This window comes from Nicotiana attenuata, unplaced genomic scaffold, assembly GCF_001879085.1.
Source record: "Nicotiana attenuata strain UT unplaced genomic scaffold, NIATTr2, whole genome shotgun sequence".
NCBI classification, from domain to species: Eukaryota; Viridiplantae; Streptophyta; class Magnoliopsida; order Solanales; family Solanaceae; genus Nicotiana; species Nicotiana attenuata.
Genome location: NW_017672262.1, coordinates 104317 through 157784, shown reverse-complemented (window position 1 = coordinate 157784; position 53468 = coordinate 104317). Strand labels below are relative to the sequence as shown.

Genomic DNA, 53468 nt, shown 5'->3' with positions numbered 1-53468 from the left:
AATACAAAATATAATATCATTTATACTTATAAAAATTTATAGGCATATATTTATTAAATTAACTTTCAAGTTTTGATAATTACTTAATTTAAAATTTAGTCTAACTGTGTAATAACACTTGTGCAACCAAACAGTAAACTTGTAATTACACAGTAATTACACTATGACAAACAAACAGGTCGTCGTAATTACATAACTGTGTAATTACTAGGTTGTATAATTACTATCCTAGTAATTAAACAAATTCCAATTACCTGGTGGCTTTTCAAACAGACCCTTATTGTATTGTGGTAAGAATTTAAAAAATGTAACTCTTCCTAGAGGCAAAAAAACTAATTTTTCAGGACAAAATTACTCTTATCGGAAGTCTATATTAAAAAATTTAATTTAATTATTGCCATTTAGCTCCTAGTTTCAATACATAAATGAGATAATTTTATCCATGGTCATTAAACTTTTGTCTTTTGTTAATCAAAAGTCACTTTTTTTTTTTGTTACGTAAAAATCATTCAACTTTGTGTTCATTAGACAAAAGTCACTTTTCTTTCTTTTGTTACACAAAAATCATTTTACTTTGCTATAGTTATCACAAAAGTCACATTTTTACTTGAAAAGTCTATTATACCCTTGATACTATATAAACCTTCATATTTATGTAATACCTTTTATATTATATACTATATAATATATTTTTATCTATGTATTTTATTTATTATTTTTAAATATATTCGTATATTTAATTTTTTCTTAACATTAATTTTCAAGATATATTAGTAGCGTTATAAAACAACTTTTTAGCAATTCTTTTTTTTTTTTTTGAATTTAATTGACCGACCAAAGTTGATCTGTAATTACCTATCAACTTTGGTCGGTATGCCATTCTGACCTTCAAAATACCGATCACACGTTAATGGTCGCGTTTTGGACGGTTATTGGCCATTATCGACCAACTTTGATAATTTTTTTGGACAGTTTATTTCGAATTTCTAGTAAGATAATTTCCCAAATAACGAATTGCCCGGGTAAATCCCCAAGAAAATATCCCAGCTAAATTCGCATGTAGTACCTAGGGATTTTCCTTCAGATTAACATATGATTTCTTTCTCATTTTCTTATTTGTTTACCTGCAAATTTTCTCACAGAAATGTACTTGCCGATTTATTTCTCTACTAATATATATTAAAGTTACTGAAAAATTTAATAACGCTACTAATATATTTTAAAAATTAACGTTAAGAAAAAATTTAATATACGAATATATTATAAACATAATAAATAAAATAATATTAAGTTATTTTATTTATAAATAAAATACATAGTTAAAAATATATTATATGGTATATAATATAGAAGGTATTACATAAATATGAAGGTTTATATAATATCAAAGGCATAATAGACTTTTCAAGTAAAAATGTGACTTTTGTGATAACTAGAGCAAAGTAAAATAATTTTTGTGTAACAAAAGAAAGAAAAGTGACTTTTGTGTAATGAACACAAAGTTGAATGATTTTTACGAAATAAAAAAAAATAACTTTTGGGTAACAAACACAAAAGTTCAATGACCATAGACAAAATTAACTCCAATATATCGTATAGAATGATTAGAGTTGCATGTAATAGGACTAGAATTGCACAACATTTGTTTGGCATTACTGGAATGTGAATGTGACCGCTACAGAGACATGACACAACATACATGGAAAAAATGCCAAAATTTGAATGAAATAATGCCCCTGAACTTACGCACATTGCTCCCTAAACCCCATGAAAGAGACATACAAATTCTGCTGATAAAATGAACAAGTTCCAAGTAATAAGACAACCACCGTGACAGAAAATGACTTCAGACATTATGAGTAAGTAATATAATTTTCCCGCTAGAGGGATTATACTGGGTATGCTGTTGTTGAGTAAATAATATAATATTATAACTGATATGAAAATTAGAGTTATCAACAAAGTCAGATCCGGAATTTAAGCTTTATGGATTTAATATTTAAGATACTTAGCATTGAACCAGTTGTATTTTTTTAAAGTAATCGAGTTTATATCTACTATTTAATAATTTATATATATAAATTTGTAGTCTGCATCAAAAATACTGAATTCAAATGAACCTAATTCCAATATATTGCATCTGCCTTTGGTTAGCAAGTGATAAAGTGAGGAACCTAAATTCATGCCATGTTCTAGAATACGTAAACTTGTATTTTTTTTTTCTTTTTACATTTGATACGCAGAAATATGTCAATCCGACTAATTCAGATTCATTTGAAGATGACCTACTACGAGATATAAAAAAAAATTCCCTTTAATTTGTGTTAAGTGCAACGCCTTTTTTCCACCAAAACTATGGCCAAATATTTAGTGTTACAAGCCTAATAAACATAATATACCTAAATTTATTATTCCATTATAGTTTAATAGCCAAGTAAATTTTCAGTTAGTTGGTCGGATCTCGGATCATAAAGTAAGAAATTACATAGTTTTTGTACTTCAAAAAGTTTAGCAATGGTCTAGAAATCACTGAATTCAGTTGGAGGACGTACCCAAATTACTTGCTCAAATTACCAATTGGAGTTATTTTTACTGCTCATATAACTGGTTTATTAAATTTGTGTTTAAAAGTTCAATACATAGGGAAATTGAAAAAGAAAAACAAAAGTTAATTTTGTAACTGACTAATAAGTAAAACCCCAACCAAGGAATAGCCTCACGTATTGACCAGCAGAAAATTCAGTTTGCCAAATTTTCCTTTACTGCTACTCCCTCTCTCCCCATAAAATGTCTAAATTCAAAAAACTACTGTAAAATTAATTTTAATGTTAATTCAGACACTGAAATTTTAATTTATTTTAGAAAAAAAACCTTTAGGTAATTAGGAACTTAATTAACAATAATATTGTCTCTGTTAACTCTCATAACAGAAGAGATCAAGTTGTGACGAATTGAAAGTCAACAAGCGTAAAACTAGTCTAAATAAAGGATATCGACAACGAGGATTAATATGGTTGATCTCAATTAGTAAGACTTAATAATTATTGTAGTTATTCTTGTGGAAACTAGATAAACTTTATACTCCTTCCGATCTACAATAAGTGACGAATTTGTCTTTTTATTTTGGTGCAAAATAAATGTTCATTTATATAATCAAGAAAAATTCAATTTGTTTTTCCAAAATTACCCTTATATACGTATTCCTAAAAAGTCCTTACTCCTCACATTTGAGAAGAGAAGTAAGTGCTACTATAACTATGCTGCAACATTTAATTAAGGGTAGTTTAGTCACACTAACTATTTTTGTCTAGAATTTAATATTTCCTTAATGGGTATGCGCAAGGCAAATTGGTCACTTATTGTGGATCAGAGGAAGTTTATATCAATAAAAAACTTAATTTTTTCACGAGGCGTCCTGCATACACACAGGGGTGGATTATAGCCTCAATCACGGGGTACGTGAACTCATGATCTCACTGTCAAACTAGGTATTTTATATACATATTTTCTAGAATTTGTCTAATAATATTTGTTGGCACCCATGCTCCAAAAAGATTGAATGGTGCACTTGGTTGAATATTGAATTATTTACTCAGACGAACAAACGATTGATTCTTACGTAATACCTTTTTTCCTACATTTTTAATGGTGCACCCATGTTTAAGAAATTTCAGATCCGCCTCTGCATTTTCACAGAGTCCGGGGAAAGTTCGCATCCCACGAATTGTAATGTACCATAATGCAAGCATTAATGACTGCTTCCACAGTTCCAACTCGTAACCTATAGGTCACGAGAAGATAACTTTACCGTTACTCGCTCCACTTTAAAATTTCAACTTTTATATAGTTAAAATAGTAGAGGTAGTAAAAAAAAGAAAATTATTTGACTGTTCAAAACTATTTATAGGAGTAAATACGATAATATGGTAATAAATAATTCATTTAATACCTACAAAATTATTAACCCCACGAAAATCTAGTAACGCTTGAAAGAGCTCATAGATATAGTCACGTAAACTTTGTTTCAATCCCCTTTCTTCCCATATTTCCTCCTGCTTTTATGGCCTCAGTTACCAGAATTAAGCCAACTCTTTAAACCCAAAAAAGGAAAGAGAAAAATATAGAGGTAAATTGTATATCAAGTCTAAGCCAAATTCTTATTCTTTTCTTCTGTTGCTAAGTAAACTGAATCTTTTCACTCTTTTGTTTCTGTTGCTCTGCCTTTTTTTGTTTGTTTTCTAATTGGAATTCAGTCAAAGTGAAACCATGCAACTATTGGGCTATTGATTTTTCAATTCAATTTTCTTTTCAGTTATTTTGTTTGTTAGAGTTTTGAGGGGTTTGAGGGAAGAGAAAGGAGATGAAGAATGATGATCAAGCGAGGTTTTTGTTTGGAATTTCACTAACTGATAGACCCAAATGGCAACAATTCCTCATTTGCTCTTCTGGGTTTTTCTTTGGTTATCTCGTCAATGGCTTGTGCGAGGTCCGTTTCATGCTTTTTTCTCCCCTGTTTCTATCATTATTCTGTGATTTTGCATACATATATCTTTTTTTCACTATATATTTCTATATATGTGTTTTCATTATTGGATTACTGTTCCATTGAGCTTGAATTTTGTCCCAAATTTGCTGCTTTCCTGTTCTCGGGACCACCTTAGCAAAGGCCCTATACTGTGCACCCGATGTTTACACCTAACCAAAGAATTTTAACAATATAACAGGTAAAAGTTAAAGTGAGAATACATTTCACCCAAACGTGGTTAATTAAGTGATAAAAGTAGGACACAATAATAGAAAAAAATCCATATGGGCAATGCCAGTAAGTTGGAGTTAATGCTTAGTTTAAGTTCAGTGTTGCTTGGAGTCTTTAAGTGTATCTAGTGATTTGTATGTCACTATGTCAGTATGAAATGTTAGAGATTCAAGTGTTAGAGAAATCCAAATTATTGGATACTAGCATGAAACGGGTCTAAATTGAATGAATTTAATAAACCGGAACTAGTTTGGAATTGAGGCGTAGTTGTTTTTGTATAGTGTGTGTAATGGTGGTTTTTTGCACACATAGACTTAAACTTCACGATCTGACTCTAGGTGTAAGACTTGTTTAATTTGACTGATGTGACACTTTTTGTTTAATTCATTTCCACCTTTGCTTGCAAAACATAGAAAAAAACATGGTTTACAATAATAGGTCTCATTTATTCATGCTATTGTCTTGGTATGTTGGAATGGTGCTTTTAGTTCTTTTTCATTTTTTCAAGTTTGATATTTAGCGCTGCCTACTTCACGCCCCCTTAGGTACGGCCCTTTCCCGGACCCTTGCGTGAACGCAGGATGCTTTTTGCACCGTGCTGCCCTTTCAGTTTTTGGTCATAATCAGTGTTGCAATGCAAAATAACTGCTTCAATTTTCTTAATTGCAATTTGCAGGAGTATGTATATAATCGACTGGGATTCAGGTAGACTAATGTCTTCCTTCAATTCTGATTGTTTTCTCTACCTTGATCATCACTATGATATTGAAATAAAATTCCTCACTGACAATTTTTTTTCTCAATCTTGGTTTCAGCTATGGATGGTATTTTACCTTTGTACAAGGTTTTGTATATCTATTTCTCATACGTTTGCAGGGTTTCACCACCAAGCAAATGGTGAACCCTTGGAAAACTTATGTGAAACTTTCTGCTGTACTCATGGGTTCTCATGGATTAACAAAGGGCTCCTTGGCTTATTTAAACTATCCGGCACAAATCATGTTCAAATCCACTAAGGTATAGTTATACGTTTTCATTACAAATATATTGCTAATATCAATGAATGGTACTATCTTTTTGTGTAGGAATCTTATAATGTCTTAGTACTTTACATTGGTGTAATTCCGGCTATATTCATTTTTGGAGCATAGGTACTACCGGTAATGGTAATGGGTGCCTTTATGCCTGGTTGGAGGAGAAAATACTCGGTTCAAGAATATGTATCGGCCGTGCTTTTAGTTGGGGGACTAATACTCTTCACATTAGCTGATGCAAATACTTCACCAAACTTCAGTATCATTGGTGTTGTTATGATAACTGGTGCTTTGGTGATGGACTCTTTTCTGGGTAATTATCAAGAAGCAATTTTCACCGTGAATCCTGACACTTCTCAGGTGCTTACTATTTGTTTCATGTTTATGGTTTCTGCATCACTGATTAAATCACCTATTGCATGTATTTAACAATTTGATTGTCGTATTGACTCTTTTATCAGATGGAGATGCTATACTGTTCAACAGTTGTCGGCGCACCTTTTCTACTTGTGCCCATGATACTAACTGGAGAACTCTTTGCTGCATGGAAATCCTGTTATGAGGTTAAAAAAGAAAATCCCTTGCTGATTCTTTGGATTATACCTTGTTCACTTGTTTCATTTTGTCCTGAGATATGGTCATATGGAGAATAAGGAATTGACGAAACTACATTCATTTCGAATGGTTTGATCTGGAGAAACATCTCGCTCTTTTGGCATTCCTCAACAGATTTGCTTAAAAAGAATGAATGTTTCGCCCATTCTTCATAGTCTAGTCATTACGATTTCTTAAATCAATACACGATTTATTTATTTTTGTGATCTCTGTTCATGCTTGATAGATTTGTGCAGTCAGAGCAACATAATGTGAAACAGAATGAGCAGCCGTTATCCAAGCATGCCTGCTTTCCACTGAGCTTTTGTTATTACATTCATTCTATTGTATTTAACAAATTGTAAATGAATGATGAAATATGTAGAACTATGTGAATCGGTTTCAGAAATAACACAGCACTCAAACCTTTATATGGATAATAGTCTTACTCTGAGTGAACTCGTTGAAATTTTTCTCGTCTGGCTGCTACAAAGTTTATATTAGACTAACATTTGTTGTGTAACTTGTAGCATCCATATGTTTACGGTGTGCTTATATTCGAAGCAATGGCCACGTTCATTGGTCAAATTTCAGTTCTATCACTCATTGCTATTTTTGGGGCTGCCACTACTGCTATGGTAAATCTTCTGATTTTCTAATCCTCTAAATCTGCAGCCTTATTGTTATTCTTTTCTCTGATGCTAGAGTTAACGTTCTATGATCATTTCGCGTACAGGTAACCACAGCAAGAAAGGCAGTGACATTGTTGTTGTCATACTTGATCTTTACTAAGCCACTGACCGAACAACATTGCTCCGGATTGCTGTTAATGTCAATGGGAATTGTTTCGCGGCTATTGCCTGACAGTAAACCTCCCTCACACACAGTGAAATCCGACAACACAACTAGACGAAATCATCACAAAGAAGCAAACTTATCATCACAAAATAGTCCAGAAGAAGAGAAGAGGCCATTAGTCTGAGCTTCAAATGTAAAAAAATCCTCAAATGTAATAATTCTTAGCTGAAGTAAGTTTATTGGTAGTTGCTGCTATCCATTTCTTTTGTCCTCTATCCTTTTTGTCTTCATGAACCTCTCTGCTTTCTTTAGAAATATTTGGACTTTATTTTTGTCATAAAAACATAGGAATATAACAAAAGCTCTATGTTTGTCTATATATAGAATGGAATATAGTATATTCCTTCTCTTGATCCCCATTTCTTTGGTTGATGTAGACTGGTGTTATTTTGTTCCTTACATTGAAAGAGTAGATTTGATTTTTAGTGCAAAAAAATTGACATAAATATCAGCAGGAAACCAATGTCTGCTTATTATTTGTTTTTAAGTTTCTAATTTCTTCCCAAAGATATCTCCAGTAACTTTATTTTCTTATTATCTGTTTTATGGTTTCATTAATAATCTGTCACCATATAATACAGTCCACAAGCTGTGTAAGCTACTCCATATATACTTTTAATATATTTTTTAGTTACTTGTAGTCAAATAATATTTTATCAGCTGGAACCTTCTTCTATTATGAATCGACTTAATAAAGGTCCCACAAAACATGCGATAAATAAAACAAGCCTAATTTCATCATTTAGTACGAACTTGTGCTTTTATTTTATCTACAGCACATAGTACTAAGAAAAAAGTGGTACCTTTCAACAATTTGACCAAAAGCCTAGCTCATTTCTAATTAAGCATGTGACCGCACTTTAATAGTTTGTTTGGCCAAGCTTGTTTTAGATTAAAAAAAAAAAATTTAGCCAAATTTTTTTTTCCAAAGTTTAGGTGTTTGTCTAAATTTTTAAAAGAAAAAAAACATACTTTTGAATAGAAGCAGAAGTAGATTTTAAAAAGCAGAAAAGATAGTTTCTTTCTAAAAGTATTTTTTTTAAAAGCACTTTATAGACAACGAAAACACTTTTTAAAAGTTTAGCCAACACTAATTGTTGCTCAAAAGTACTTTTTAAATTAATTAACTAAACACAAACTATTTCTTACCAAATTTACTTAGCATTTTTTAAAATAAGATAATATTAGAAGCTTCGCAGGCTATAACTCATTTGTCCTTGGTGTTGCTTATTGGGCTTCTTATTAGAGGTGTTCATAAGAGCCCGAAAAACAGAACTAAACCGAAAATCAAACCGAACCAATAAAAAAACTAATACTTTTTAGGTTTGGTTTGGTTTTTATTTTGAATTTTAAAAATCGATCAAATTTAATTTGGTTTTGATTTTAATCAAAAAATAACCGACTTACTTGGTTTGATTGTTTTTTAGGAAAAAATCGATCCAAACCGAACCATGGACCCATACTTCTTATAAAAGGCCTTTTGTGTAAACTCTCATCTTTTTGAATTATTATTTTTAATTTCAAGTACTGGGTCCCACCAATATCTTTGGTGTTTGGCTGGGGAATGAAGGGTATGTGAAATTAGACTGCTAAAAAGACAATGCCACATGTCCCACGTGAAAATTACAGCAGTTTTTAGTGCCCGTTAAATGATTACCAAACAGCTACACTTAAAAACGTTATAGGGCCGGGCCCCAACGGCGGTATCACGTCCGTTAGCCCTAATAAATCCAATCTAACGATCCAAATTGAATAACATTAGTGCCCCAAAACCCAATTTCACGGCCCAAATATCCATTTCCCTCTTACACCCCTGTTCATTCGAAAAAGAAAAACCCTAATTTTTAAAAATATTGAAAACATTGCCAAAAGCTAAATTCTCTGTGAATTCAGAAATCGAATTTGTGTTTGATTTTGTCAATCATGAGAGGAACTAAACGATTTGCGGCGTCCGATTCCAACTCGTTCACTACCGACTCAGTGAGTTTGTTCTCTGTTATACTAATGCTAAATTCTTAGTTTTCAAGTATTTAAAGGAGCTTTTTTTTGGGTTGATATTCTTAGTGCTTGAATTTTTTAGATATTAGAGTTGTTGATTTAGTTAAATGATGAATTATTTAGTAATGGAATGAACTGGCCGTGAACAAAGTGGAAGGTGTATAGGAATAATCATATAGCCGAAAGTAACTAATTTGGAACGGATACCGTAGTTTATTCATTGATTAGAGCTTCCATGTTGTTCTCAATTCTCAGCTTTCAACTGTTTAAAGGAGGAAAGTGTGTTAAATTTGTGTAAAGCTAGCATTTTTTGTATTTTCTAAAGGTTTGAGTTTTATGTAGATTTTGTTTTTTATATGACAGTGGTGTCATGGTCAGCTTGCGCACCTCGACTCTTCCACTAGGTACTAGGTAATTTTGCCGACCAATGCCTGGGCATATGGGAATAAATCACTTTTAATCTTTTTTGGCTCCGCTCGGATGTGAACCCTAGCCGTCATGGTTTCCAGACACTTCATTTACTTGAAATACAAATTATTTACTACTGTAACTGATTGAGTGAACCCAGCGGTAATACAGATCATTTGGGATTGAGCGGTAGTTGATTTGATTTTTTTAGAGTTGTTACCATTTGTTTGGATTGGAGAATAAATAAAGTTTTGATTTTGCTTCCAAAAGAAATTGTTTAAATTATTGCAATGCATCAAGGGATATGATGTTGAACTTTGCATCTTTAGAAATTAGCAAATTGGGGGCGTCTTGGTTGTGTAATCTTAAGAGAAGCTTTTTTGGATAGTTGGGCTGACCCTTTTTTATATCTCTTGTTTTCTGGTTTCAAAGCAGTTTCAGGGCAAAAGAATAATGGCGGGATCAATTTTTGATTCACAAAAGGCTGAACAATCCCTGCCACAAACAATGAAGACTCCGCAGTTAGATATGCAAAGGGCTGAGTCATCTAGACAGCATGCGAGAGCTCTCAATACTCAGTTTGCAAGGTCTCTCATCTTTCTGTTTCAACTACTTTGCTTCTCAAGAAGTAATTTTGTCATGCCCTCTATGGTTATTCTATCTCTGTACATTCTTCCTGCAACTTACCCCTCCTTCCCCCCACCCAAAAAAAAAACAAAGAAAGAAGAAAGCAATACCAAAAGTTTAAATAAATAAATAAAACAAAAAGGAAAAGAATGCTTTCACATAATGGATTGGGGAAAACGGATCTAATTGAAGTAATGCTTTCTCCCTAGCAAAGAAGACGAAGGGAGAAACTGAAGCCAAGAGATTGATCTGCTCGGTGAATTATGATGGGGTGAGAAGAAGAACAAGGGTAGGAAATACCAATCATTTTCTGGATGAAAGTTAAGATTTTGACATGGAACATAAGGGGGTTGAATAACAACGGGAAGAGGGACACTCTTAAATCATTAATCAGTGAGTGGAAACCAGATGTTCTCTGTCTTCAAGAAACTAAATTAGAAGAGTGGAACAGATTCTTAGATAGGCAGATTTGGGGCAACAGATGGGTCGATTGGGCTGAACTCAAAGCCAGTGTACTAGGGGTGGGATCATCATCATGTGGGATAGAAGACAATGGAATTGCTCTCAAATACAGCAGGGGACTTACTCTATCCCTTGTATGTTGGAAAGTCTAAATGAGGTCTTCAGTTGGTGCTTTACAGGGGTCTATGGCCGCACACTAACATTGAAAGGGAAGAGTTGTGGAATGAACTTGGAGCTATAAGAGGGATTTGGCCTGATCAATGGGTGATAGGGGGTGATTTTAATGTATGCAGATTCAAAAATGAGAGACTAAATTGTGTGAGAAGATCCAGGGCCATGCGAAAATTTTCAAATGTAATACAGGATCTTTGCTTGGTGGATCTCCCTTTACAGGGGGCTTTTTACACATGGACTAGAGGGGAGGATACCATTCAAGCATCTAGAATAGATAGATTTTTTATCTCAAATGAATGGAATGATTCCTTAGCAAAATCAATCAGAATGCTCTCCCTAATGTCATCTCTGATCACATTCCACTCATGCTAGAATGTGGTGACCGGAACACTAACCCTTCTTACTTTAAATTTGAGAACATGTGGTTGGGGATGGAGAGCTTCATGGATAAAGTCAAGGCATGGTGGCAGAGCTATGCAGTCAATGGCAATCCCGACTTTATTCTTACTCAAAAACTCAAGCTACTCAAAAAAAATCTTACCATCTGGAATAAGGAGGAATTGGGATTGATAGGGCTTAAGAAAAGGAAAGCACTAGAAGACCTTCTCACATTGCAACAGAACACTGAAGGTAGAGCACAAACTCAGGAAGAGAAAGAGAAGTTCATAAGCCTAAAAATGGAAGTGGAGCAAATGGCCAAAGCAGAAGAAGTATCATGGAGGCAAAAATCAAGATGCCTGTGGCTCAAAGAAGGCGACAGGAACACAAAGTTTTTTCAGAAAATGGCTAATTCCAACAGAAGATCAAATGGAATTGACAGACTGAAAGTAGGGGATGAAATTACATAAGACAAAGATCTCATCAAGGGTGAAATTCTTAGTTTCTATCAGCAACTCTACACGGAAAATGAGAATTGGAGACCTACAACAAGGTTTGATGATGTTGCAACAATCACAGGGGAAGAAAAAGTGTGGCTAGAGAGCATTTACAGAAGAGGAGGTTATAGCAGTCATTAAAGAGTGTGCTCCAGACAAAACTCCAGGTCCAGATAGTTACACCATGGTATTTTATCAGAAATCATGGGAGATAATTAAAGAAGATATAATGGGAGCACTGGTAGGTCATGCAACGCCTCTTTTATTGCACTGATTCCCAAAAAGAAAGGTGCAATAGAACTCAAGGGCTATAGACCTATCAGCTTAATTGGAAGTGTATACAAGATTGCCTCCAAAATCCTAGCAGAAAGACTGAAAAGAGTGATTGGGAAGCTTGTCTCAGGACATCAAAATGCATTCATCAAAACAAGACAAATCAATGATGCTGCACTAATTGCTAATGAGGTACTAGACTGGAGACAGAAATCAGGGCAGCCAGGTCTCCTTTTCAAACTTGATATTGAAAAGGCCTTTGACCAGCTAAACTGGTATTACCTATTCAATATACTTAGGAAGATGGGGTTTGGTGCAGGTTGGATCAGGTGGATCAAGTTTTGTGTAACAACTGTGAAGTATTCAGTTCTTGTCAATGGAGGTCCAGTTGGGTTCTTCTCCTCACAGAAAGGATTGAGACAAGGGGATCCCCTCTCACCCTTTTTGTTCATTTTGGCAATGGAAGGCCTTAGCAAAATGCTTGACAAAGCAAACCAAATACACTGGTTGGAGGGTTTCAAGGTGGAAAGTTTAGTTGGGAGCTCAATTAGTGTCTCTCATCTCTTGTGTGCAGATGACACGCTTATTTTCTGTGGAGCTGATAGGTCGCAAGTGCTCTATCTTAACATCACACTCATGATTTTTGAAGCTATATCCGGCCTCCACATGAACAGATTGAAGAGCACTATTTACCCTGTAAACACAGTCCCAAATATGGAGGAGCTAGCAGAGCTAATGGGTTGCAATGTGGGATCTTTTCCACAACATATTTGGGTCTACCACTTGGAGCCAAAGTCAAGTAACCAGATATCTGGAATGGGATAGTAGAGAAATTTGAAAAAAGGTTTGAAACTTGGCAAATGCAGTATCTTTCACTAGGGGGCAGAATAACACTCATTAACAGTGTCCTGGACAGCATACCAACATACTTCATGTCCCTATTTCCTATACCAGCCAGGGTGCAGAAAGGGCTAGACAAAATTAGAAGAAACTTAATAGTCAAAACAACAAATTTCATCTGGTGAAATGGCCAAGAGTATTTCTGCCAAAGGAGCATGGAGGATTGGGCATAAAAGACCTAGCATTGCACAACAAGAGCATGCTAATGAAGTGGCATTGGAGGTATAACATTGAGAATACTGGGATGTGAAAAGATGTGATCATGGCAAAGTATGGGGTGCAGAGTCAATAGTGCACCAAACAGAGCAGGTTACCACATGGCACTGGTCCCTGGAAGCATATCTCAAGCCTATGGGATGAATTCCAGCCAACTGTTCAATAAAGCTAGGGAATGGAGCACGTGTATCATTCTGGAAGGATAAGTGGTTAGGGAACCAGACTCAGAAAGAAGACTACCCAAATTTATATCTCATAGTTAGCAATCAAAACTCCACTGTGGGTCAAATATGGCACAACAACTCATGGGACCTACAAACAAGGAGAAACTTACAGGACTGGGAGCTAAATGACTATCTGGAGCTTCAATCTAAGCTAGCGGGTGTCACTATCAAACCTCAGGAGAGAGACAAACTATTATGGGATGTTCAACATGATGGGATATTCACTGTCAAGAAAGGTTATGCACATTTGTGCTCGAACAAGGAGTTGATTGACAACTGGCCATGGAAACTCATCTGGAGAACTAAACTTCCACCTAAAGTAATTGGCTTCACTTGGATAACCTTATATGAAGCATGTCTCACTCAAGATAATCTAAGTCGAAGGAACATCTACATAGTGAATAGGTGCTACATGTGTCAGATTAAGGCAGAGAGTGTGAGGCATCTTTTTCTCCATTGTGCAGTTGCAGCAGATTTGTGGAGTATGTTTTTCTCAATTTTTGGACTAGCCTGGGTCATGCCTAATAGTATTAAAGAGGCCTACGAAAGCTGGTGCTCTTGGAGAGTTGGCAAATCCATCAAAAAAACTTGGCTCTTGATCCCCGCTTCTATTTTTCGGTGTATATGGACTGAAAGGAATAGCAGATGTTTTGATGGGATATCAACTCCAAACCATGCTCTTAAAGCTAAATGTTTATTGAACATTTTTACTTGGCTTAATCAGGCATATGTATCTAGTTGTGATCATTTTTTGGACTGTGTCTGCTCCTTAGTTTAACATAGGTTTATTTTTGTTGTTGTTTATGAGCGGACACACTTTATTTACTTGTACTCTCTTTTGCTATGCATCTTCTTGATGCTTTTAATGAAATTCTCTTACTTCATAAAAAAAAAATGCTTTCTCTCCCTAGAGTCTTACTCATTCCGTTAAAATATGGTAGCACCGTAGCAGCATGTCAAGCTATGTTTTCCTTGATGTTTGTTAACTCACTGGTTCTTCTCCTTTATGAGAAAGTTTTGTTTTCTTTCTTGTTTATCTCCATTCAAGTCGCTTGTCTCATTGGAGGATAAAAAGCTGTCGCAGACATAGATCTGTATTTAACTAGTGGATACTACTGTTTTTTGTGAGCAGTTGGGTCCAAACACAGTTACAGAACCACCCTGATGAACTTTGGGAAGATGGAGTTCAAGACTACTTAAACCATTCTTCAACTATCAAGGTATCTTCGGCATCTCTCAGATTTCCACTCTCCAATTTTTTTTCCCAGATAGTTTGTATGAATGTTTCTCCACACACACACACACTCTCCAAAGATACTTTTATAAATTGCTTTGGTTGGGGATGTGTTGCTTATTCTATTTCCCCATATTGATACAATTATATCTGCTAATTCATTGATGATAGGGTAAGCCAACATATTTCAGCAAGATTTTGTTGGAAAAGCATATCATCTACTTGAATACCAAACATTTTTTTTTAAATTTTAAAATAACACCTAGAATGTTGCTAGTTGAGTAAAAGATTTCATGTCGAATTGAGCGTGCATAGGGCTTGATAGATGTTTCCTCGTATGCTGGTGGTTTTTCAATTGTGGCCATTCAATTGCAGGATAAGTTTAGTGACATTGTGAATTGGCTAAAAGCTAATTCTTCCAATGGAGAAAATAAATCTGCACTGGGATCCCAAGCTGCTTCGAAGACCCTAGAGTCAGAAACTAAGGAGAATGATGGTAGATTATCTTTTCTCAAACCTGTTGTTCCTGTGGCTAATTCATCTCCAGGTTTTGGGGCTGTGGCTAATTCATCTCCAAGTTTCGGTGGTCTGGCTAATTCATCTTCAAGTTTTGGTACATCATGGAGCTCAGGAGGTCTCTTTAACAACAAATCTCCCTTTTCATTTGGTAAGTCTTCTTTATCCTGGATGCTTTATGTTGCTTCTTTTTTCTCTTTTTTTTTCTTCTGATGAATAGTTCTGGTATCTTTATTTTGTTACCTTTCTAAAAGAAATGGTTTTGGTATCTTTATTTTATAACAATGTACAACAACAACAACAAGCTCAGTAATTTCCCACAAGTGGGGTCTGGGAAGGGTAAGATGTACGCAGCCTTACCCTTGGAAGGAGGTTGTTTCCGATAGACCCTCTGCTGGAGAATGGATGAAAAAAGTTATGGCAACAAGTAGGAATAACAACAAGATAAAATAAGACTGAAGCCAAGAAAGCCGCTAAACTCTAGGTAGTAATATCAATCTATGAATAAAAGGATATCATACTAACGCTAATGCTAGCGAACTGAGTGAGACAAAGAGAAACGCTCGACTACCTACTAGCCTTCTACCCTAATCTTCGACCTCCACACCCTCCTATCTAGGGCTATGTCCTCAGTCAGCTCCAGCTGCGCAATCACCTCTCCCCAAGACTTCTTAGGCTAGTAGGTAGTCCTCCTGATAGGCTGATACCCACTGAGGCTAACCTCTCGCACCTTCTAGTATTTAGCTTGTTCTTCGAGCAAATTAGCTCATTGCTGTTTTGTAGCTCAAGTTAATTCAAGAAAAATCTGAACTGGTGTCATTTCTTATGGAATTTTTAATTTAATACTCAGTTGTGACACTTCTCTGTTGTCTGTTTCCCGCAGTAGCTCTATGATAAATGGACCAGTCATTTAGAATCTGTTAATCATCATTACATCTCGGAATGGGCTATTTTTAATATCATATTTTTTTCTGAAGAGTGAAGTAAGAGATCGAGCTTGCACCTGATGCATTATAACCTAATGCGGCTGTTAAGAAGGATTGGGATGGACCAATTTATTTTCGATTTACCAAATGGTGTAACCTTTCGAGTTATGAGAACACAAAAACTATATTATTATGCTTGACCAAAGGTAATCATATTGTGTGGTGGAACATATAATTGGGGAAAGCAGAAGTGACTGCCGCATCAACTACTTTTATGATTAAATAATTATTTGCGATATATTATGATATTGTTTTTCCACTCAGTCTTTTCATGCTCATATAACCTTTCTCTGTTGTCAAAATAGCTTTTAATCACATGAAATGGATTTATCATAATGTATATATGACTGTAGTACTTCAATTTCACTGCTGAACTTGCTAATCCTTTTTAGGACTTCAATCTTCGGTACAAACCCAAAATTCGGTACCTGTGAAAAATGATGCTGCAAACGATGTCCAAGATGCTGGTAAGGTTTGGAGATTTCATGTTTCAGTTGATTTTTCTAGGTCAAATTATATGTTATCACTTTATCTATTGTGTTGCTTGATACTCATTATGTGTTCATTATTTTATTTTGATTATTAAGTCCTCTAGATAATTGTCTGTTTTCCCGTTTGACATATTGTGATGGTGGGTTGGGGGGGGGGGGGGGGAATCAAGTAGATTAGTCCTGGTTTTTCTTATCTTTCATCATATGAGAGTTTCAGATTCACCTTATTTTCATATCACATGCAAGACTGTTGATGATTTATTAGTCATTTCCTTTGGGTTATGACACAGAGTCATGTGGCCATATGGTTGGTGGAGGTTAAGTGCCTAATGCTTTGAGAATATAACATAATGTTGACTAGTAGCACTGCTTGAAGAGTTTCTTTGTATTACTTGATTCTCCCCGTCTCTAATTAAGGATGGCCCATTATGTTCTTGTTGCTCCTATTGGAGCAGCCTTAGACAGTAGAAGGGAAATAACATTGTCTTATTGTCTTTTGGAATTTTAGAACACGAGCTTTGGAGTTGAGACTACTATCTGTTCTTTTTTGCTCCCATTCAATTAAGTTTGAGAATTTTGTCACTGAAAGGTCATCTTGATGTAACAGATTTCTAGCAACTACTGGTTAATGACTGATTTACAGAATGAATGGGAGAATAATATTGGGCCAGCGCTGATATTTCAGTATTTCTAAAGCTGAAAACAGGTCAATCAGAGACTAACTAAGCCAAGTCATACCTAGTGTTAACCTTTTAAAATGGACAGGGTATTGTTTTCCCTTTTGCAAAAGAAGTGCAACAGGAAGAAAAATGAATACCTTCGTATACACAGTCTGGACGCGACTGACCCTGTATAGTTTTTGTATAGACTAATGAAGTTGAAGAAACATAATCAATCGATTTTATCTTGAAGAGTTTTCTGGGGACTATTTTTTCTTCTTCTTCTTTCATTATCGGCCTCAGAAGATTGTGAAATTTTTTGTTTTTTGTTTGCTCCCTAACTGGTGGAGTTTATGCAGAAGATGAAGTGGAGCAGCCAAGCAGCCCATCTGTGAAGAAGAGTGAAGAACAGGGAGTCACTTTAGTCCACGAAGTCAAATGTAAACTTTATGTGAAGGTAACATATCAAGTGCTTACTCCTGTTCAGAGAGAAATATATCATGTGTAGTTCTTTTTGGTGTTGTAATAATATTACTGGATGGTTACTACCCATTTTTCAGGTCTTTAAACTTTCAGCTATATTTTGTCTTGTGATGTACTATCTTTTTTTCATCCCATTCCAGTTTATGTGAACCTATTTCATTTTTAGTCCGTTCCAAAAAAATGACCCCTTTCAAAATTTGAAAAAAATTTAACTTCAATTTCCTATCTATCCTTAATAAAAACCTTTTACAGCCACACAAATGTTATGGTCGATTTAAAACCACAAATTCCACAAGTCTTCCTTTCTTTCTTGAACTCCGTGCCCAGTCAAATAGGTTCACATAAATTGAATTGGAGGGAGTAACACTTTTGGTTTTTATTTAAACTGCGGTTTGTCTCGTCAATTTTTGTTTGAGGAGTAACTTATGCATGTCTCATGTTGACAACAAGTGACCAATGAACTGAACTGTAGGACTGTAGTGGTCAAATCGTGTGTGAGACATGTAATAGCTGATATTCTTTAGCCTTCCCAACATTCTCTATAATAATAGTTACATTGCTCTATGGTATGTGCAAGGGTAGCTTCAGCAGGTGAAGCACACTGAGCGAGTCACAAGAGTCATGTCCAATTAGTTGTATTCTTTTGTGTTTCGCATGTATGACTGCATTTTTTCTTGCATTAGATTGCTTTAAGTTTTGTATAAAAGGACATTCTTATGCTACAGAAAATTCTTATACAGATTGCTACATTCTCTTGCTGTGATCTGATATAACATTTTTTGGATCAGATTCTCATCTTATTATCACCATTTTTTCGTTGTCGTTTAACTTTTTTACTTTATTCATTGAAATCAGCCTCTTGTCATTAAGGCACTATAGTTTCATGCTTCTAGTGGATCATTCTATAAGTTTGGCCATGAAGATTCTTTTCGAGATTCAAATTCAAGCTATTGACTTATTTTTATTTGTATTAAAATTATGTTGAGTTTGAGTTTTTTTAACTAATATGTTGAATTTGAGTTGTCTTGTGTGATCTGTTATCTGCTCTATTTATGACATCTCTTCCTCTCTCTTTTTTCCTAATTCCATTTGCTCAGTCAACTGATCCAGCTGATAAAGATGCATGGAAAGACAGGGGCACTGGTCAGCTTTCTATTAAGTGTAAAGAAGGTGTTAGCAAAGGTACCCGGGAATCCAAACCAACTATTGTGATACGAAATGATGTAAGTTCCTACCATTTGTCGCTTCCAGTGCACCCCCGTACCCACCCAAAGTAAAGTAAAATGAAATAAACCCTAGTCCCAACAAGGAAATAATATCCTTCTATTCTCTATTAGTTTATTCTGCTTTTTTTCTTTGTATCTTTGAGTAGGAAGGGACGCATATATTTGTCAGTTGAACTATAAAGGCAGAACTGTGAAATGGGAATCGCAGTAGCAGTATGTTCAGTTTAACTTTTAGCTTTCCCCTCTCTTCAGGGTTTATTTAATTTAGTACTAATAACTAAGATAACATTTGCCACAGCCTTAGTGGGCGACTACCGGGACGGGAGATAGCAGGTATCTAGTGGAATAGTCGAGGCTCACATGTCACCACGGGCACCTCTGTTATAAAAAAGAACGAAAAAGAATAATACTAGAGGTAACATAAACAGTGGAAAATTGGGATGTCATTTACTCTTAAGGGCCGTATTGAATTGGTCAAGAAGACAATTTTCACTTCTCTCTGACTTGCCACAAAGCAAATAGCCAAATAAAAGAAACAAGATTCTTATTTCTCCTACATTTGCCTCCCTTTCTTTACCCTAGTGTCTGAACAGGCCCTGAGTTAAAAAAGTATTTTTCCCGTGTCTGGGGGGGATAATGCTGGATAATTAACTGCTTGCTATTGCACTTTTTGGGAAAGGAGTATTTTAATCTTGCTCTTCAGACAGGAGAACTAGATCACACCTTAACCTTTCTGCTTATCGAAAAAGAAGATTACACCTAACTTTTCTTTTGGCGTATTTTATACTTGTTGCAGGTTGGAAAGATTTTGCTTAATGCATTGTTATATCCAGGCATTAAAACAAACATGCAGAAGAACTCCATTGTTGCAATATTTCATACCTCGGTAAAATTTCTAAACCACGAATCCATCTCATTCTTAGAAAATGCTCGCCAATTTGAACAACTCCCTGTAAGTGGAAGTTTAACTACTGTGGTTCTTGAAAGCTTAGACAGTTGGCAGTTCAGCACTCATTGTAAATACCATTCTTCAAGTTTTTTTCCCAATTTACTTAAAACAATAATGCTAAAACTTGAAGAACTTAGTTCTATTTCCAACTGCATTAACTGGTTGCTTGTCCTTAGGGTGATGGTGATAATGATGATGCTGTGGTCGCACGGACATTCTTGATAAGAACGAAAACCGGGGAGGATCGAGATAAATTGGCAGCAGTCATCCAGGAATATGCTCCTGCTGCCTGAGGACTACCTTGGCAGCAATTCTTTTTCTGTACCATACCCACCTCCGGGCTGGATGGATGCTTGGAATGGATCGCTTTACCTCTTCGACAGTTTCTTGGAAGCCTCTTGACAGTGTAGCAGTTAAATTATAGCTTAGCTTATTTTGCAGTACAAATGAACTGATCCTGCTTTTGTGGAAATCCTGTCCCATCGAGAGGCTTTTACACACTGTATTGTATAGAGGAAAGAATTTGAGATGCTAGTGCCCAACAGAAAGGAAAGAAATGTACACATTTCTGATTATTGTTGGAGAAGAGAACCTATTTCATTCAATTTTTCCATCTTTGCCCACTCTTGCAGTTTTCAATAGCGAAATGCCATACTCAATCGCAAAATAGGCTGCTATTGCAAAAATATATTTGTATATTGATTTTATGAACTCTGAAGTTCAAATAATGTAGAAAGATTAAGACCTGATTTGATGAATTCAGAAATTTTACACTGTAACAAGCTAACCTCAAGGCATAAATACAGATCACTAGTTACAGCTATCTCATAAATGTACTTACTAACAGTTGAACCTCAAGTTGACTGTCAATGTGATTTGCAGCTATGCTTGGTAACTTGCACCACTGTACTCTAATTTCTTAGTATAACCAATTTCCTTCTGCAAAACTTGTTAACTAGAAAAGAAAAGCATTGCCCTACCAAATTTGAACCATTTTGAATCATATCATGTGGACATTGATATTCCAAGTTGAAATGGGTGCCATGATCCTCACTTAACAAAGGCAAAACACATACTGCAACCGATCCAGCAATATCGTGACTGCTCTATTTTGGTCCAGATACATCTTAATATAGCAAGCAGTGCATACATTAGGGTCTGTATAACAGTTAGGAATCTTACACGGCTAGGCGACTCTCTTCACTCTCGGGGAGCACAATGTCTAGCCTCATCATAGGCTTATACTTGTGAGGTATTTGAGCACCAGCCTGCATACAAACTTCAACCACAGCTGGAGCCTTCCCATAGAACCTCTTTAGTGAACTCCTCAAAGGGATTCCTTTTGGATCTCGAACATGCCACACATAATTTGGGGGAAATACCTCATCCACTGTTGCATCTTGCCAGCCATGTTTTCCATCCCTCCATTGGTGTTTAAATTCGCCACAGAGCTTAGCATTGTGACCACACGGCCCCACATGGACCTCTGAACAGTATCCACAAGCTTTGACAGTGTACTTCTTCATCAACCTAGTCACCCCCCATTTCACTTTCTCATATGCATCAATTGTCTCCTGGGCAATACGTGGCACCTCTGACTCCAATGGTGGAGCAAACCGTTCAAAAGATCGATGGGTGTCAAGGTCTATAATTACCGAACTCGAGTCTACAGAGGGTCTAGGCTCCTCAACTAATCCACCTATGTCGATCACTTTCTTTCCCATCATTCTGATGGGTTTAGTCCTTCTCCGTGAAGGATATCCCGGCAGATCCACGCCAGCTTGGATGCAAAGTTCTACAACTGCCGGAATTCTGTCATAGTTGAACCGTGTCTCATGCTTAATGCGTGTGCCAAAAGGATCATACATATGGTATGACTCGATAGGAATTAGCACATCATTAATTGAACCCTTCACCCATGAGTGGAAGCTTCTGCGACTACTGTTGGTCGGGCCAAGGCAATCCTGAATGTCGTTACCACTTTGAGCAACATGGATTTGTGAGCATTCACTGCAGGAAAAAACTAAGAAGGTTAGTTGATAGAGAAATGAAATGCTGCTCATTAACTTTACAATTGAACAGTGTTCAGAAATCAATAACTATCATTTTTTAAAGTTACCTACAAGCATGGACAGGAACATAGTGGAGAAGCTGTGAAAGTCCTTTAATCAAAAGTTTCCAAGCATCTAATACTTCATAAGCCACCGGAATTAGGTCAGGTACAAGCAATCCATTTTTAGGGGGTTCAAGCTTCTTTTCTATTCCCATTTCTGCCAGCTTCTTATCAGCCCTAGCAGCCTGCTGAATTTTCTTCAGAGGCATGGGATACGGCTTCTTCTTTTTCTTGGGCAGGACTGGGGGAAGATCCACATTCTGCTGCACAGCTTCACGTTTCTTAGAGTTTCGACCTTGGGGATGCCTCCTATCAGTACAAGAAATGGTTACTTGTCTTCTTGGACCAGTAGCATGATCTCTACGATCAAACTGCAGCCAGAAACAAAATACTTTAGCCTTCACATCAAACATAAGGAGAATACATAAGGCCAAAATCTCAAAACACGAAATTATTACTAAGTTTAATCAGAGCGCAGTTATGCTACATACAACACCACAGTCACACTTTACTTTTTGAAAAACACATAATGAAGCTTTTTTCTCAAAAATAAGTAAGTATAAAGTATCTCGCACATGTACATCTCTCGATTTTTGGCACAGATATACAGAGCCTATAAGAAGAACATTTGACAGTTGAGAAAAAAATCATTAGCTTGGGTGCCTGTACTCAAAAAGAAACTCATTCATGTTTCTCTTTTGGAAAATTGTAAAACTGTAGCGACCTTCAGTCCGAATCTGAAAATTTCATGCTGACAAGTGACACCAATCACAAACTTGTGCTTTCAACCTCCATTGCATTGCTTTCCTTACAAAAAGTAGCTCACCAAGAGCTCTTTCAATCCAAGCCTCTATTCACTAAAATATCTCTCCACCTTAAAAAGTGTCTAACGGAAAGCAAGTTATTATTCAATTAACAGACAGGTTTCCTTCTATATAACCTCTGACACAGATTTTCTACTTTCTTGTTGGTTTTCCTTTTCCTTCTCTACAGGTACATTAGATTGGATTCTTCATCAAAAAGGTACATTAGATTGGATTTATGGTATTCACGCGACAGCACCGTAGCATGATATAATTACTCATGATAGAAGGTAGAACACTTTATTGATCATGACAAGATAAATAAGTTGTTCTTATGTTGCGTGATAACTAAGAGAATTTGGCTACAATCATGCTTTCTTGGGACAAACATCACAAATAATTCCCAATTCCACTATGCATGAATGCACAATCTGCATGAACTTTGGACTCAACTTCTCTTCTTGAAATATATCATCCTTTATTCTTCAGAAGGCACATGAGAAGATCAAGAGACGAATGAGTTTCCCCTGGACACAGTACTGTAGGGCACTAATTACTGAAGCGGAAATCTGACTATACTGTCCACTATACTTGGACAACACCCAACTAAGAAAGAGTAAAAGTTGCACAACATAATCATGAAAGCATAGTGCTGAGTACTTATACATATGCTATGATACTACTTGCTTCATATAATTATAGCTCGAAAAAAAATATGAAAGCAAAAAAATGAAAAATCATTTGAGCAAAACAACATAATCTAGAACAGAGGGAAAAGGCACCTTTAGAGTAGGCAAATAAGGCCATTGTAGTGACTTCTTATATACAACCACGCTGGGACAAGCACCTGAAAATGGAAGCCACATGAAATATTCTCCACAAAAGGTCCTTATACTAAGATATACAGAACTTTCATAAATTTCACTAATTTTTTTTTTCTGGGAACCGATGAGTTAACAAGAATTCGTAATCTCCTAGAGCATATTAAAGACTGAGGACTTCCATATTTACTAGTGTATGCATCATATGGGTTGCACATGAAAGTAACCAACAAAAGATATTTCCTCCACTCACTAAGTGGTGGTTAATGACAGAGAAAAAAACATTTGCATCAGATATTCTTTCAAGCTACAACTTAAAAAGATAAGAAATTCTGACATAGCAAAGACTTGAAGTAGGAATCATTTTGAGATGGCTGCCATGGAGTATATGTCACAGCTGGAAAATTCTGGAGCATCTCTTTCTCCTTGCTTTCTGTCAACCAGCTGGCAACAGTGAGAACGCAATTTTTGCAACTCAGAGTTGTCCTGCAAATTTCAATTTAACTAGTTGAGGAATTAAAATCAAGATGAACCAGAAAAGCAATTCACCGTTTTGCCAGTAACCTTTTTGGTCATTGCCACCAATTCTCACAGAGTCGCATAAGCAATTCACATAATAGCACTACAAAGAAACCTACACCCGTCCCTACCTTCCTATCCCCCCCCCCCCCAACCACACGTCGTCACCTTCCCTCCCCCACCCTCCACTTCGAACAGACATGACCAACCTATATGACCACAAAATTTCCATACACCAAGGTTTTAAAACTACCTTCCATGAAAAATCAAGAATTCACAAAAAACTGAGCCCAAAATTCCATCTTAGGGTAAAAAAAAAAAAAGAGAGAGAGAGAGTAAAAAAAGAAGAAAACAGTCCTGACAAACCAAATAAACTTTGAAATGAATTTTTTTATCCAGAGGGAAGGGTGGAAAGTTGAGCTTACCTCACTTTCTTGAGTCTTAAAAGAGTCTGCTACTACTAGTTCTGCTTTTATAGTATGCTATTAATCAAAGTAAAGAAAAATCAGTACACTACTTTGAACTAGAGTTTGGTAGATTGGGTGCACCAGAAAAGCTCTGGGCTTAGGGAGAAGGAAGTCTCAAGCTCCCAAGGTTTTAGCAGATTATAAGCAGCAGAAATACTTTGGCATTAAAGAAAAGAAAGCTGAGATTTTTATAAAAGCGTGTAATATTACTTGGACCCATGAGGTTTGTAAAATTTATACATACACCCCTCGTGTTCTTTTATTGGACTTAAAGTTCACTATGTTTTTAGAACTCTTTAGCCAAATCAATGAACAATGTGCAATCCAGCTCCTATTAACTATAAGTAATTGAGGAAAGAGAATAATCGATTATTATCGAGGAATCAAACAATCTTTAACTACAACTTTGTTCAAACGTTTCCCATATTTTTACTTATAAAAAAGTAAATATCATACTCCCTCCGTGTAAACCTGTTTGATTGGGCACGCAATTTAAGAAAAAATAAAAGACTTTTGAAATTTGTAATCCTAAACATGTCAAAAAGGGACCCAAGTATTGGTTATAAAAGTTTCTCATTAAGGGTAGAATTGAAAGTTTAAGCTAAATTGTTTCCAAATTTAAAAAGGGACCATTCTTCTTGGAACGGACCAAAAAGGAAATAGGTTCACATCAACTGAAACGGAGGGAGTAGTACTTTCGCTTAAGTTTCATAATATGTCAACATTGTTTGTAAGAAATTTAAGGAATGAAACTCAAATCTATATCAAAAATCAAATAGATTTTCGCTCATACTCAATATCTCACTATTCTTCTTTGGACAGAGGGAGTACTCCTTAGCTTATATAACTGAGATGTGACTATCTGCATATGATAAGTGAATTCAAAACTGTAGAAACATAATGTATATTCGAAAGACAAAAACAATATATACGTCCGAGAAACAAAACTATAGAGGAAGAGACTGCATTCCAAATTCCCTAGAAGAATGATTGATCCAAATTCCAAATTATGGCCAGAAAACACATAATGTTGAGTGGTTGATGAATAGCCGTTTATGCTTTCATGTAGGAAGGCAATTTGAGAGCAACATCAAATAGGCAACTTCCCTGTGATAGGGGTCCAGCCACAGTAACATATTTGATCAAAAGGTGCTTACAGCAAAACGATCTTCTCGTTGCAAATACATTCAAGTCATTATTTGATAAAATAAAAACGTTATTTCCCAGCCAATCAATAAGGACAGGCCTTCTCAAATTCCTGTTGCTCTTTACGACACATCTCAAACTCATTTGTGTTGTAGTACATGCATCCAGCATAAGCATCCATCTCTTTGTTACACCTTTGATGGAGATCCTTCAACCTATAACACAAATGAAGGAATTAGATTTTGCAAAAAATTTAAAGAGTTCATATAGAATCACTCAGATTTCTCAACAGTTTCATAAGTTATAAGATTCATCAAGTGTTGCTAATACAATTTGGTTTAAAGTAAATACTAGTATCAAGATTTTAGACAGCCAACATTTCTCAATAAGAGCAAGTCTGTTGTAAGTGAACCACCAAAATATGAGCACTCCCCATGTCAACAACAACAACATACCCAGTATTATCCCACACTGTGGAGCACTCCCCATGTCATTTTTTAAATTTTTCTCCACCTTCCATAGACCACACACACTGTCCTAACCTATACCCAACTCTTCCCCTCATCCCCTGTGATTTAGGCTATTGACCAATGGCTATGTATCAGGATTCAGGAGTCACACTGTGACACTGTTACAGGCATCAGCTGATAATAAGGGACAAAGATGGATCGGCTGCCTAAATTTGACTCTTTTCCACGTTAAAGTCAGTTTTGGATGTCTAGCGTGCTGATTAACTGCTATTCAAATCTTAGCCTGCATATAAGAGACATATAAGCAGGATACAAAGAGGATTTGCAACAGATACAATGTGTGCATACACCAAGAATATGTGCATATAAAAGACTTCGAATGCTAGGCAATACCCTTTATTATATAAGGTATGAATGATAGACAATACCTTGACACAGCAAGGCCATTGTTTGAAGGAAATGGCATGCGGATCACGTGGTCGTCTACGGTATTCAGTTGATGGCTCTTAGAGTTGTTTTTCTACGCGTTATGTTGATGGATGAAGAGATAAAATAAACGTAAGAGGAGAAAAAAGAACTTCCTTTGAGATAATAAAAACAAAATAAGTAGCCAAGAAAGACAATTGGTGTAGAGGGGCTGATTTGGTTGCTCAGTGAGAGGCTGTTTCACATGGCTACTGGCAAAGAAAGCAGTTATAGCTGAGGACAATCTGATGAATAGGGGAATCCCACTACGCTCTAGATGTCAACTATGTGGGAATGAAGCAGAGACAATCAACCATCTTTTTTTGCACTGTCAAGTTACTGTTCGGTTATGGAGGATATTCATTAATCTGAGGGGAATCAAATGGGTTATGCCAAAAGATCATAGAAGTCTTAGCTTGTTAGAGCATTGATGGAAGACAGTCGAGCTGGAAGGAGAGATGGAAAATTATACCTGCTGCTGTCTGGTGGACAATCGGGAAAGAGAGGAACTCTAGATGTTTTGAAAACTTAAACAGTCCTACCCAGGAAATCAAGATGAGATGTTTGTTTTTGTATTACGCAGTCCTACCCAGGAAATCAAGATGAGATGTTTATTTTTGTATCACTTTTGGTGTAAACAGGAATTTCTAGAGGATACAGAATCACTTACTGATCTTCTAGGTACCTTGTGAGATGAACAAGGGCTGGATGCTTCCTTGTATTTACACTTTGTAATCATGGTTGCCGTACAAACTTTGTGCAGCTGATATGTACATATATAATATACACAATATGTTACATTTTCGGAAAAAAAGGAAGGGATTGTCTTGCGTTATCTATGACTCTCTCTAAAGTGGGCATCCATAACCCTCAGGGGTTGGCCTGGTGGCAATTGACTTGAGCCTTGGGGTTTGCTCCCTTTCAAGGTCTCAAGTTCGAAACTCACTGGGTGCAAACAATTTCTGAGGGCCATCGGACTGGGTAAAACCTGAATTAACCGTGGTGCACTTGCGGGAAACTCCTTGCCGAGGGCCTGTGCACCCCCGGGATTAGTCGGTGCTCTAAGAGACTCGGACACCCGGTGCAAATCAAAAAAAGTGGGCATCCATTAGTTTAAGATAATTAAACTGGTCTAGTTCACTGAGCAATAACACAAGTAACAGAATATAAATAATCAGGTAACTCCGTTTAAGGTTCATATATTGTAGGAGAGACGTTTCTCCTGCTTTTTTTTTTTTTCTTTTTTTCAGAAAAAACAGCTTTCAAACTTGTCTAAGAACAGGCTTCAAAAGGATTCTACTGAGAGAAATATCCAAGTCCAACATCTCTGTCATATAATAAGGGGGTGGCCATATCCAACACACCTTTTATTTCAAGTAATTCAATCAGCAAGATACCCAAAACTACCCTTGATTTCATAGGGTTAATCACTCCAAATATATCCCCCTTTACTACATAGACATTCAACTACTCTGATCAATAATGTTTAGCAACAGCACGGTGACCGACGAAAAAGACCCTGAAAGCAATCCAATATCATCACGAAACGCATGTTATACGCACTCATCTGCACATGGCAAAGGAAATAAACAGCTACAAGTATTCTTTTTGTTATAAGAATTGCCAGCTTCTTAGCTAAATGCATACATATTATATGATTGCCAGCTAATAAGCTAAACATGTACCTCTTAAAGAACAATTCTAATCCCAGCATGAAGAACATACAATCACAGCATGAATACAAAACTCTAACCACTCTTGATTTCATAAACGATTCAGGATATACATAAACTTTCAGTCTTTAACTGCCAGATGAACAATTGTTTATTCTTTTTTTTTTATGACAGAGAAAAAATATAGGGAAAATTGGCCCACCATTCTATCCTTCTCCTCTTAAGTACCAAATTTGGTTCAAAGCCTTGTTACAAACTCGTGACGTAGGCCAGAGGCCTACCGCCATCATGCACTGTACCACCTTTGCCGCTGAACAGGCAGAATACCTTTTCATTCTGCTACATTCTTGTTTGAAACTATGTTACATTATGCTCTGACTTATCGAAACAGTCCAATAGAAACCAAGGAAAGATATCTTATTGCTCTTACTACTCTACCAATTATTGGGCAACAATAACCAGTGGCGAAGCCAGAAATTTTTTTAAGGGTGTTCAAATTAAAAGAAGTGAAAAAATTCTTCGAGAAGTGTTCAATATATGTTATATACCTATAAAACCTAATATTTTACCTATATACTTAGTGCTATTTTCCGACGAAGGGTGATCAACTGACGACCCTTTCGGACATATGGCTTCGCCCATGACAATACCTATAAAAAGCAGTTGCAGTAGAGATTCAAGCATTAAGAAAAACATTCAACAAGAACATTTAATTAGTTAATTTCTGGCTTAAGATGAGCTTAAATGGAGCGACAAGGTCAGTAAGGATTCATATAGCCGAGCCCAACTTGTTTGTAGTAGTAGTAATAGTATCAATCAACCAAATCAACTAAATTTCACTTTCAAACTAGTAAGGTTGGGCTATAAGAATCCTCTACTTTTTGTTATGCTCTATTTGGACCCATTTCATTCCACTACTCAGTAATTTGACAAATTATAAACTTATCAAAATCTTTTTGACAAATTAGTATTTTATAAAACTGGAGGTTCTCTAAATCTCAAATTCACACCAAATGTTTCACTTGTTCCTAATAACATACAAATGTCTAACAAAACCAAACATACTTCGGACAACAATTAACCTTAAATCCAGATCATCTATGATGATCCTTCTGCAACTTTACTTCATGGGACCACCACAACAAAACGAAAATTCTGCTATATATGTACTGTAACATTAACAAACGGATAACTTAAACACTTCATACTTGAATCAGAAAAAAGTCAGCTCCTGATTAGTATAAAATGTATACAAACAAAGCCCTAAACGTTCTCCTTTTCTCAATAATTAATTCGCACACAAATCACAACTATAATAACGTCACAAAAATTCGATAAGGCATTTCAAAATTAAGAAATATTTGGATATGAATTTGTCACTTACAGGCTAAGGACACAGCGAGTGACTTGTTGGCCTTTGTGAAGGCATTTCTCAGGGTTAGGATCGTCTTTTTTGCACTTGAGATATGCTACGTTCTCGCTCCGGCATCTTATGTCAATGTGTTTCGACGCCGACATCAGCACCGCCGATGTTGGGATCGGATTCCCTACTGCATCCACTGCGCTACTCATTCTCCAATCGGCCAAACTTCTCACAACTATCGAAACTTCGTTCGCCTTCTCTGAAACTGGAGGTAGTCTTGAGATTGCTGCTGATAGATTTCTTCTACCAAAAATTGGGCTGTTTATTTGGGCCGCTGTGGATTCTGGAATGGGTTGGGTTGTGGCCCGGTAATTAATTAAGGAGATTTTTTCCTTCTTATACCATATAAATATGAAATTTTATTATCAAATATGTGCATAGTATCTAAATTACCCGCCTAGTCCATATTTTTTCTACAATTTCTGTACCATTCGTTTACTAGAAATTAATAGGGCGAAACTTCCCTTATTAACGCGCGAAAAATCAGGAAAGAATCTTGGGATTGATTTATTCTACATTAAATTCAAGTTTTGAAACGGAAATGAGATTTCGCATCTGCGTAATTTACTCTTAAACTGCAATTCAAAAATTTTTTAAAAAAAAGTACGAACAGCTTCAACAAACTGAATTCAAATTGTAGAATTGAATTCTTCGAGATTCAACAACTCAAAATTGTTATATTCTGTTCTTCGTCGTTTTCAGAAATCAAATTGGCGATCATATATCTGTTCTTCATCTTTTTATCTCTCAATCTAGAAATCCAAAAAAAACGAAAAAATTTAGAATAATACATCAGCAACAACACGCAATCATGTCCAAAATCGCAATCATGCTACAATTGAATGGGAATTGGGATAACTATGGCAGATTTAGAGATTTTGAAGTTGATGCCATTGCGGTAGATGAGAATGCAAGCTACCGTATTCTGATTTCTACAATTGCAGAACAGCTATCGATTGATACTTCAGAAAAAATTGTAGAAATCAAATACATGGTGAACGACAGTTGCCCCCCAATGGAGATTAGGAATGATATGGGGGTTCGTGTGTATATGGAGACCAAAAAGGAGAATAAAAACTTAGGTTCATATCCGTTATGTATAAGTGCACGAGATTTCAATATGGAATTGGCAATCACCAACGATAACACAAGTGCAGGTTTGTATAGTTCGAAATTGCATAGAATTATGGTTTTACGGTATTATCTATAAAATTACTACATTTGTCTACAATTAAACTATAAATCAGTTTAATGAAAGAATAAAGCAATTTTGTTTTCAAAATTATCTACAAAGTTACTACATTTATAAGACAAAATAAACTACAATCTATGATTAGAAATTGTTGAATTCAAAATGTTGTCTTTAAATAAATTATCTACAAAGATTCTACAAATTGTAATAGTTATAGTACAATTTAACTACAATGTCTGACATCCTAAAATGGATGACTACAAAATTTTCACTAAATCTACAAATTATCTACAAAGATTCTACAAAATTATAACACTGTTTATCTTTATTTTGATGCAAGTTCGTCTGGATCCCTAAACACCGGGGTAGGATCACACAAAGTGTGGAATCTAAGCACCCCATAATCCACATTATGTGAGGCAAAATAATGTCCATCCTGCACAAAATGATAAATTATTTCACATTAGTAAACTGCATAAAAATGAAGCATTAATCTACATATAACTACACAATCACTACACAAATAGCTAAAAACAAATCAGGAAGAAAAAATACATACAAATCTGCTTCAAAAAAATACAGTCTACCCACACATATAACTACAAAACACTACAAGACATCTACAGATATAAACATTATCTACAAAAATGCAGGAAGAAAAAAGTAACTACAGCTCTATTTCAAAATTTAAAAGCTAACGACAATATAACTACAAAACGACTACAAAATAACTACAATTATAAACTGTAGAAAATTACAACTACAAATAATCTACAAAATTAAGACAGTTGCTTGCCGCCTGGTGTAGCACTTCCTCCAGCATCTACATCGTGCATTTGCTTTGTTCTCGTCTCGGCACGGTAACTGTGTGTAGTAGGTTCCATTGTATGTGTGGATTTTACTTGTTTTTGTGGTGATTTTGGTGTTAAAACACCCAAATCGAAAGAGGGGATATCACCTACTGTAGATTTTTTAGGTATTTTTTTGGGAGATTTGATGTTCTTCATGGTTTAACTTCGACTTGACTAAAGATGGGAACGAATTTTGTAGAATGATAACTTCAATATTTGGTGAATTTAAATGGAGAATAATGAAGAACGTGGGTAGCTTTTGTTCTATAAAGAAGAAAACAGACGCTAAACGTGGGGGAGTGAAGAGTAAAGGTAAAACGTGGGGGAGGGGGGGGGGAGTTAGGAGAGAGAAAGTGAGGGATTAGTACTGAAAAAAACGAAAATGCTTTAATTAAGGAGTAGAAAATATCACATTAATTATAACCTTAATTAGATATGGTATAAAAATGGTAATTTGGTATACTAAATGTAAATTTACTCAAACCTTAAACATGTAGGGTAAAAAGGTTTCCTAAGTGGGATAGGAATGTAGAAATTCCTTAATATTAAGGGGGAATTACATTCCTTATCACTTGGTCCAACAACCCATTAGAAAATGGCTCACGTTTGAAGCCTTACCCAGTGTAGCACAGGTTGGACATAACTTGAAAATTACTTTTCATCAGTTAGCCCACCCTTTTTTTCTTGGTTCTTCTTCTTCTTCTCGTATCAGCTTTTACACCACAAAATTTCTCTACTATTGTTATTCTCCTTCAATTCTTGTCCGGATTCCAATGGTTAACTAAGGATTTGAAAAATAAAAGTCATCATTACAGGTGGTTCAAAGATTCGGTTTCAGAAATTGAGTTTTCCGATTTGTTAGCTGTTTGGAATGGGTGTTGTCCCAATTGATCGGAATCATCAAGTTGAGTTCAAAACATAAATTTCAAGTGATGTGGAGTAGATTTAGGCTATATTTGAGTTAAATTTGAGAAGATGCCCAAGGAAGAAGAAGAACACGTGAAGCTCTGTTGATAGGATTCATTTGTATAATAATGTATAATATTGTATAAATAGTGTATAAACACCTCTTATACACTATTGTATACAAGGCTGATACATTATTTATAGGTATTTGGTGAACTTCTCGCATATTCTTCTTCTTCTTCTTCTTCTTCTTCTTCTTCTTCTTCTTATATACTTGTATACATAGTGTATCAAGAATATTTTCACTTTTTGATTATACATCTTTATACACTTTTATACAGTTATATACATAATGTTCCTCTTTGGATAAAAGTGTATAACAATGTATAAAAGTGTATAAGCTTCTCTGATGAAATTTTTGTACGATTTTCACTTGCAATTCTTGTATAAAACTAGTCCAAATCTCCAACAAATAACTTCAAACTTTGTATACAACCTTTTTAGACTATTTTTAATAAGTTTAAACAATACCCGCTCCAAATTTTTCACAAAATCATAATCAAAATTTAACAAGATTAGCATTAAAGGATATGAGATTTTAGGTATCTCGCGTCTGTTTTTGTGTTTTGTAGTTGTGATATGTATGTATAAACATGAAGATATACAAAAAAAAACAATAATAATAAATAATAAAAAAAATAAAAAAAGTATTGGTTATGGAAGAAGGCACGAATGAGTGTGATTGAATGTGTCAATCAATGGTTACGCTAAAAATGGGGAACTGCTTTTTGTTTTCATTTTTGTTTGCATGTGATTCCTTTTTATTAATTAAATTAAATATTTATGAGTGAAAAATGAGGGGAGAGCTACAATAGGGGTAGGTAGGTGATGAAAAAATAAATGAGGTCGTTATAATTAGAGGGAATTGGAAACGAAGAGATCTTATTGTTATTTGGCTACACATTTGCAAACTTGTAACTGGGCTAGAATAGTGCAAGGTCAACTTATGAAGTACATTATTCTGTAATTTTGTCAAACATAAAAATAATTTTTAAAAATATGTGATATTTTAAATAGATATTTACAAGCGACTACCTTAATATCATTTCTACAATTTGAAGCATGTTAACTCCTCCTGCTCTTAGAAGAATTTACCTAAATACATACTCACTCAACCTCTTAAATTTAAAATAGTCGATATATATCTATCTATATATATATATAATCGTGTATAACCTATATACACAAGCAAAAAAGGTACATTTGTGTTGTAGTCCATTATTTTATTTGGATTGATCGTGGAGTTCGCATTGGGTTTACGATTTTTGAGATTAGAAGAATTAAAATTAACCTGAATAACCGTCCACTCAATGGTGTAAATTAAAAATAGCAGACGAATATATATATATATAACGGCTAAAAATATAAAAAGTAAATTTGTACAACTATTTGTATAAAGATCCCCTTTGATTATTAATGGAATTTTTACCTCCTATAGCAAAGGTTAACACCTTATTTATTTTAAATAAATACCATTTAAAAAAATTATATTCTATAGATCCCTTTTAATGTTTATAGCAAAATATCAAATTTTGGTTACCTCCTACCTCTAAGCCACTAAATACGCTATTCAGTTCTTTCTCTCTCTACTTTGATACATGTCATTCTTTTCCCCCATTCCTTGAAAATACGATGCTCGGTCTCAAAATTCCTCTTACCCACATCACCTACGTTCTCTCCGATCCCAATTTCTCCAATTCCATCGGACGTTGCTTTGGCTCTTCTTCGCCATTGTAATTGGAATATGACTAAAGCTAACAAAGAATGGTTCGCTAATAAGCTCGAGGTTAGTAAAGCTATAGGTATGTTAATATTGGAGAAAGAAGAGTCCTTATTCTGCCACCATTGCTCGACGACGTCATCTTCTTGAGGTTTCATCTTCTGGAGAAAGAAGAGTCCTAATATTGGATAAACTCGAGGTTCTCAACTTCCGTCATCTTCAATACAAGATTCAAGCTTTAACAGAGTCCTTATTCTGCCACCATTGCTCGACGACGGATTCGTCGGAAATTAGGGTTTGTTCTTGAACAAAGACGACGGAGTTTGGGCCGAGCAACTTGATTTTCTGTTAATATATTTCAATGTATTTTCAACGTATCACGTTGTCTTTTCATGTATTTCATTGTATTCATTGTCTTTTTGTTTCATTGTAATTCAATGTATCTCGTTGTATTCCGTGTATTTCATTATATTCACTTTTTTTTTCCATTGTATTTTAATGTACCCCGCTGTATTCTATGTATTTCATTATATTCACTGTCTCGCTATATGCCATGAATGTATTCATATATTTTTTTTAATTAATATAATTCATGTATTCAGATGTATTATATAATTTTTCTGAAGATTGCTATGTTTTTGGGGTATTTTTCGGTTGGGAATCTTTTTTATAACCGGAAATACAAATTTTGTGTGTTATAATTGAGTTTATTGAGTTATATTAGGAGTCTATTATGTTACTTGATACACTTTTCGTTTAAAAACAGTGTAATCCCCTGTTTCACGCCGTGAATACAGACCAATAATCTGTCTAGGTGTAATCCCATGTTTCACGCCATGAATACAATCGAATACACTCAAATACAACAACTGAGCCAAGTATTGGGGATATAGGACTCGGACAGAGTTAGAGGGTGATCGCAAGGATTCAGGGTAGAGCTACTTGGTCGTCGCAGTCCCTTGGAGTCTTTCCCTTTTATCGTACTGCCAATTATTATTCGAGCAGTAGTGTATATTTAATTTCCTTCAGATCATTTCATGTATTCAGTTAGAGTTCGTGACTCAGTACTACTAGTCTTGGGAGGTTGTATTTTTATTTTCGCTGTTGGTTTCGATTATTTATAGAATAAAAAAAAAGACTTGAATTGTTATTATAAACGGCTTACTTAGTCTTAGAGATAAGTGTCATCACGATATTTATGGTGGAATTTTGGGTCGTGACAAGTTGGTGTTAGCTAGACTTCCTTGATTCATGCATATTTTTGCTATTGTATTCATGAATAAGAACAGAAAATGTATCTAAAATCCGTAATATATAGCAAATAGTATCTATCAATACCTAATTAGCACTAAACATACTGCTTTATGAAAATTAAGTGAGCTTTGAGTTGCTTTCTTGGGCTCCGGAGTCCGGTGGGCTTTAGTCTCACAACAATAGCAAAGCACAGCGGCCACTCCATCGTCGACGTGAACTGTGCTGATGGTTTTACTATGCCGATTGACTAAGCTTCACCAGACAACCTTTTAGGTGAAATTGTTCATGTACTCTAAAACCAGGTTCTACTTTAGTTTCTGAAATTAAACTTTGTCTTAATGCTGAATGCTAGTACGATGTATTTGTCTTCTTGTTCATCTGGGAATGCTTAGTTTTTTTTTTTTCCAATAGAAGCAAAAATGTTACAAACCCAACAACAACAAGCAACTGTTCTTGTTTCCAAATTGCTGAAACTCCCACCACTCAAAGCTCTCACACTCTTCAAATCCTCAACAGAACTAGGCTTCCAACAAACTCACCAATCGTTTGCCATAATCCTAAACCAGCTTCTATCATGCAACGCGCTCTCACGCGCTCAATCTCTCATCTTACAGTTAGTTTCTGGTAAAATCACTTCACCCCATTTCACTGTTTCTTCCTTACTTCACCATTTAACACATACCCATTTCTTGAATTCTACTCCTTTATATGAAATAATCATTAATGCCCATGTTCAATCTCAATTAGTAGATAAAGCTTTGATCTTTTTTAATGAAATGATTGATAAAAGACTTCTACCTACATCAAATACATCTAATAGTATACTTTCTTGTCTTATAAAGAATGGATCTTTTGAAAAGGGTTGGTCTATTTTTGAAGAATCAATTGGAAAGGAGTTCTTGGATATGCATAGTTTTGGGATAGTGATAAAGGGTTGCTGTGAAAATGGTGACTTGAATGGTGCCTTTGAGGCCTTAGCCAAATTGAAAGACTTGGGTTGGCATCCGAATGTTGTAATATATACAACCATGATTGATGGATGTTTTAAGCACGGTAATGCTGGACGAGCAAAGGAGTTGTTTAGTATAATGTCAGCTGAGGGTATCGTTCCTAATCAGTACACTTATTCTGTTTTGCTTAGTGGTTTCTTTAGGCAAGGACTTAAAACTGATGGCTTTGAGCTTTATAAGAAGATGAAGCTTGACGGAGTGTTTCCCGATATATATACTTATAACTCTCTTATTAATGTGTATTGCAGCGATGGAAAAGTTAACAAAGCATTTGAATTATTTGATGAAATGCAGCGTAACGGGGTAGTGTGCAATGTTGTAACTTACAACACTTTGATTAGAGGGTTATGTCAAGAGAAGAGGGTATCAGAAGCTGAGAAATTGTTGGAACGATTAAAGCAGGCTGGTTTGCACCCTAATTTGATCACATACAACACTCTGATAGATGGGTATTGCAGCGGTGGAAAGCTTGAGAAAGGATTAGCTTTGTTCAATCAGATAAAGTCCTGTGGATTAACACCTACTTCAATCACATATAATACTTTAATTGCGGGTTTCTCCAGAGCTGGAAATCCATCAAGGGTTGTTGACTTTGTTCGTGAGATGGAGGAAAGAGGCATATTTCCTTCAAAAGTCACATACACAATTCTAATTGATGCATTTGCTCGATCGAAAGACATGGAAAAAGCTCTTGAGGTGTTCTCGCGTATGCATAAAGCTGGTTTGAGTGTAGACCTTTGTACATATGGTGCCTTGATACATGGATGGTGTAGTCAAGGGAATATGAAGGAAGCATTGAAGTTGTTACGATCAATGTCTGAACATCATCTGGAGCCTAATGATGTAATATACAATATGATAATATTTGGATACTGTAAAGAGGGCAGTTCCTATAAAGCGTTGAGGCTGCTTAAAGAAATGGTTGAGAATGGAATGGTTCCAAATGGAGCAAGCTATTGCTTGACAATTGAAGTTCTTTGTAATGATGGGAAGTGGAAAGAGGCCAAAGTTCTTGCCAATGGCATGATTAAATTTGGTCTAAGGCCCTCGGTACCATCATGTGATCTGATTCAAAAAGCAATTGACATGACAACTTAAGTATATTGTGATTGCGGTCCCTTAATTATTTGCACAGAATGAGCAATGGGGGAAAACAGTAACTGGAAAACTGATGAAGCCTAAAATATCTTAGAGTGCCTTGTACTCAGTATCATGGTAAGCTTGACTGCCACTAACACCTTTTGGTATTGAACGGTGGATGTTTATTGCAGTTTCATGTCATCGGTTTATATGTTATGTTTTTAGTGTATCTAGTGAATTATGTGACCATTCTCTTGTTCCATGTTAATGTAGTTCATGTTATTTATTTTGCAGCCCGTCTGCTAAAGATTATGCAGACCACTTAATCACAAGCTTACGCCGATTCTTGTCAGAAAAGAAATGAGGAGGCCTTCTTAAACAAGTCTTTAAATGATTTGGATATTATACTTACTACAGAAGTCTCCCTTTGTCTTCTTCAGTTCGTCAACATTATTGTTAGTTTGTTATCCCTTTATTCTTAGATTGCTATTACTACCGTTTGCTACCTTGGCTTCGGCCCTCTTTTTATCTTGTTGTTGTTTATACTTGTTGTCATTACCTCTTTTTATCTTTTCTGTAGCCGAGGGTCTTCCGGAAACAGCCTCTCTACCCTCTAGGGTAGGGGTAAGGCTGCGTACATCCCATCCTCCTCAGATCCCGCTCGTGGGATTCACTGGGTTTGTTGTTGTTGTTGTTGTTGTACTTACTACAGAAGTCTCGTCTACGACGGAGTTCGATAACAGCTGCATGCTACTTTGTTTCATCATATGAGGCAGCAGAAATAACTTGTGCATCTGTGCAGTCCTGTCTCAGATTAGGTTGAAGATATAAACTATACATAATAGTTATTAGGATCTCTTGTTGTTGTTAGTATTGCATTTTCTCTATAAAAGGAGCTTAATGAAGTTGTTGGGATTACTCTTTTTGGGTGGGAGATGAGGTGTTGGGCTCACCAATGTTCTTGAACCAGCCAATAGAGCAGCTGATATTTATTCTTCAGAGTGTCAATGGACCAGTCATCTCTATATTAAAGGGGCAATTAATATTTTGGACAGGTCACTATGTATGCAAGAGTTAAGCTGAAGTATATGGTCATTATAATTGATGAAAGACTTTACTATGTCTTATTCCTTTGCTGTATTTCTCTTTCAGGAACGTAAATGTAGATAAATCTTCTGCCTTCTTTAGAGGTAGCGGCAGACAAGGTTAAAGCCAGTTTAACAATTCCCAGGATTATGTCTGCTGCTGATGCTGGTACTGCGAATAAATATGTGTGTGTGTGAAAAGCGGGAAACTAAAACGCAAGATCAACCACCCTTTCACTGTTTAAGAGGCAGCATATCCTCCTGATAATCATCATTTTACTGAAGGATCAATACTTGAGTAATAGGAAAAGAATCAATATTGTAATTGTAAGAATACTCATTCTAGATTGATGCATTTTTTGCTGTGGACATTTCCGTAGTAGGATGAGCAAAAGTTTTTTTGAAGGTATTTGTTGGTGTTGATCTTAATATTGTGTCGAGAATTTCCAGTAAGCAACTATTAGTATTTGAATATTTTTCACAACCCCTGAATTCGGTCTCCAGAGAAACTAGTATATGATACAATCCAGTTTTACTGTTGTACTTTTCTTTAGACTCTCACAAGCCTTCTGATTCCATATTGCCTTGTATCTGCACTCTCAAACTTGGACCAAATTTGTGAGGAGGTTTAGATTCTGTGTGTATGTGAGTTTAGCAAAGATAGTTGGGGCACGTGCACAGATAGCTATTCTCAGGGATGCTATTTAGAAATTAGCCATTAGTTATTTTCTCCTGAAATTTCAAACTAAAACTCTTAACTGCAGGACAATTCATGACATATTTGTCCCGAAAATTTGAATTGGAAAACTGAAATTCAGGACATACTGGCTAATTTCTAAATAGCAGCCCTTTAGAGTGTCTACCTAATGTCATTTCTACAAGATATTTGGTTCCATACCCGAATAAAGGAGGGTTACTTATCAAACAATAGAGAGAAATTATGGTACGTTGATAGCCACTATAAAAATATTTTAACTACGAAGAGTCCTATGAATACGTCTAGATGGGTAGGATATTAACGGTTCATATAGTTGATTCCAACTAGTTTGAGTTCATAGCCACTATAAAAATATTTTAACTATGAAGAATTCTATGAAGACGTCTAGATGGGTAGGATATTGATAGTTCATATAGTTGATTCCAACTAGTTTGAATTAAGACGCAGTTAATACATACTATGGTCTAACAGCTGTGGACTTGTAAAAATTTTCTGGAAAATTTGAGCCCTCAATTTTCAAATAGAAAAACTATAGATTGATTAGTATCTTGAGAGGATAATAAAGAGTGAGAATAGATCCATAAAGTGTAGTACCAAAAGAAGAAAATTTATCAATCATAGTCATGGATTCACTTTATCATATAGAATGGTTCTTTTGGTCATAAAGTTTTTTTTCTATTTTTTTTTTCTTCATTTTCTTTTTTTTTTTTGGACAGAAGGACCACCATATTCTGAAAACTGAGTACTACTCCTTTCATGTAGTAATCAATTGGCAGCAGAGAACTCCATGTATGAAAAATCACTGACAACATGACCAATGAGGAAGAAATTGCAATCAGTATGTAAATTTCAGTTTGCAAAAATAAATACTAGGCTGGGGACCATATTAGGTTAGGCTGAGGTTTGAATCTTAATCATTCAGATCTCATACATTAAGTGCGTTTGTTTTTAAAGCTTGAATCTTAATTATTCAGATTTTAATCATTAAGTGTTTTTTTTTTTTTACTACACAACCACTTAATGGGTCTGAATAGGTCTATATGATTAAGATCTATAACAAAGACTTAATTTCATTAAGATGATATCACATATTCATTATTAACTGCCGTCACCACCTACCATTATCAACTACCACCATGTCACCACCACCACCACCACCACCATCATCCTCAATCATAGCCGCCACCATTATCGACCATCACCACCCACCATCCCACCACTCCTGACCACCATCATTCTCACCCACAGTCAACACTCATCCACCTCAACTACCACAACCAACCATTCAATCACCGTCAACAACCACAGCCGGCATCGCCCATCATTATAACCTACCATCACCCACCCACCACCTTCCTCAATCACAATTACTACCACCACCCATCATTATTAACCATCACCACCCAATACCACCACCCTCAATCATAATCGCCACTACTACCAATCACTACTAGCTACTAGCATGAGCCACCATCATTAACCAAAACTACTACCAAGCACCATCTCTAGTCCGCATTCACCTGTTAGTCATCACCACCAACAACTATCATATTTTAAAAAATTATATATTTTATTGATAGAATATTAGATTAGTTAGTATTCATTTGAATTAGTGTTTATCAATTTTAAATAAAATAAATTTTATACATTCAGATGTTAAAAATCAAACAGTCTTAATTTTCAGTATTCAGATCTTAATACACATCTTAATATGTATTCAGATTCAGATGTCTTAATCTTAATACACATCTTGATGTTCAGATGTGTATTTAGATTCAGACGTCTTAATCTTAAAAAAAGAAAAACAAATGAGGCCAATAGCAAACAATTGTTTGATAGTCAATTCTTATGGAGCAGTCTAATAGTAAGATATGTATCAACCATAAGGATTTAAGTTATATATAGTGATAGATCTTTTACACAGTTAATACTCCCTCCGGTTCAAAATAAGTGATTTTTTGGCCTTTTTCTTGTGGTCCAAAATAAGTGATTTTTTCCGATTTCAAGAATGAATTAATTATTTTTTCCCTATATTATCCTTGGAGTAAATAGTGTTGGAATATGTGTTAGGAGTGTTTATGTGAGATACTAAAGGTTAATATGGTCAATTTCATTGCTAATTAATGCTAAAAGGTGGATTTCTTAATCTGTGTGAAAACATCCAAAAAATCACTTATTTTGGACCGGAGGGAGTATATTTTAACATGTTATAATTTATTTCTTAATTAAATAAATAATTGTAATACTTATCATAAGATGTCTCTCTAGTTATTTTATGATTTGATTGTATAAAGTTTCTTTTATATCTTCACTCATAAGACTTTGAGATATCGTATCGATGATACTAATACTAATGATAATATTATTATTATTATTATTATTATTATTATTATTATTATTATTATTATTATTATTATTATTATTATTATTATTATTATTATGTTCTAGATGGGTCGGGATCAATATGCTATTTCGGTGAAAATATTTCACTAATTGTTCTTAAGAACTAGTATTGGCACCCGCGCGGACACTAACCATGTTAAATATTTGAGTTATTTGGATTATATGTAAATAATCTTAAATTCTAAACATTCTCGATAAATATAGGTAATCGTTGAATATTAATTAAGAAACATTGCATGAAAAAAATTAATCATTTCTCAAATCTCCTAGTTATAATTATACTTTTCTTTTTTGGTACAATTCTCTCCAGTGTTATTGGATCCTAAAAACAGTCAGGAAGCAAAATAATAATTTATAATGGTTAAACAATTAAAGGTTGAGACTATGAAGGGCTCTTTGGATACGACTTGACTCTTTTACTAGTACTTGAACTCTTATTTGGTGTGTTGATATCTTTCAAAAGCTATTTCTATTTTAAAATTTTAGTTTCTAAAACTTTATTTTTGAATAATAATTATTTTTATAATAATATAAGTGAAAATATTATCCTTAATTCAAAACTCAATTTAGTTGGCTATCTAAAAATTTACAAAAATTCTTTAGCCAGTGAATTTTTGTACAGTATGACTCCATTTCGATTTTTGATATTAACCATGTTAGATATCTGAGTTATTTGAATTATATGTAAATAACCTTAAATATTATCTGAGTTATTTAAAAATTTAAAAAAATTCTCACCAATCCTTTGCCATTATTATTATTTTCTAGATGGGTCGGGATCAATATGCTATTTCGGTGAAAATATTTCACTAATTGTTCTTAAGAATATTCACCTAATCGTCAATTTGATGCTTGTTATAAATAGAATTTTTTTATGGTGAATGTCTATATTTAGAGAGATTCTAGGGTTCATTGCTTGGTGGCTAAGTCACCCTCTCCCTATAAATAGAGGGTTTTATTCTATTGTAATTCATCCCAAGTTCAATAAGAATTCTCTCCCTTTACTTTTCTCTGCAATACTCTTTTCTTCTTTTATTGTTTTATAACACGTTATCAGCACGAGACTCTAACCAATTGAGTAGAAGCTTTGGGATTGAGCATAATGATTGTCAATTATTCCATGAAATTCCTTCATGATTAAATTCTGAATTTAAGGTAAGTATTTTACCGTATTTTTCTCTTTTATTCAATACTTTGATTTTAAATACAAGCAAAGACAACACAGTTTGATTATAACTCTAATGGAGTTTGTAAGAAATTATAACCACCTGAAGTGGTAAAATTTCTATGCCTCGCCATGATCAAATTCATGTATGATTGTGGGCAAAGAATTGAAAACCCGATCCATTGAATTTGCTCCATTCTCGTTCCCTTAAGAGAATGTGATAGCAGTATGTGATAAGTCTGAAAGAAGATAAAATTATTACTATGAATGTATAAATGGATATGGACGTGGCAATAGACGAAATTATAATCGTCATCATTTGTGGTAATGAGAACAATAAGGATTCTCAAAATAATCTTTCACTATGTGAAAAATATTTGTCATCGATTTGACATGAGATTTTGTAAAGCACATATGGATGATTATGGTCCGTTCGTGATGCGAATGTGACAACATCTGATTTATGAATACATATTCATTCTTCAAAGAATATGAACGTGCTAGTGGTAGTGAATATACCGCACTCACCCCTAAAAGGAGGTTTGAGATAATATAAGAAAATAATGTCATTATTATGGCATGAATGGTCATTGGTCACGTACCTATTGTACGGCAAAATATTTTTGCATTGTGATTGTTAAAAGACAATGGTAATGCAAGAAACAGATCTTGCATATAATTTTGACCATAACCATAATGGTATAACTTTCTCTTTAAAAGAGATATTCACCATATGGGTGTTGATGAATATGTGGTACTACAAAATTAATTGAGAACTCTGCAAGAGCCAATTATACTATTTTGGAGAAACACAATTAATTACCAATAAGGTATTGTGTTGTAGTAAGTCTCAAAGAAACTTATTTAGTTTCCAAAGTATACGCGAAAGCGGTTGATTATATTGAGACTATAAATAATGGAAAGATTTAATATCTTCTATTACTACACTTGTAGCAGCGTAATATATATGTGAAAAGCTACCCGCTTTATTCTCCAGTTTATACTACATAAACAAAAGAATACCACAATGAAGTGGATATTATTGATATAAAAACCCATATCATAATAAACTTGGAGTTTATTCATAATTGCACACATCATGGTGTAAACTTGAAGTTTATCAATATTGATAATTTATCCAGTTGGCATAATTGGTTTAGCCATGTTAATTCAAGTATGATGTGCAAAAATAAAAGAGAATTCACATGGGTAAATATTAAAGAACTAGAAAGTTCTTTACGAATTCTCTTACATTGCATGTTCTCATTAATTAATATACCAACTAAGATTGGGATTGAATCCCATAAATGCTGGAAATATCACAGGTGAATATGGGCACATTCACCTGCCGTGTATACTACATAAGATGCATCTATGAGATGGTTACATGTGCGATTATTATTAACCCGCAACATGGTGTTTGCGAGGTAGCTTGCTCAATAATTTGATTTGAGCATAATTTCCAGATTTTTTTTTATTCAAGATAGTTCATCTTGATAAGTTGGTTTACATCACAGTTGGTTTAGCAAGATGATTTATTAAGTGCCTCCACTTAATAGCTAAACTATTGCTTATGAGAACAAAGTAATATATATCTGTTTGATATACGTTATATACGAAAGTATATTATTTTCTCCCCTCAAAATGGTTCAGGGTCAGGAACCAAATAATTCCATCTTATTATTATTGATGTGCGGTGTATATTTTGGTTAACACCATAACGCACAAATATGGATTTCCAAAGTTGAGGAAGTAAGTTAGTTTTTCTAACATGAGGGGGAGACATGATAAACAGTTGAGGAAAAGTTACGTGGAATGAATTATCATTTGTACATCTAGATCCTCGAATAAAATAATATGAACTTGACGTTCATAAAAGGATAATTCATGTGCAATTTGTTGCAAAGTATGCTAGACGCATTTGCTGACCCAAAGAAAGTAACTATATTCTCAATGCAAATGCTCCTATTAAGTCCTAGAAGGACAAAGTCTGTGGTACGCTTAAAGCATATAGACAAATCGGTTTCAAATAAACTTCTTGATAAAGAAGATGAGCAAATGATCTAAATGATCATAACAAAAGGAGGCAAGTGATCTAGAAGATCACATGACATAACACTTTATAAAATCTCAAGAGAGATTCAGGTACCTGAATATACGAATGAAGAGATCTCTATGTTATGTCTTTATTAAAATGTTGAAACCGATATAAAATGTTCGTCGACGACATCTATAATAGCACTAAATATATATGAGGATCTTAAGTTTGAAGAAACAATTCAAATAGAATTGGTTTCATATGAAAGCCATGTAGTTTTGAACATGTAGTTCAAACACTTGAAAGTATAAAGCCAATGGTATGTGCAATCAGTTTTTCGATATCTTATTTGTCTAGCGTGACATGAAAACCTGATATGCATCTAACTAAAGCCTGTTATATGACTTAAAAATCCTTGAAGGATTTAAATTGCTTAAAGCATATAGCATTCATGGTCATGAAGTACTATATCTTAAATGCAATTTGTGCACAAATGTATCTTGCTATAACTATATGTATGATAATATGATAGCAAGAGTTTTCACCTCTATGTGAAGATATTGAACTGACGATTCCAACAAGATCATATGAAGACAATCCATCTTTATCAAGAATGATGATTTCAAAGTGCAATATATCCATTCAAGTTAATATGGCTGATTTGTTCATCAAATCTCTACCAAAGTTCTTTTGAAGATGGTGCACAAGATTGGAATGCAAATGCTTAAGGATGTGAATTGATGCTCTCATGAGGGGGAGTTAATATGCGTTGCACTCTTTTTCCCTTACAAAGTTTTGTCTCACTGGGTTTTCCTTGCAAGGTTTTTAACGAGACAACCAAAAGGCGTATTGTAGATATGTGTTCTCTTTTTCCTTCTCTATAATTTTTTTCCCATTGGTTTTATTTTAGTTAAGGTTTTAACGAGGCACATTATCTGTTGAATAACATTCAAGGGGGAGTGTTATAAATAGAATTTTATTTATGGTGAATGTCTATATTTAGAGAGATTCTAGGGTATATTGCTTGGTGGCTAAGTCACCCTCTCCCTATAAATAGAAGGTTTTATTCTATTGTAATTCATCCCAAGTTCAATAAGAATTCTCTCCCTTTACTTTTCTCTGCAATACTCTTTTCTTCTTTTATTATTTTATAACAATGCTTTCTTTTCAATCCTTTTTTTATTTATTTTTGGAAAGCAAAATGATATACTACATGATTTAAACCCTTACACCTGCAGAAAAAGGAGGGACCCTTTTCTTATTAAATTGTTCTCTACAAAATTAGGATTTCCATGAAAGGGACGGCTAGGTTTGTATTGGAGTTTACTGCATTATTTGAAAAAGGTGATTCCGAGTTCATGTGTTCAACAAATGTTCTGACCATATTTATTTACTCTTTTTTGAAAAATAATTAGTACGTATTTTTTTTCTCCTTTTTTCGGATTTGGCCATATAAGTCTATTCATGTCTTTATCCTCCAACAACTTACGGTATATATCAGTAGGAGGTGTACAAACGAAACCGACAAACCGTACCAATCTGATAATTTGAGTCAAACTGGAAAAGAAAATACGATTATGGTTTGATTTGATTTGGTTTGGTGTTGGAAAAAAAACCCGACTATAATTGGTTTGATTTGGTTTTAACTAAAGAAAGTTAAACCAAAACCAAATCAACGCGACATTACGTATCGAGAGATTTTAATATATTTAATATATAAATATACTTATTGTGATGTAATTTATAAATATTTTTTAATTTTTTTGCGTTTTTTTTAAAATATTTTTTTAAATTTCTTTTGTGAAAAACCTAATTCAGCCACCGGCGCTGAAGGTTGCTGGTGATAATGATTGACGCATGCAGTCCACGTTGAATATTGGGACTTTCCGTCAGAGGCCGTTCACGTTTTCGGCGAAGCTTTTACACTAAAAGACATAAACAAAGTTATTTTTTGCTGCTTTTCGCTAAAAGACATGATAAAAATAGAGTAAACAAAAACTAGAATAAGATTGTTTAATTCCCCAATGATAGTGGATTAAGCGCGCGCTGCTTAATTTTGTAATAATAAAAAAACAATATGGTGCATTTGGTACCGAGGAAATGTCTTCGTTGAAAATGTTTTAACATAAAACTCTTATATATGTTAATCATTCTAGTATTTAATCACCTATAAAGATATAAAAACTTATGGTATACGATGGAAATCGCGGCTATCCGATTTCGGTATTTATTGGACGCTTATTGTGAACCGGAGGGAGTACCATTGAATCATGAAATACGCTATTTATATTTTTCCATCCTGTCAGACACCCGAACGTATCTATTTTTTAAGGTGATTGACGTTACTATATTTATGAATACATGGCGCAAATACATGTGAATACATGCGCGTACAGCTGGACTGCCCTGATTTTAGGTGTTTTTTGCTGCTGTATTCATGAATACAAGGCCGGAATACATGTGAATACATGCGCGTAGCTGGACTACCTTGATTTTTAGGCGCTTTTTGCTGCTGATTCATGAATACAATAGCGCGAATACAGCGAACTCTCTACCATAACAACTGAATAGTAGCTGTAGGAAGTAATTATGCATATGATTACTATAGAAAATTAATAGCCACTAAACAATATTGGTTTCTGAAAATTCCTCAACAAAAAATAAAGAATGGAGAACGATATCATTGGCCAATTGTAACTGCATATAGCTAACATTCTTTTTAGAATTTTGGACGTAGTAAAAAAGAAATAAGCCTTTCTCGCGAATAAATTACAGAAAAATTAAGCTATTTAAAAATTAACCTTCCTCGGCTTTTGTATAATACAATTGTACCGACATTTAAAGTGAAATTTAAAGTGCGTAATTCATTTATAGTCAATTTGGCAATACAACATATGTATTTCATCTTATGGTTCAGTATTACTTTTAAATTTATGTGTTCTTTTAGGTGTAAATTTTAATTATCTATCAACATAGATATCAAAATATTTCAAGTTAATAATTAATTGTACAAAGCACACTATAAATTTTTTATTTTATCTCGTAACCAACACAATTATATATTTCTACATTAGGTAAGAACCTATAAATTACAAATAATAGATCAGTTTGCCACAAAATTTGAGGTATAGTAAATCCCATCATGTCACAATTTTACATGACTAAAAAGATATTATATTACCAAGAGAATCAGTGTGAAAAGTAAACTTTTACTTTTTTGACACCGAATCCCAACTCATTTCCAGCTGTTGTTGATGTACCCACTTGCCTCTTTTTCCTAGACACATTTTTCTTGTTTTTCGTAAATGTATTCACCTATTATTCTTTGATACGGTAAATATTTATCCATACCGAATGTTTATGCTAAATTATATTAATTTATTATAGCTAATTAATTTAATTAGATTATGATACATGTAATTTATCATGGTTAAATAATTGAATCCATATACAAGGTATATATCATATATCTATTGGTTTGGTATAAACCCCCGAGAGATTAGTTTTTACCCTTTGGTACTCTGCGTTTAAGTAGGAATGAAAGTAATCTCTATTCATTCCACTCATCGAAATTTAAGATACCAATTTAACTTCATACAATATGAGTAAGCTAATACTCCCTCGATCCCAAAAAATTTACGCTATCTGGTTCAATTTATGTGAACCTATTTTATTTTTAATCAGTGTAAACAAAAAATAATTCTTTTTCAGAGGCAGATTCGGGATTTAAATTCTATCGGCTCAATTTTTAAAGTTTTTAGCATTGAACATATTATGTTTTATGAGTTCATAACTATTATTTTTATAATTTTAATGAGTTCTACACATAAATTTGACTCCGCGTCGAAAGTTATGGGTACAATTGAACATGTTGCATATATACTACATTCGCCCCTATCCCTTTCCTTATTTATAAACAATTTACCTTTATGCAATAATTTATAATAACACAAAATATATATGTCTCATTTTACACTACAAGTTCAAAAGTCTTCTCTTTTTATTTTAAACTCCGCATCCAGTCAAATAGGTTCACATAAATTAAAACGGAATAAGTAATATTTTTTAGATTTTGAGAGTTAAAAGAGTTGTTATTTGACCATAACCCTTTCATATACCTTTTAAATTTTTTGAATTATTAATTATTATAACTTATAGTATTTGTAATGTAGTTTTTAAATATATAAATTTTATTCAAAAAGCACTTAAGATTCTATGAACTATGCACTTCACCAAGAATTAGTTGAGGTAAGTTATGCAAATAATATGCAATCGTGCTTTATTAGCTATTTTTGCCCGTATTAATTATTTTATTGTTCAAAATCTCATACTCTAGTTTTCTGAATACTAATCACTCCAATCTTTTTTATTTGTCTTTTAAGGCTTTAAAAAAGTCCTTAATAATAAATTATCTAATAGCATTAATTTTAAGATGTATTTGATTAAATTATCGTATTACTTAAATAGGTACATGACTTTCATGAGTCAAAACGGCAAATATTTTAAGCCTTTCTTTCACTAAAGTGACAAATAAAAACACGAAGAGAATAATATGTAAGTCTTTAAACAAATTAAAAAATATCATAACAAACATATCGGAAGTCCTACAACTACTATTGGTAACGCCTATTAGTAACTTTTTAGCTTTTAACACGCCTCTGAAAAAATATAAATTCCTAGTGTGTTCACCACATTATCCATAATTAATTATTATTTTAATATATTTAAATATATAAATTAGGATAAATTTTAAAAAAATAAAATTAATTATTTCTTGATTATGTTAAAGAATATTTATTTTGAACCAAAAGGTCAAAAAATTAATTATTATGTATCGGAGGGAGTTGTACAAAGAATTTTGCCTTTTCAAAGTTACTAGTATTAGTATCCGCGCGGATGCTCGGACACTAACTATGTCAATATTTAAGTTATTTGGATTATATATAAATATAGATAATAATGTATACTAATTAAGAAACACATGAAAAAGATTAAACATTTCTCAAATATCCTAGTTATAATTCTATTTTTTTTTTAGGTACCATTCTCGCCTTGGATCCTAAAAATATTTAGGATGAAAAATAATAACTCATATTTATGGAAAACAATCAAAAGTTGAGACTATGAAGGACTTTTTGGATACGACTTGGCTCTTTTACTGCTGCTTTAACTCTTATTTGGTGTGTTGAATTCTTTCAAAAAATATTTCTATTTTAAAATTTAAGTTTCTAAAAATTTATTTTTCAATAATAATTATTTTTATAATAAATTTAGTGAAAATATTATCCTTAATTCAAAACTTATTTTAGTCGGCTATCTAAAAATTTTAAAAATTCTTTAGCAGTGAATTTTTTTTCTAGTATGACTCTATTTTAATATTTGATACTAACCATATTAAATATATGAGTTATTTGAATTATACGTAAATAATTTTAAAATTTAAACCTTCTGGATAATTATAGATAATCGTTTGATATTAATTAAGAAATACTACATGAGAAAAGACTAACATTTTCTCAAATATCGTAGTGATAATTTTATTGCACCATTCTCATGTCATTGGAACCTAAAAATAGCCACAAAGCGAAATAATAATTCGTATTTATGGCAAAACACAAAGATTGACACAGTATGAATGATTCTTTGGTTACGATGTGACTCTTTTACTAAGACTTGAACTCTTATTTGGTAGCTGTTATCTTTCAAAAAATATTTCTATTTTGAAATTTTAATTTCTAAAACTTTATATATATATTTCTATAATGATGCAAGTAAAGATATTATCCTTAATTTAAAATTCACTTTAATTGTCTAAGTAAAATTTAAATAATTCTTTAGCCGGTGAAACTTTATTTCGGTATTACTCCATTTTGAGTTTTTCGATATCTCCAGCCACAAATTTCAATTTTGAATACCCTGTATATACATATTTTTTGTTCTTTGAATCATTAAATGTTAAATTAGTTGATTGTTATTATATAACATTGCATGTGCTGTCTTAAAGTTGCCAAGTAATTTTTATCGACACCATACTTGCTTAACATCAATGCAAACTACTCAAATTGCATTTAAATTCAAATTCGAAATCATAAGTTTGTTAGTAATAGTGATTTTTTAAAAACGACACACAATGTAAATTAAAAAAAATAAATATTCTAAGATATCTTTATCTTATAATCTATGCATTTGAGTTGATAAAAATATTTGAAATCGATTAGATCAACTTCCAAATTTTATATACTCAACGAAGATGAAACAGAAGAAGAAATTCGTTATTATCTCTTATTTCCAAATTTTTATGTCTTTCTTTCTTTGGTTACAAAAAATTAATTTATTTCGTAATAAAAGAATGAGTATTAATAGAAATTGTTTACACAAAAACTTTATTTATAGTTTTAGTCTTTGGTGGAAATTCTTTCATATTTTCTTTGGATTTATCTAACCAACCTAAATATGTGGTCACCCAACCACTTAAATTAAAAAATTGAGGATGTGTAATTTATAGATAATTTGTGTATAAGCGTGTGTTGTGATATATCTTCTATGTACATCTGCTATAAAAAGTAAACAATAAATCTAGCCAGATATTTATGTAAATATTCCATAAGATTTCCGTTTCTTAATTTTATCCATGATATGACTTCTATTATAATAAAATTTTAAAGACTCTCTACTAAAATTTAAAAATAACTTATCTTTTTATTTTTAAGATTATATTGTATTTTAAAAAATAATCCCATTCGAAATAATTTGTTTACATTAAAAAAAATATATTTCACTTGATACCAATTTTTTTTATGTTTTTTAAAAATATTCTTTTTGTTACGCTTGAATATCGCTATAGAAACTATCAATTAGAAACCAATATTGCTCTTGTCGAATTCGAGAAAAAAACCTTTCACATAATCTATTGATTCAAAACTAATATTTTTCAACGAAAAAATATTATACCCTTGCAATGTTGGCTTGACTGCAGCTAAATGAAGAAGTTTCGACTTATACCCTTAAATTCCTATAAGGTGCTAAATTGAAATTAATGATAGCGATTGTATAACCAAAGTCTTGTTATTTGTTTGATGTCCATTTATATAAATTGACTCTTCAAACGAACATTCTTCAAAAAGAAAAAAATAACTTGTTTTGAGTATTGACTGATTTTTGTGATGTTTTTATCTCCAGCATGTAGGTTTACTTCATTATATATGTAAGTAAACTTTTATTTGATTTTTAAACTCTTTTTTGTTACCTGTATAAGCATAGACGTGTACTCTATATATTACATTTATTTTAAAAGAAATTCGCTTTTTTCAAATCTAGCTATAGTGTTTTAAAGAATTATAATTATAGGATTTTAAATGTAAAAGAGTTTTATAGTTATATGAAGTAGTTTTTTTTTGCCAGAGGCGAAGTAGTATTTAAATAATTTAAAATAAGATAACAAAAGTTCCTAACATGATTGCATACGATCATTAACCGAATTAAGTATGATAACATGATAACAAAAGATAAATTTCTTTTTGATTTTAATTTAAATTTAAAAATTTTATTTATAAATTCAAAATTATCCTTTAATTTAAATTTAGTTATATATATATATATATATATATATATATTTGACTAATATTGTCTAGAATAATGTTACCATATATACTATTAGTATCATTTATTAGTTTGCCACTTGACTTAATCACAATGCCAATTGTATATGGTAACTTTATTCCTTTACTATATATATAGATTTATATAAAGGAATTTAAAAGAGTGACATATAAATTGATACAAAGGGTAGGACCACTTTTGTGTTGGAGAAATAAAAAAGGGTTAAAATAGTAATTAAGGACAAAACGCAGGGCTTAAATATATGACAGAATCTAACCCCTATAACTTTTGTCGTAACTGCGACGCCACTCACAAAAACTCGACGGTTACATCCAAAAGCCCACTCCATAGTCTCGAACTCTGAAACTATGCCGTTATATCATTTATGCCCTCGATTTTCTCATTATTTACGATTTTGTCTAGAATTTGTGTAGCACAGTATTAATTTCTCAACCTATTCCCTTATCTTGAACCTCTCTGCTTTTAGCTCTTCTGTTTACATTAAAGTCCTTAAGCTTTTGCCAGAACAAGACAGTAGTAGTCC

The 53468-nt window shown here is 33.9% G+C and overlaps 5 protein-coding genes across 8 annotated transcripts; 3 read left to right on the top strand and 2 right to left on the bottom strand.

Annotated features, from left to right (window-relative positions):
* Window positions 1–4003: 4003 nt before the first annotated feature.
* LOC109212518 (UDP-galactose/UDP-glucose transporter 2-like) lies at window positions 4004–7595 on the top strand. Its single transcript, XM_019376169.1, has 8 exons — window positions 4004–4126; window positions 4313–4486; window positions 5433–5461; window positions 5572–5773; window positions 5908–6150; window positions 6252–6353; window positions 6915–7022; window positions 7121–7595. The coding sequence occupies exons 2-8, from the start codon at window positions 4361–4363 to the stop codon at window positions 7364–7366; spliced, it is 1056 nt and encodes a 351-aa protein (XP_019231714.1). The 5' UTR covers window positions 4004–4126; window positions 4313–4360; the 3' UTR covers window positions 7367–7595.
* A 1412-nt stretch (window positions 7596–9007) lies between these two features.
* LOC109212508 lies at window positions 9008–20554 on the top strand. 2 transcript variants are annotated; one of them, XM_019376156.1, is made up of 9 exons: window positions 9008–9222; window positions 10084–10235; window positions 14532–14619; window positions 15009–15300; window positions 16528–16602; window positions 17645–17742; window positions 18866–18991; window positions 19791–19880; window positions 20120–20554. In XM_019376156.1, the coding sequence occupies exons 1-9, from the start codon at window positions 9166–9168 to the stop codon at window positions 20234–20236; spliced, it is 1095 nt and encodes a 364-aa protein (XP_019231701.1). In that variant the 5' UTR covers window positions 9008–9165; the 3' UTR covers window positions 20237–20554. The 2 variants fall into 2 exon arrangements, with proteins under 2 accessions (XP_019231701.1, XP_019231700.1); XM_019376155.1 differs by having other exon boundaries at window positions 10081–10235.
* A 66-nt stretch (window positions 20555–20620) lies between these two features.
* LOC109212507 (APO protein 1, chloroplastic-like) lies at window positions 20621–25158 on the bottom strand. Its single transcript, XM_019376154.1, has 5 exons — window positions 24625–25158; window positions 24018–24166; window positions 23642–23706; window positions 22063–22427; window positions 20621–21953 (listed from the first exon to the last, which is right to left on the bottom strand). Exons 2-5 carry the CDS (start codon window positions 24094–24096, stop codon window positions 21122–21124), a joined length of 1341 nt encoding a protein of 446 aa, XP_019231699.1. The 5' UTR covers window positions 24097–24166; window positions 24625–25158; the 3' UTR covers window positions 20621–21121.
* Window positions 25159–25571: 413 nt separating this feature from the next.
* On the bottom strand, window positions 25572–30094 carry LOC109212513 (NADH dehydrogenase [ubiquinone] 1 alpha subcomplex subunit 8-B-like). Its single transcript, XM_019376163.1, has 2 exons — window positions 29805–30094; window positions 25572–26027 (listed from the first exon to the last, which is right to left on the bottom strand). Exons 1-2 carry the CDS (start codon window positions 29990–29992, stop codon window positions 25898–25900), a joined length of 318 nt encoding a protein of 105 aa, XP_019231708.1. The 5' UTR covers window positions 29993–30094; the 3' UTR covers window positions 25572–25897.
* A 5843-nt stretch (window positions 30095–35937) lies between these two features.
* On the top strand, window positions 35938–39493 carry LOC109212515 (pentatricopeptide repeat-containing protein At4g11690). Of its 3 annotated transcripts, XM_019376166.1 has the most exons (3): window positions 35938–38051; window positions 38211–38371; window positions 39069–39493. In XM_019376166.1, the coding sequence occupies exon 1, from the start codon at window positions 36246–36248 to the stop codon at window positions 37932–37934; it is 1689 nt and encodes a 562-aa protein (XP_019231711.1). In that variant the 5' UTR covers window positions 35938–36245; the 3' UTR covers window positions 37935–38051; window positions 38211–38371; window positions 39069–39493. The 3 variants fall into 3 exon arrangements, with proteins under 3 accessions (XP_019231711.1, XP_019231712.1, XP_019231710.1); XM_019376167.1 differs by lacking the exon at window positions 38211–38371; XM_019376165.1 differs by having other exon boundaries at window positions 38211–39493.
* The last annotated feature ends 13975 nt before the right edge of the window (window positions 39494–53468 follow it).

Bases quoted from the DNA above. Each gene is read 5' to 3' on its own strand.
- LOC109212507 (XM_019376154.1), bottom strand. From the start codon at position 24,096: ATGCTCCAGAATTTTCCAGCTGTGACATATACTCCATGGCAGCCATCT. The intron at 23,707-24,017 runs GTCAGAATTTCT...TTCCATTTTCAG, and splicing joins CTACTTCAAGTCTTTGCTAT to GTGCTTGTCCCAGCGTGGTT. The intron at 21,954-22,062 runs GTAACTTTAAAA...TTTTTCCTGCAG, and splicing joins GTTCCTGTCCATGCTTGTAG to TGAATGCTCACAAATCCATG.
- LOC109212513 (XM_019376163.1), bottom strand. From the start codon at position 29,992: ATGAGTAGCGCAGTGGATGCAGTAGGGAATCCGATCCCAACATCGGCG. The intron at 26,028-29,804 runs GTAAGTGACAAA...TTTGTGTTATAG, and splicing joins ACTCGCTGTGTCCTTAGCCT to GTTGAAGGATCTCCATCAAA.
- LOC109212508 (XM_019376155.1), top strand. From the start codon at position 9,166: ATGAGAGGAACTAAACGATTTGCGGCGTCCGATTCCAACTCGTTCACT. The intron at 15,301-16,527 runs GTAAGTCTTCTT...AATCCTTTTTAG, and splicing joins CAAATCTCCCTTTTCATTTG to GACTTCAATCTTCGGTACAA. The intron at 18,992-19,790 runs GTAAGTTCCTAC...TACTTGTTGCAG, and splicing joins CTATTGTGATACGAAATGAT to GTTGGAAAGATTTTGCTTAA.
- LOC109212518 (XM_019376169.1), top strand. From the start codon at position 4,361: ATGAAGAATGATGATCAAGCGAGGTTTTTGTTTGGAATTTCACTAACT. The intron at 4,487-5,432 runs GTCCGTTTCATG...TGCAATTTGCAG, and splicing joins TCGTCAATGGCTTGTGCGAG to GAGTATGTATATAATCGACT. The intron at 6,151-6,251 runs GTGCTTACTATT...CTCTTTTATCAG, and splicing joins TGAATCCTGACACTTCTCAG to ATGGAGATGCTATACTGTTC.
- LOC109212515 (XM_019376167.1), top strand. From the start codon at position 36,246: ATGTTACAAACCCAACAACAACAAGCAACTGTTCTTGTTTCCAAATTG.